Raw genomic sequence first — 72089 nt, 5'->3', positions numbered from 1 at the left:
TACAAACAGCCAGAAAGACGGAGTAAGGTGCCCCCCCAACAGTCCAAGCCTATAGCAGCTAAATTAACGTGTCTACATACATGCACTCCCTTAGGATAGGTTGAGGGGAAAGGGTAGCAAGTAAGAAGTAGGAAACAGAGGTGGAGAGAGGCACACACAGGGAAAAAGGTCCCCATTGGAACCTGAATTTGTCAGAGGTAGGAGTAGGTCAGTGACAACATTCCACACTCCCCGGCCGGGCTAGGCCCCTCTGCAACCTGTTACCCTCTAACAACCTCGAGAGGTCATAGAGGGGAAAGGTTTGGATAAAGTTTTAAAAATAAGATCTACGTTTTTAGGATTTCAGTGAAAGAGTAAGAACTAAAAGGTATAGGAGAAGAGGCACAACGTATCTACGTTAATGCACTCTTAGATTATTTTATTTTATCACTATAAGCTTTATCAAAAAGGAAGGTCTTAAGCGCACTCTTAAAAATCGATAGGCTGTCTGCTTCCCAAAACTAGCAGGACTGATGATAAATGAGATCCCACTTCCAGCGTAATATGCTGGCAGAGGACCGCCACGGCTAAACCCCCCGAATACTCTGCCAACGCGACGTTTGTAAAATAGCCGGACCCCCCTGGGGTCTCGGGGGTCACCCCGGCGTGCCGGGAAATACCAAACCCCTTCCCCCTAACCCCCCCCACCCATTTTAGGCGCCAATCAACGCGTTATGCCCATGTGGGCCCCTGTCCCTTCTGCGACCACCAGGGGGAGCTCTCACCGGTGTCCGGCAACTTGATATGGGGGCCCACTCGGCTCGGGGGGGGCTCCCACATCTCAATATGGAAGCCCACTTGCCTGGGGGGGCTCCCACAAGTCAATATGAGAGCCCACTTCAGGGCTCCCACAAGTCAATATGAGAGCTCACTTCAGGGCTCCCTATCCCACATCTCAATATGGAAGCCCACTTGCCACCTCTCTGTGGCCGCTCCAAGAGCCCCAAATGACGGACTACAGACCTCCAGCACTTGTAGATCCCACATCTCAATATGGAAGCCCACTTGCCACCTCTCTGTGGCCGCTCCAAGAGCCCCTATTGACGGACTACAGACCTCCAGCACTTGTAGATCCCACATTGTGGGACCTCCCCATGGCCCCTCATATCGATTTGTGGGAGCACCCCCTGGGTACAAGTACATCAATATAAATATGCTCTAATGGGCCACCATATTCATTTGTGGGAGCATCCCCTGGGTACATGAATCTCTAGCGCCACCTATGTGACACCTACACACATAACACATTGGCTGTCCACATATAATATAGTATCTTGGCAGTGGACCGCATAAACGCCAGGATATCCCTTCGCCAGCATATGGTGGCCCACGGCCCCAACAAATGCATGGGGAGAGAGCCTCGAAAAGGCCGAGTGTGCTTACCGAACACAAACTGGAAGCTGATTCCACAAATGTGGAGCTTGATAAGAAAAGGCTCTGGCTCCCATTGTACTTTTAGAGACTCTAGGAACAACCAACAACCCTGCATTCTTGGAACGCAATGCCCTAGTAGGACAGTAAGGTATAATGAGTTCTTTAAGGTAAGATGGCGCCTGCCCATTAAGGGCTTTGTAGGCGAGAAGAAGAATTTTAAATTCTATCCTGTGTTCTATAGGGAGCCAGTGTAAGGCAGCCAGAACAGGAGTATTGTGGTCCCTTTTCCTAACTCTGGTTAGTACACGAGCTGCAGCATTTTGAATCAGCTGAAGCGACTTGACTGACTTCTTGGTACTCCCTGATAATAAGGATTTACAATAATCCAGCCTTGAAGTAACAAATGCATGGATTAGTTTCTCTGCATCGTTTTGAGGCAAGATATGCCTGATTTTTGCGATATTGCGTAGATGGAAGTAGGCAGTCCTTGAGATTGATTTTATGTGGGTGTTAAAGGATAAATCCTGATCAAATATAACACCAAGATTCCTTACAGTGGGATTGCCCACAATATTGAGTATGTAAGTAGCTTTGGATAAAAGCGTCTAACATTAATGTAAAGAAAATGTAATGTTGGTCATTTATTTTGGTTCCAGCTTCATAAAGACTCTGGATATGTTTTGAGATATTCCATTTAAGATTTGAGAGCATCGAGGAAGCCAAGAAGAAGCAGCAGCATTTGATTCACACCGCAACTTGTTCCTAACCTCTTAGGTCTGATGCCAGTGATTTTGGAGCATCAAGGAAGCAGGAAATGCTACATACAATAACTAGTTTAGAACTTATTGTCACTCAGGTATGATGCCAATGTTTTTGTGTGCAACTTGTACAGCTAAGAAAACAATAACATTGCAATAGTGTCAGTCTGAAGAATGTGTGCAGCGTCTTAATTGGCACACACCCGAAAAGGAATTTGAGAAGGAAATCAAATCTGAGTTGGTGAAACCAGTAAACTGCAGGGTTGGATTGTGTTTCTTCAGAGAGGAAAACAGAGAAGTACTGTAGAGCATTCAAAATGTTGAAACACACTAGAACAGATAAGTGAATTGTGCACATTAAGCAACAAATAAATTGCAACTAAGCCTTTTTGGTATGTTTTCAACTTTCCATGTGCAGAGGTAATCAGGGGTCATTCACTGCAATGTTTTTTTACCTGATGCTTTTTTATGCTATTTTTCACACATTTTGGTCAAACACATGTAATGGTTGATGCATTTAGTTGGCTATCACTCTTTATTATACACAGTTTACAAGTTTGTGCAAATTAGTGTTGTAATGGTCCAATTTAATCAGAGGTCGTCCGTAACACCATTAATTAAGCAATGATGAAAGAAGTACTTATACATTTTATTTATGTCAACATTTAAAATGCTCTATAATATATGAAAGCCTTGCATTTAAACATTTACCCAAATGTATTTACAAAAGCATTATCAGTAAAATGCACATCAAGTAAGTCAATTGTTGTGCACCGCCAAATGTGTTAATCAGTCATGTTTCATGTTTATTTTGTATTGTTTTTCACTTCCTGTTTTTTTTTTGTCACGTCTCACTTCAGGTCCCTTGACTCCCTTTCCTTATGTGTTCTCCCGCCCTCATCAGCGTCAGCCCCGCTCCTGATTGTTTTCACCTGTGTCTTGTTGTTGAGTGTTTAAATTCCCCAGTCTCGCAGTGTTCAGTGTCAGTTCGTCTTGTCTTCATGCCAGAGCGCTTCTCTTCAGCGTTTGCGCGTTTGATTCAAGCCTATTTTTGCTCCTGAAACTTATTATAAGTTTAGTTCCTCACGTCGTGAGCGATGTTCTGTTGTACCTTGTTTAAGCCTTTTTTGTCATTTGTCATAAGAGTGATTTTCTTTTGTTACATTTTTATACAAATAAAGTATATTAATTATACTTTACCTTTACTTTACTTTTTTCTTACTCATTAACCGACTTCACAGACACTATGAGTCATATTTTTGACCACTCATCACCTGCTACAGAAGCCAGCCGAAGACTACTTCAGATGCGCCAGCATAATCGTCAGGTGGTGGATTATGCTATCGAGTTTCGCACGGCAGCAGCGGACAGCGGGTAGAATGTTCCGGCTCTTCGCGACGCTTTTCTGACTGGGTTGTCAGATCCAATCAAGGACCAGCTGGCTCCTCTGGAGGTATCACGGGACCTGGAGTCTGTCATTGCCGTTTCCATCCGGATCGTCAACCGTCTTCCGGAAAGAGAGAGAGAACGTCGACGCAACCAAGACGGACATCCCAGTATCCAGGGCTTCTCTCAGCGAGCCGTTCCACCAGAGGAGGTTTTCCAGCCAGCAGATTCGGACCGTTGGAGGACAGGGTGGCACGAGAGCACAGACGTGTGGGCCCAGTGGATGACCTTGGAGTGAAGAAACCCAGGAACAAAGAGCAGGTGGTTTGGACACTTGCTAGGTGCTGGGTTCAATATATTAGCCTGCTTAAAACAGAAAAAAGAGAATGTCGAAAAGCTGAACGCAGGTGGCGAAAAACAAATCTCCAGGTTCACTGTGTGTGTGTGTGTGTGTGTGTGTGTGTGTGTGTGTGTGTGTGTGTGTGTGTGTGTGTGTGTGTGTGTGTGTGTGTGTGTGTGTGTGTGTGTGTGTGTGTGTGTGTGTGTGTGTGTGTGTGTGTGTGTGTGTGTGCTACTCAAGGCATATGCTCGAACGGGAGCTGCCTGGACGCTGCAATCATGTTGCTGCAATCATGAGTGTGCTGACTTCTTGTACAATGTCCCGCTGTCTGGCTTCCTGCATCAAGTCAAGTGCTCAGCGCAGTTGTGTGGATAGAGCGCTCCTCTGTTTTCATTTAAACAGCTCCTTATATCCGTTAACGCAGCTAGCTAGCACCAGATGCTAACAACAACATTACACGTAAGGTCTCTCTCTTGCCCACTCACGCCACACACACACCCTCCCACACACACCCTCCCGGTCCTCCCGATGGCCAGTCGGTGCCTGCTGGTGAGCGTGGAAGTGTGGTCTGCCACAAGCGGGCAGCAGGAGCGTGGCTGTCAGCAGCATCAGTTTGTAGACGGTATTTTAAACTTGATGCGCTCTGAACCTACGGGGCGGCCGAGGAAAAAAAATACACATGCGTTAATCGCGTTAAAATAATTAGTGGCGTTAATTTTTTTTGCGTTAACGCGTTATTAACGCGTTAACTTGACAGCCCTAGTAAATACACATCTGAGTTGACAAATATGACATGTGGGGTTCCTCAAGGCTCCATCTTGGGGCCTCTTCTCTTTAACATCTACATGCTACCACTGGCTCAGATAATGAAGAACAACAAAATAAGTTACCATAGTTATGCAGATGACACACACATTTACGTAACAATTTCACCAGGAGACTATGCTCCAATACAAACACTGAGTAAGTGCATTGAACAAATCCATGACTGGATGTGTCAGAACTTTCTCCAATTAAACAAAGATACAACTGAGGTAATGGTTTTTGGAGCCAAGGCAGAACGTTTAAAAGTTAGCGCTGAGCTTCAGTCTGCAATGTTCAAACCAACAGATAAAGCCAGAAATCTAGGTGTAGTCATGGACTCTGACCTGAGTTTCAACAGTCACATTAAAACAGTTACTAAATCAGCCTACTATCACCTAAAGAATATATCTAGGATTAAAAGACTAATGTCACAGCAGGATTTGGAAAAACGTGTCCATGCCTTTATCTTCAGTAGACTCGACTACTGCAATGGTGTCTTCACAGGTCTCACTAAAAAACTATTAGAAAGCTGCAGCTGATTCAGAACGCCGCTGCTCGAGTCTTCACTAACACTAAGAAAGTGGATCACATCACTCCTGTTCTGAAGTCCTTACACTGGCTTCCTGTGTGTCAAAGAATAGATTTCAAAATACTGCTGCTGGTTTATAAAGCACTGAATGGTTTAGGCCCAAAATACATTTCTGACCTGCTGCTAAATTATGAACCATCCAGATCTCTCAAGTCTTCAGGGACTGGTCAGCTTTCTGTCCCCATAGTCAGAACTAAACATGGTAAAGCAGCGTTCAGTTATTATGCTCCAAATATCTGGAACAAACTCCCAGAAACCTGCAGGTCCGCTGCAACTCTTACTCCTTTTAAATCCAGGCTGAAGACTTTTTTTGTCGCTGCTTTTAATTGAACTATTCATATCTTCAACTGCACTGTAACTTTTATCCATGTACTTTTTCTTGGAACTATTCATATCTTAAACTGCACTGTAACTTTTATCCATGTACTTTTTCTTGGAACTATTCATATTTTAGACTGCACTGTAACTTTTATCCATGTATTTTTCCTTAATGTTTATTTTATTAGCTTTTCTTTTTTAATGCTTAATGTCTTTCATTTTTTTTTGTTTTTTTTGTAAAGCACTTTGAATTGCCTTGCGTTGAAAAGTGCTATATAAATAAACTTGCCTTGCCTTGCCTATAATCACACAAATTCTGTGTTTTATATTTAATAATTCTGTGTTCTTTATTGATTGACCAAAAACTTTGGTCGCAGGTTCCTCAATAGTGCATTACAAGACATCTATCAATATGTGTTTATACCTCCACCAACTGTCATATTCTGCACATTTCTTATACTATCTACATACATCTTATATAAGAGTATAATACATATGTATAATATCAGTTACAATAAGTGCTTCAACATAAAAACTTTGTGGATACCTCCAGCAACATTGCTGGAGGTATACACAAAGTTTTTCATTCATTGCATAACTACACCGTTTGTGTAAATGATATGTCAATAAACCTTAGAAATTTTGAAAGGGATGTGCAAAATAGTCATTATATACAGTCTTTAATTAACTATTAGTAGAGAATAACGAGTAATGAATATACTTTATAGGGATCCTATTAATATCTAATAATACAAATAATGAAATGCAATAACATGCTTTAACCACTAGGTGTCCCTTTATATCAGCTGTGCACCTTTATGGTGTAAATACAGCCTATCTACAAATTGAATCAAATATAAAAGTCAGCCGAATTAGTGTTGATAGTGCAAGGAGACGTATTGTGTGAAAATAAATGAAATATTTTGTTTAATTGCTGTTATATTTATGATCCATGTCACGTTTTCAGTGTTGGCGACAGTTCCTCATGTTTGTCTAGAAATGTTCGCATCAGGGCTCTATAAATAGATAACTACGGCAGATATGTAATATTTAATGGAGGCGAACCGTGTATTACAATGCCGTTATGTGATGACCTCCAAAGAGAAAAGCAAGCACACTCGGAATAAAGTATTTTCGGTCTGTTTCCGGTATTTGTTTATGACGATATGATGTGAGATGTGAGACTGGAATTGCACAGGGGAAAATAACGTATCTATGCCATAATTTTAGATCCGGATTTTGTTAAACTAATACGTTTGCGCTGTGGACCAACACTATACATTGACGGGGAAGGGGGTAGCAATAAAGATTACACCATTAAACTGTTACACAACATAACAGAAATAATATTGATAGCAGCATCCCTAGCAACCACCTTGGTAACAATGAAAACGTTGTATCGACACAATTTCCTGAAGTAATCTTCGTAATAACTAGCAAACTAAAGATCATGTACATCCACTGCACACATAATCTGAAATAACAACTCATATTTCTCGCATCAAATGACATCAAAACGCATTTTAATGGCCAAACTAACTTTAAATAGGCATTTTACACCGAGAATAAAACGAAGTTCGGCCATGTTTTTTTTCTGCAGGGAGAAATGTGAAGATCACGTGACATAGACGTCAGCCATTGGAATTAATGGTGAAAAGATCTTACAATTTCAGAGGCGTTTTTGTAGAAATACTACGTCCTACGTTGTTGACCAACGTAGTTATTACACGTTTTTTTATGAGACTGGGTTGCTCACCTACAACCTCACATACGAGTACAAAGTGATCTTAGGAAGGCAGATATAGCAAAAGATGAACGTAAACGACAAACGAGGCGATCGACATGTTTATTTCCTGGTAAATCAACAATGGGTCCTCAATGTACACGCCCCGTATTCCTATGACGAAAATAATAGAATGTCACCAGTTGTCATGACTCAAGTTATACTGCAACACCGGCAATTTCTACCGGAGCCTCCGCCATGGAGCATCGGCACTTTCGGCAGGTTATTCTCATGCTGCTGTTAATCTGGAGATCAACAGACACTAGCGGCCCGCGCATATGATTATATAATCAGACAACGTCCGTTAAAAAACATTATAACATAATGAGAGACGTTCTGCAGTAAGGAGGGGCGTTTCACCGACGACAGGTGTTCTTACTTTTATGTAGTTGACGGAGCATTTTTACTTTACACGACACTGTTCAACACTTAATTCTGCTTCACTCTTTAAATTAGATAAAGGTATGTAAGGGAAACTTATGCAGCAATGGAGAGTTAGGACTCAGAGAGACACGAGGAGAGTTGGAGCTTTGATAATAATAATAATAACTTTATTTATATAGCACCTTTCATACATGGGATTGCAGTTCACAGTGCTTTACATCAGTAAAAAATAAGACATAAAATAAGTGTAAAACAAGCAGCAAGAGCAAAGCATAAAATGGGATAAAATAATTAAAAATAAAAACATGGGGAATAAAACATAGAGAAATAGTGCAATGTCAATCACAGAGAATAGTGCAGTATAATAGTGTAAAATCAGTAAAAAGATAGGTTTTAAGCTGCCTTTTAAAAATGCCTAATGTATTGGCTTCCCTAATATTGTTGGGTAACGTGTTCCACAGTTTTGGGGCGTAGTTTACAAAGGCTGCATCACCGATCTTCTTATGACTCTTTCTGGTGACCTCTAATAGACCTGCATCTGATGATCGCAGTGTTCTGGCGGGTGTGTAGTTCATTAGAGAGTCAGCAATGTAGCTGGGTCCTTGTCATTTAGAGCTTTGTATATGAGGAGAAGCACCTTAAAATCAATTCAAAAGTTACAGGAAGCCAGTGTAGAGTAGCTAAGACAGGACTAATGTGTTCCCTCCTTTTGGTATTCGTCAGTAGTCTAGCTGCAGAGTTTTGAATGAGCTGGAGTCTTCAATAGCTTTCTTGGGAAGACCAGTGAATAGTGCATTGCAGTGTCTAGTCGGCTAGATATAAAGGCATGAATTAGCTTCTCTGCATCATTTTGATTTATGAATGGTCTTACCTTTGCTATGTTTCTGAGATGAAAGAAAGCTATTTTGGTCACTTTGTTTAAATGGGCGTTGAAGTTCAAATCTGAGTCCAGGATGACACCGAGACTTGTCACCTCCGGTTTAATCCAAGTGGTTAAACTTCCTAGATTATTTGTTAGCATCTCTCTTTTTGATTTGGGGCCGACAAGTAGGACTTCAGTTTTGTCCTCATTCAATTTAAAAAAAATTATCGTTCATCCATTTGTTTATGGCTGTCAGACAGTTGGTAATGGAGTTTATGGCTGTCACATCATTTGGTTCAGCGGATATGTACAATTGTGTATCATCCGCATAGCTGTGGAAATCTATACCATGCTCTCTGATGATGTCGCCGAGCGGTAACATATAGAGAGAAAAGAGTAATGGACCTAAGCAGCTCCCTTGTGCAACCCCGTAGCGGCTTTCATGTTTCTCTGATGTATGGCCTCCTAGACTAATATAGAACATCCTTCCTCTGATATATGTTTTGATCCAGTTCAACACGCAACCAGAGAAACCAATAAGCTTTTCAAGTCGATTTATTAGGATGTTGTGATCAATAGTATCAAAAGCTGCACTGAGATCTAATAGGATAAGGATGGAGATTTTATTTGCATCAGAGTTGAGTCTGAGGTCACTAATTACCTGTGAGTGCAGTTTCCGTACTGTGGTATCTTCTGAAACCTGACTGAAACACTTCTAACATGTTGTTTTCTTTAAGATAGGAATTGATTTGGACTGAGACAATTCTTTCCAATATTTGACTGATAAATGGTAGATTTGATATTGCTCTGTGGTTTGCTACTGTGTTGTTATCCAGTTTAGGTTTCTTTAATAGAGGCTTTACAACAGCTGTTTTAAAGGCATCAGGGAAGACGCCAGTTTTAAGGGATGTGTTTATAATGTCCAGGACTGGACTGGAGATGCTATCAAACACTCGCTTAAAGAATGTTGTGGGGATAGGATCAATGTCTGAGGTTATGGAGTTTGCTTCTGAGACAGTTTTACACAGTTCGCTTAGTGCGATGCATGTGAAGTTACTCATGGTTACATACTCTACTGAGATCGGTTTCATCTCCACCTCCACTAGTATTGATACTAGCTCTGATTGAAGTTATTTTGTTCTCAAAAAACAGAGCAAATTCCTCACATTTAGCTGTTGAGGAGGGTGGGGGCGGAGACAGTGTTTAGCAGCTGATCGATAGTGGAGAAAAGGACTCTGGAATTTCCGGTATTTTCTGTGATAATATTGGAAAAATAATCTTTCCTTGCTCGTCGGATGGTTCTGTTATATGCAGTTAAAGCATCTTTGTAGATTTCACAGCAGATAGTGGTTTTTGTTTTCCTCCATTTTCTCTCTGCTGCATGACATTTCCTTTTTTCTTCCTTGACAACATTATAGTTCATCCAGGGGGAGGCTTTGCTTGTCGATTTCTTTTTAGTGGGGCAACAGAATTTAATACAGATGATAGTGCATCATTGAGATGTTCTACCATTTCATTCAGAGAGCTGTCATGACTGTGTGGTTCATAGAGTCTGATGAGATCGGTGAACTTTGATTCAGCTTTGTCGTTAAGGAGGACTTATTTTTCTGTTTTAGTAAGGGTTATTTCAGCATCAAAGAATATACAGTGATGGTCAGAGAGAGGTAGCTCAGTTATTGAGATATTATTGATGTTTAGTCCAGTTGTTATCACTAAGTCTAATGTTTTACCATGTCGGTGAGTTGCATTTATTATATGCTGTGTTAGATCAAAGCGATATAGTAGATTTGCAAGCTCTATAGCTTTGGAGTCCGCTTTTTTATTTATATGAATATTCAGGTCTCCGTTTAAGATCACCTTATCGTAACTGGTAACACATATGCCCCTTTCACACCAGCGCTTTTCCAGCTCCAGCGGGATCAACTTCCTGAACAACAACAAAATGCCTGCCTTTTATCCAGTTAGTACACAACGATGGAAAACCTCAAACTGAATAAGCAGCAGTGGTCCACTGAAGAGACCAGCTACCTCGTGGCAATCTGGTCTTCCGAAGAGGTACAGAGGAAGCTGGATGGGAGCACGCGGTCCAAAGCTATTCTGCAACAATTGCAGCGAGAGATGGCAACCGCTGGTTATGACCGTAGCATTATACAGATTTGAAACAAATTGAAAAAAATAAAGAAGGATTATCGGGACCAAAAGAAAGAGCTCGGACGGAGTGGCAGCGGTCGTCCGAAAACAAGTCCACATTTTGACTTGCTAGACTCGGTCCTCGGAGACAGACCGACGAGTGGTTTGGGATCCACGGTGAATTCGCTTTCTCTCTCGTCAATTGGGTTGGAGGACGAGTCATTTAATGCTGGTGAGTTATGCATTACTGATTTGTGTTATTTGTTCCTTTTTGTTTTACAACATAAACTAAACCATGTAGCTATCGACAGACCTGGCAATAATAGCTAAAGTTGACCTACTACAGCTACCGGGTGGGCACCCATGTGCTAGCATGCTAATGCTAACAATAATAAACAAAGGTATCCCCATGGCATAGACAGCGAACGCCTCCAATGTATGATTTTTCTTCTCACTAACGATGTATGATTTGTTGAAGGGCTAATTTTGTTCATTGTGTTTATATTGTGTTTACAGACATATCTCGTTTGGAGTGTACTGTGTCGGAACCACCACTACCGTCGGCGTGTAGCTCGCCCGTGCACATGCTTGGGTCTCCTCTTGCCACAAGCAGCTCTTCCCAGGAATCTCTGGTGACCCTAACCCAGCCAGTGGGCCGAAACAAACAGGCTAAGGTTTACAGTGGTCATAATGGTAATACTGTTCCCTGTTGCCATTTATCATAGCATTGTCCTTGTAGTAGTTGTTCAAGTTATGCAACTGCAGCCATAATAACAATAAAACATTTCATTACACAGTATATAATTTACACCTCATAGAATTCCATGAATACAGTGTTGACTTCATTATTAATTTTCCCTTTGTAGTTATTTTTTTAATTCACTTTATTTATATTATATACAGTACTAATATTGTCCATACTTTGTATGTAAAATAAACATAAGTCAAAAGTCATGTCTTATTACATTTAATTTTTTCAGTGATCCACTGCAAACTAGCTAATGTCACTATGATAAAACACTGAACTAAAACAGTGGTAGATGATAAGTATTATACTCAGTGGCGTTTCTATATGTACAAAAGTGGTGGGGCACAAAAAACTAAGATGTCTAAATATAAGCTTCTGCAGTGAGGTTCATGGCTGCTGAGGCTCCGATTCTTCAGGTTTACAAATATTATATTTTGACCTAAATCAAAATATATTATTTTCAAAAGCTTTTTTTGTCTGATGCTTCAATTAATTTTAAACGGACAGTTCAACAGAAGGATACCCAAAACATGTAATTTTATCATTTAAATATTGAATTGTTCTCTCTTAGTAAGATCCCATTTTCAATAACATTGCGGTCTTACCTTGACATGAAGATGAAGTCCATTTGCCTATCCCTCTGGACAAAAATCTCTATTACTTTTTTGTAAAAGTCCTCCTTATCTTCTTGTAGTTTCAAAAGTCTATCATAAATCTAATCTAATCAATAGATTTATGATTCGAAAATTATAAAAGTAGGGTAGACATGTGGATATTAACCGGCTGAACAAAACGTGCATTTATCTAACAGGTTTGTTTCCCACAGATCTTATTTTGAGCTATTTTCTAAAATCCTATGGAGAAATCTCATTGCTTTTAGGTCGAGGGAAGCCATGCGCAGTTTACTTCCGGGTTTTAGGACGCCTCACTGCAGCTCTCTCGTCTCCTCTTCACACACCACACTTTTCGCGGCACACTACTTACAGCCAACTAGAAAATGCATTTCTTGCAGAAAATGCGTGCGAATGCTGGAAACTGTGAACATTTATGGCAGAATTTAGCTGAAAATGCAGAAAAAGCTGAATATGTTATTAGCTGAATAGTAGCTGCTTTTAGCTAAAAAAAAATGCAAAAAAAGCTTAATATTTAAAAGAAAAGGTTTAAAAAAGGTGTAAACAACTACGTGTAAAGCCTTGATGTCCTGAAATAGCTGAATCATGTAATAGTTGAATGGTTTATAGCTGAAATTAGGCTGAAGGAGTTAGATATTAGCTGTAAGTAGTAGTGATTGAATGTTTACAAACACCTGTGTGTGTACACCCAGAGATCAGAGGTTTCCATGGTGTCTGCTCTGATTGGATGATGTGACTCACGTGTGTGGCTCCAATTTGCCAACATCAACACCATGACAACAAACGGCAGCACTGAGTCCCATAAGAATGCATTGAGGAGTATATCTGACAATTTTGCCACCCGTTCAAAAACTATGGCTCTTATAAAAAAAAATGACCAGACCCTGAGCATCAGGGGACCCCAATGAACTGAAATATGTTGTTGTTTTTGTGTGTAAAATGTGGAGATGGGAGCAGTTTGTCTAAAGTGTACTTCTCCCTGCTCTGAAGAAAGATCCGGAACAATTTAACATGGCAATCAATTGGGAGCTAGCTGGACTTTTTCTCTCTTCATGCCCTCAAGAGGCATTTTTTTAAATCTTTTTTCTTAATCTTTTTTTATTTTCCAACCTAGGAGAGGTTTTCCTACGTTTTTCATGAACAAATATGTCTGAGGAGTGTAGGGTTTGGGAATTATGGCAAGTTTAAAATATTTTTGGGGGGACAATTTCAGGCACTGCTGCACTCTGTTTTGAGATCAAAGCACTCTAGAGTTAACGAGCTGCTCCCATCCACTCCAATGTTAAGATCTGGAAAAGGCCTCTCTACCAAGCTCCAAACTAATTCCAATATCTTAAAAAGTTGAAAAGATATCAAAATTATTTTATACAAGTTTTATAGCGGAAGGTATTGTGATCATTTGAAAGTTGAAATGAAGTGAAGCTGAAGTTATGGAGAGCTAAAGTATTTGGCTGATTTGAAGGCTCTTCCCATTGACTTCAATGTTAAAAAAAGAGTTTAAAAAGCTGAATACTTCAAAAAGTATAAAATATTTTGAAAAAGTTGAAGGTTTCCCATCGATTCCTGAACAGCTTGAATAGTTTAATATTTGAATGGTTTCTGTAGATGAAAATAAGCTGAAGTTATGGAGAGCCAAAGTATTGGCTGAAATAATAAGAGGAAGAATAAAGTTTTTTTGAAGCACTATAGTGGAATGCTGTATACAGCATTCGCACTAATCAGCTCTGAATTATGTGAGATGACGTATGGTGGGGATGGCAGCACTATGCCCCTCTGGTCATTATTTTGTTGCCACACACATTAAATAGGACAATACTCTGAGCATGCGCAGTGTAGTTTTTACAGTCACCATTGACTTAAACAGGGAGAGGGAGGGGCAGGATTGGGTTTTGTCCCACATGGCTCTAAACAGCTCAATAGGCACACACTGTAGACACTAATTAGAAGAACACATACTAAAACAGCAATGTACAGACGAATCAGATGATTAAACATGATCTTAAAATATATTTTATATATTTTTTTATTTATTTTTTGCATTTTTTTGTAATCATTATTTGTAATACTTTCTGCTGACACTAGGTGGGGCTGTGCCCCACCTGCCCCTAATGACCAGTCGCCACTGATTATACTTGCTAAACATCAGCATGTTACTGTGACCTGCCCCACCAGGGAAGGGGGGGGGCTGCGATAATAAAAAGGGGGTTAGGATACTTAACGCTAACCTGGGTTCCCCAATACGAGCCCTTAGGACAAGTCACGCAGATAAGAATAAAAGGATGGACAGGGACGCGGCCTCAAGTTCAAATGTTTACAAACGTTTATTATATAAATAATCAAGTAAAAGTTCAGTAATATAAAATGCAGATTATACAATTTATTCAGCTTTCCCAGTCGACACACCTAAGTTCCACAATTGAAGGCTGGCTCTGACAAGGAGAACATAATTACAATATCACAAATAAAGTGATAGTTAAATAGTTAAAAAGAGTGATTCTTCTGGCCAACTGCTGAGGATTTCCCCAAAACCACAATATCACCACGTGTATCTGTATTCAATTAACACTCACTGCAAATCACTCATATCTGCATGCAAAAAGTGCCCAGCAAACCACATGCTCCACTCCACAGTATGGCCAGGATCGTCACTGAAGAAGTATAAGAAAAATGACAGTAGTAGACCTTGTGGGACAGGGTGGGTCGTTACAAGGAGGGTGCTGTAGCTTTAAAGATTTAAATTACTAGTTTGTACACAGTACAACAAACTAGTCGACAAGTAAAACATAGAAGGCAGGCAAAACGGTAGCAAACTAATCCTAAAATAAATGGAGAAAGGAGATTAGAACCTGTATAACAGACTTATATGAATGTCCTTCAATGTACATACAATTAATCTCCTACCTCTGATGCAAACACATTCACTCAATCATCACCTCACTGGACACCTCCGCAACGGTGATTCTCTACAGTCTCTGCTGGGGCCGTCAAGAAGCCTGGCGTTTACATGCCACATGTTAACAATTTAGTGGCACACTGAATGTTCTAACAAGTCCCAACAGCAGCTTCACATACCTCGTATAGGGGGAATACACTCCTATCAGCCAGACAACGATAACTGGAACAAGAACACTCGTAATAGTCACAGCTGATTTGGGTGAGGAGTGAGTGGGCATTTAAAGTGTGGCGGGAGGTGCTAAACTACCTACAGCTGCGCGTTTTCCTTATATGGAAGGGCCAGCTGACTAAAGAGGGGGGGTGTGTCTTAAAGGGGCAGTGGCGGCCCAGCCACGTGAAGAAATTATCTGACAGCTAATCTAGAAAACAGTAGCACCGGCTACATTACCATTATCATTGTGTTGCCACACTATAGCGTTATTTAACTTAAACACTGATGAACTACTCGTATGCTAAGTCTGATTCTGCCATGCATTCTTTAAACAAAATTATGCTAAATGGAATCGTTACCTGTGTAATCGAAAATAAATGTGTCTGTCAAGCTGGAGCAAGGCACACCATTTATTGTATTCCTATTTATCTTTAGAAAGAAGTTAGGATATATAATAATGACATAAATCAAAGTGAAGGAAAATAACTCATATGTACTGTGCCCTTACCCAGCACAAATGTAATGACAAAGCTGAGGTTAGCACTAAATTGTTCATCCAAAGAGAGAGCGACCAAACCCTGATGAATGTTTAGCACAGCTGTCTCTGCACACACAGCACAGCAGCTCAGGTGACAGCATACACTCACATTTTATTTTTATTTTGATAAGCTTTGGGTATTGCAATTTCACCTGTTTATCTACATTCTGTGATTTGTATGTAAAATAAACATCAGTCAAAAGTCATGTCTTATAACATTTTATTTTTGTCTTGGACATTTATGTGAATTTTCAGTGATGTACTTAGTGTATGTGGGCCATAATAATATGTGAGAAATTGTCGTTTTCTTGGACCTTGATGTGAAGTTAAGATCTTTGATAAGCTTTGGGTATTGCAATTTCACAAGTTTACAAAAGTAGCTTAATTCAGCCGATGAGTGCTATGTGAATAAATGTAGCTCTCAGATGAAGAAAGGTTGGAGACCCCTGGTCTAAACCTTTTGTGTATGCACCATTTTTATAAGAATATTGTTCATACCTGTTTATCTACTGTACATTCTGTGATTTGTATACAAAATAAAACACAATTCAAGTCTGATCCAGTGATTTTATTGTAAGAGGCATGATACAAAATAGATCAGGTTTAACTGCAGTAATATTAGTGGTCCCCCATGTTGAAATACTCCATCAATGCAGATCGAACATCAGCTCCTTCTTGTCTACCGTTCTCTGGAAAGGGGTGCAAAGGGGCTTTGTCCAAATAACACGCGACCTCTGCCATTTCAACATGATCTGTGGAAATAACATTGAGAATCCGTTGTAATGTTATACCATAGTAATTCATGCTGCAAAGCTGGGTATTTTGAGCTTGGCGCATGCAGAGGCTAACAACAGCTAGCTCTAACGCCATCGAATAGGACGGATATTTACCTTCTTTTTCCTACGGATTCGTCATTGAAGTAGATGCTGAAGACCACAAAGAAGTCTTGCATTTCGCATGTGATGTTTGTAAAGTTCCAAGTAAAGTCGTCCCTTGTAAAGTTGTCCGATGCCTTCCATTTGGTTTCGTAAGAGGATAACCAAAGCGAACAGCGCTTCAATACAATCGGCCATTGTTGTTGTTGTTGATGTGAGGGATTTCCGCGCGGTTTGGATTTTATGAAGCAGGCACATAAACGGTGACGTCATGACGCAGCAAGGGCAGCTCTGGGGCGCCAGTGGGCGGTGTGAACAGAGCGGGAGCTGAAAAGGGAAACCGGAGCTGAACCAGAAAAGCTCCCGCTCGGAGCTAGAAATTGAAAAGCGCTGGTGTGAAAGCCGCAATAGTGAGATCAATTCACAGAACTCTTGTATAAATAATGGTGAGTGTCTAGGTGGACGGTATATTGTGACAATTATGGTTGATTCAGTTTGTAGTTCAATGGCTAGATATTCCATCGACATGAACTCACCTAGTTCTTTTATTCTGAACAAAAATGTTGAGGAAAAAATGGCTGGAACCCCTGCTCCTCTTCGGTTCTTTCTGGGTAGTTGATAAAAGCTATAGTTTGGTGGACAGGTCTCTATCATTATTGATGTAGCTGTGTCGTTATTAAGCCATGTCTCCACTAAGCAGATGCAATCTAAGTTATTTTCTTTAATCAGGTCATTAAAGAGCTTACGAAATGAAGGACAATACTGTTCTTATTACGATAATATATATACTATTATTAATGGGAAATCATGTCATTCATGACAATATGCCCGCAGTATTTATAAATCGTGGTTTATTACAACTTTCCATGCTCACTTCCGATGTTACACGACCGCTCCGAACAAAACAGCTTTCGCCGGTTAGTGACGTCACGCACGTCACGAGTAGAACACCTGTTGAATAATACACTACCTCTGTGGCTGATGTCGGACTCTGGAGACAGAATCGAGTGACAGACAAGACTCATTTGGCGGAGATCCGATGCGGCAACAGAACACAGACTGGTATACATTTGACTTTAATTCATAGAGATTCTCAAAAAATAGTAAATAAATAATAATACATCGTAATGTAGCAGGCAAACTTGGCTCAGGCAACAGAACAGAGACTGGTATATACATTTGACTAAAATTCATAGAGATTCTCAAAAAATAGTAAATAAATAATGACTCTGCTGAAATAACCAGTTTAGATACATGTAGCTGGTCAGGCTGTTGTAAATTGACCAGCCAGTATATATTAGGCTGGAATGGTTGGCTGGAGAGGGGTTTTGGACACTTCAGCTGGCCAGGAGGGCTGGTTTATCCATCTATCACCAGCTTATGTTTAATAATAGTATTGAATATACCCTGCTGGGAGCTTACCAGGATTCCAGGTGACCAGCATACATTAAATACTGGTATGATTATTTAAACAAGAGAACATAAATATATTACAAAGATTCATTGTGTCATGTATTCTGGTATCTACAAAATAAAGACATTGTATAGTGTTCATAATAGTATTTTAATTTAATAAATAGCTAGTTAATATAATAAAATACACAGTAACAATACAATAATTATACAAATAACAACCAACCTGCAAATCAACCTACACATCAAAATAAATATATTATCTAAAACCGGTGCATTTGATTTAAAATAAAAGTAATACATAGAATTCAATATTTAAATGGTAACAAAAACCGTAACACTATGTATGATAAGAACAAGGCAACAAAGAAAGTGTTTGTTGTTTTTCCTTGTTCATGTCTATAATGTTTCCCGTTGTGTAGCGTCCAGCCTTTCCCAATCTGGCCTGCACTTCTGTCTGTTGAAGCCACTTCTTGAAGCAAACTGAAAAGAAATGTACAGATATAAGTACACTGTAAAAAGAAAACTTAATATTTACGTTAACATTTGGGCTGCTGTGGTTGCCAGAACCGTTAAAGTATAATACATTACAAATTACAGTTGGTTGGCATAGAGTCTAGACGTTACAGTCAACAATTGCTTATGGTGAATTACAATGGCAAAAACAAATAGAGCTAGTGTACACGGTGCAGCTGTATTATCTGGGAAATAGAAGAATCGGATCAGGATTCGGTATTGGCAGACAATCAATATCAAATGAATCGGATCATTATTAGCATCTGATCACCTTTGTCGACTTGCAGCCTAAATACAAAGATAACTCCACTCCTCTCCTACTACTCTTACCTCTAATAAGCCTTGGTAGAACTAGTGTCCGAGTCATAGGGTCCAGAGGCCTGTACTACGAAGCCGGTTCAACCTAACCTGGATATGTTTGAGTTAGCCGGTTGGCCTAATCCAAAACATACGTGCTCTCGCTAAACGGTCCTACGACGCAGGTTATCAAGTGGATCGCTCAAGCCAGCCGTGTCCTATCTAGTTAGGTGCGCGTTCACATGAAAGGGGTGGTATCTGGAGCATTCGACCAATCACAAACATGGAGAAGCGTACTGACAGTGCAGCGTCATACTAGTCAAAAATGAAGAAGTTAAACTTTAAACATCCATGACTTAAACACTTGATCCAGGATCAAAGCCACAGAGCTGCACCTGCAAGGTGAATACAGCTGGAACAGAACAAGTGTTTGAATGCGTCCATCAACAGGTTTATGATATCACTGCCCCGTCTAAAACACCATCTGACTTTCATTACCTCTGACTCCAGTGTTTCCTCAACTCAACGTGTTGCTAAAATAATACTTCTGCATACAGTATGTGACGCTGTGAGTGTTGCACGGCCAGATACGGCTCAGCTGACTCAGATAAGGAGATATATGATACATTATGAAGTGATATGCCGCGGACTGTACTTAATGTACTCTGATCCGGTTACTTATGTTGTGGCCGATATTTAAGTAAGCTTTCTTAACGCTAATGTTATAATAGTCAGATTGCTCTGAAGATGGAGGTGATATTCTATTAATGTTCACGTTCACACAGTCGGTGATTTTTGCCGGCCGTCTTTCCTGCGACGGCAGCTTTTCTGTATTTCCTTTCTCCTGTAATATGACTTGATCGCTTTAAACTCTGCACACTGAGCTCTGATTGGTCAGCAGGCGGTGCTTTCACTGAGTTGAGCTCTTAGCCTGCAACATAACCTGCTCCGGGGCAGTTTAGCCGTTCAGCATAAGTTACCATGGAGATCTAGCCCGCTAAGAAGAGAACCAGCTTCGTAGGACTGGAAAGCCGGAGTTTTCCCTGAAGTTAGCCGCGAAGAGAACATCCTGCTTCGTAGTACAGGCCTCAGGACTGACTGAAGACATGTGGAACAGAGGACAGGCATGGTTCTATGTACAGGAAACTGGAACTTTGAACAGGTGTTTTCATCTTTTCTGCCTGAAGATTCACAAGTTCTTGATCAGGTGTTTGATGTGGGCTGGCATGATCCTTTCTGCAGCGATAAATAAAGAAAACAAAGACATTTTTTGTAATAATGGTAACAACAATAATATTAGTATAATTATGTATAATTATGTATATAGCACTTACACAATTGCAAAGTGATTCTCACAACAAAAATAAAGAACAAAACAATATCAACAATAAAAAAAACAAATTATTACAGGAATGTTGAGACAAATAAATGTTTTTTCAGTCTTTACAATGTCGGAAATGACCTTCCAAAGGCTAAATTTAAACTCAATACCATAAATAACTGGGTACCAAAGTGCTTTACCTGATAGAACACGCTCCACACGGAGCAGCAACCATCCGGCTCGGCCTTTTGCTGCATATCATCTCCTCCCTCTCCACTGTTTCCAGTACATCTCTACTGTCCAATAAAACTGAAATTCCCCAAAAAATCCTATTAAAAAAAGTTAAAAACAATGACTGGCTGTTGGCATTGAAATGGATTAGAATCTCACCTTTTTCCTGGATGTCAGGAAGGCCATGGAGTCGTTCCCTTCAAGTCCGCAACCAGTCATAGGAGTTCAAATGCAAAGCCTGAATGATGACAAGAGCGAGAGACATACATTTTACAATTATATTTTTAATTCATACCAGAGCAGTGTGTACAGGCCCTGTACGACATGCAAAGAACAGATCAAACCCTGACAGACTCACACACTTTGGTGATGTCCTCATCTGATAATGTTTCATTTTTTAGCAGCAAAGTAACATGTATGTCAGACCCAACTCATTTACAGTATGTTTTGCATCTCCTCAACAATGGTCTGTATAGTTGAGTAGAAAAAAACTGTCCCTACAATTTCAGGTAGATTAACACACATTTGTAAGAAAAGTTTACAATGAAGCACAAAACCCCTCTTTGTATTAAGCGAGCTGCCACAGAAAGTGCAGCTTAACATGCTAACCTTTGGTGAGCTACAGTAAAGCTAACTTCATGCTCAACACAAAACCTTTAACGTGCATTACATTGACGATTTTAAACACAACTTAACTCTCTCTACTTGTAAGATAACGTTTAGTTAACTTACCCTTAAATAACTACATCACGTTTTTCAGTGGAAACACAAACTGCAGAAAACGTTAGCTGCTAACTGTTGTTAGCTAAGACAGCTAGCTCTTAAGGAAAGTAACATAGCCTCATGGCAAACGTAAGGTTGAGTTAACGTAACGTTGTAAGAAAGCAAAACGAACCTTCGAGAAAGCGTTTACTCTCTCTCTCCTTAGCGGGCATTGTTGATTGTTCGAAACACGATCTCTCGATGTGCTGCCCCACACATCGTCGGTTTCATCGACCCCGGGTTACCTGGTCTAGCAAACGTCCGCCTCGTACGACGCACTTGTTTTGTCCATATACGCAACATTTGATCATTTTTTGGCCACAAAAACATCCCATAACCAGATGTTGAGATGGCCCTACATCCCCATACAACATATCGCTTGCCAATTATTCTTGGCGTCTTATTGCTGTGCATCCTTTGTCGTAATATTTGGCCCTTCAATGCATTCAAACGGGACTGAGCTCAGCTGTGTTCCACTCATGACGTCACCGCCGGAAATGGCCGAAGTTGATGTTTCCGGCGCAACGAACGATTGTTACTAACTGACAACTTTTGTATGCTGTTATAATCGTGATTTATTAAAAATAGATCAATAATAAAAAAATCATATGGCACATTCCACAATACAAATGCAACCTCTATCATATACTAAGCCCACTAACAGGTGCTAAAAGCATTTCGTAAGCTCTTTAACTAAAAAGGTTTTATTATTCAGAGATCTTGTCACGATTCTATCATGATTCTCATGTTATGTCACGTTTGTAGTTTTGTCTGTGTTGGTGTTTTTCTTGTCTTTGGGTTTTATTGTGTAAAGTGTTCACCCCCGTTTCCTGCCTGTCTGCTTTCTGTCTGTTTCCCCTCCATGTTATTCCACGGTCTGTGTTCCTTGTGCTGCTTTGGATATTTTGGATTCTGCCTTGTTTTTGCCACAGCTTTATTATTTAATAAAGCTCGCTTTTCGTTATTCTGCATTTGAGTCCTACCTGCTTCACCCATTCGTAACAGAATTTACCGACCACATTTGGACTCAGCAGATTTTAATGTTTTGGCCCCACAGGCGGAATGTCTTGGGTACTCTCTGGAGTACATTTTTTACACCTGGAAGAACGCCTCATCTAGACTGGGTAAAGAGGCTGCTTTGAAGGAGGCACGCCGGGAGGTTGCTCGCCAGCCCTGGCTCAGGAGCTTGTTGCCTGAGTGGCTACAAACCTTTACAAGTAGCCCTGAAGAATTGTCACAAGCTTATAACCCTTTCCTGGGATCCGACTACTGTCCTGTTGAAGGTCCACAGAGTCTCCAAAAAGCCTCTAGGAGACGCAGGGCCAGGATTCCAGCCCGTGCTCCAACAGCCATGATCCCGGCTTCAGTTCCGGTTTCCACAGCCATGGATCCATGCACCAGTACCGGCCCGCAGAGCTATGTTTCCTTGCTCGATTACCTGGCCCACACAGCCATGGTCCAGGCCTCTGTTCCGGTTCCAGCAGCTCCAGTTCCAACCTCAGACCTTTTCTCAGGAACCCGCCTGGCGTTTGGAGGTCCACGGAGCCTCCAAAAGGTCTCTGGAAGACGCCTCTAGTCAATTCCCTAGTCCCATCTCTAGTCCCTCCTCTAGTCACTTCTCGAGTCCCCTCTCCAGTCCCCTCTCGAGGTCCCTCCTCTAGTCCCTCCTTTAGTCCCTCCTTTAGTCCCTCCTCTAGTCCCCTCTCTAGTCCCTCCTCGAGTCCCCTCTCTAGTTCCCCTCTCAAGTCCCCTCTCAAGTTCCCTCCTCTAGTTCCTCCTCTAGTCCCTCCTCTAGTCTCTCCTCTAGTCCCCTCTGGAGTTCCGTCTCTAGTTCCCCTCTTGAGTCACGTCTCAAGTCCCTACCCAATGTCCTGGTCTGTTGGAGGTTCCGCTGGGGGTCCTGCCAACTCCATGTCCTGTCCCGTTGGAGGCCCCGTCGACTACTCCTCTGCCGGTGGTCCTACCAATCGTATGTCTGTCCCGTTGGAGGTCCCGCCGTCTACTCTCCTGCCGGGGGTCCTGCCAGCTTCTTGTCCTGTCTCGTTGGAGGTCCCACCGACTGCTCTCCTGCCGGGGGTCCTGCCAACCCTTTGTCCTGTGCCGTTGGAGGCCCCGCCGACTGCTCTTCTGCCGGGGGTCCTGCCAGCTCCTTGTCCTGTCCCGTTGGAGGTCCCGCCGACTACTCTCCTGCCGGGGGTCCTGCCAACCCTTTGTCCCGTCCCGTTGGAGGTCCCGCCGTCTGCTCTCCTGCCGGGGGTCCTGCCAGCTCCTTGTCCCATCTCGTTGGAGGTCCCACCGACTGCTCTCCTGCCGGGGGTCCTGCCAACCCTTTGTCCTGTGCCGTTGGAGGCCCCGCCGACTGCTCTTCTCCCAGGGGTCCTGCCAGCTCCTTGTCCTGTCCCGTTGGAGGTCCCGCCGACTACTCTCCTGCCGGGGGTCCTGCCAACTACTCTTCTGCCGGGGGTCCTGCCAACCCTATGTCCTGTGCCGTTGGAGGTCCCGCCGACTGCTCTCCTGCCGGGGGTCCTGCCAATCCTATGTCCTGTTCCTCTGGGTGTCCCGCCGACAACTCTTCTGCCGGGGGTCCTGCCAACCCCTTGTCCTGTTCCGTTGGAGGCCCCACCATCACCTGTCTCACCGGGGGTCCTGCCAACTACTGGTCCTCTTCCGTGGGGGATCCTGCCGAAGCCTGTCCCACTGGCTCCGGTTCCTGCCCGGCCTCCGGAGCTGTCTGGTCTTCGCCCTCGAGCCCGGCCCCCTGAGAGCCGCGGTCTTCTCCCTCGAGCCCGGCCCCCTGAGTGCCGCGGTCTTCGTCCTCGGGCCTGGCCCCCTGACTCTTCCTGCCGCTGCTTTTGCCCTCATGCACGGCCCCCTGGGTTTGCCCGCTGTGGCCTTCGCCCCTTTTTGAACTTTGCCTTGCCCCCAGGCCGTCCACCCGAGACCCCCTCCTTGGTCTCTGCCTTGCCCCTGGGCCTTCCGCCCGAGACCCCCTCCTTGGTTTCTGCCTTTCCCCCGGGCCGTCCGCCTGAGACCCGTCCTCCAGACCCCCTCCACCCACCCTTTCTTGGCCCTAGTTATGTGTCCTCCCTCCGGTCCCCCTCCACCCACCCTGCTGGACCTTTTTTTTTTTTTGGGACGTCTGGGATCCGTCCCTTGAGGGGGGGTTCTGTCACGATTCTATCATGATTCTCATGTTATGTCACGTTTGTAGTTTTGTCTGTGTTGGTGTTTTTCTTGTCTTTGGGTTTTATTGTGTAAAGTGTTCACCCCCGTTTCCTGCCTGTCTGCTTTCTGTCTGTTTCCCCTCCATGTTATTCCACGGTCTGTGTTCCTTGTGCTGCTTTGGATATTTTGGATTCTGCCTTGTTTTTGCCACAGCTTTATTATTTAATAAAGCTCGCTTTTCGTTATTCTGCATTTGAGTCCTACCTGCTTCACCCATTCGTAACAGATCTGACATTTAGGAGGGCTAATTTTATTTGTTGGACTTCTATGTCATGAGAGGAGATCTGCATTGGCTGGACTTTGATAACTTTGAGGTTAACGACACGTGCAGGCCTATTAGATGGTGCATAGTTTTTACCATGCCATTGACTGGTTAAGATTACTGGTATGTTGGAGATGGCATGGCATCTGTACTATCGTTGTTTTTCTTCGGGCAGTGAGTCCACTGAGATTGCACTGAGTTCAAGATGTTGTTTTGTGGAAGTCAGTGGGTTGCTTGTGTCCATACAAGAGGTTGTGTCATTCGATTTAGATGGAGCAGAGATTGGGGCTTGATTCTGTCCACTTAAGGAGGTCAAGAGCGCGTGACTGATGTTTGCTGTTAGTAGTCGAGCACCTCTATAATTTGGGTGAAGTCCATCAGATGCAAAGCGGTCCCCACAATTCCAGAAAATATTGAAATTGTCAATGAATCTCAGTTTGTGTGAGTGACAGACAGATGCCAGCCAGGTGTTGAAAGACAGGAGTCGACTGAATGCCTCTTTTCCTCTACGATAGCAAGCAATTGGTCCACTGATGGATACATCCTGATGTTCGGTTAGTGTATTCAGTAGCTTGATGAAATGTTTTTTAAGTGTCTCAGTGCCAGTTTTTTTTTGCAGGATATCAAACGATCCAGTGTGGATGACAATCTTTGTGCGGTTTGGTTTATCTTTGAGGATTTCTGGTATCACTGATGACAGGTCCTCAACAGATGTGTTGCTCAGACAGATATTATCTGCTTGTGCAAGTTTCACATGCTTTGTCATGGCATCTCCAATCAAGATAATATCCATCTATGGTGTTGTCCTTGCATTCCCCACGTCACTTTTTAGGCCGCCTCCTCCTTTATCAGTGTTGTTTGGCTTAGCAGTTAGCCTTGAGCCCTCAGTGCTGGTAGCTCTGTCTGCAATGTCCCGGGTAGCCTCTGAGCTAACGCTAGCAACGTTAGCCTCTCTATGTGTTAATAAGCTATGACTAGCTGGAGAGGTATGGGTGGATTTTGGGGTGAAATGGACCTCTCCCTGGCGTAGTTGAACAGGCCGTGTCGGTGTTGATGCGCCGTCCTGGCGCATCGGGGGTACGGGGCCTTCGTGCTCAGTGTCAATACTCCGGTGTCTTTTTGCCTTGGGAGTTCCAAGTGATTCAAAGCTGTTTCCGAGCATGAGAGGGGGAGAGCGTATGCTGGAAGAGTATCTGTTTAGCTTACTCCGCCTATTCTCCTGGACCTTAATCCATGGTTCAGTGCGCTGCCACTTCTTTGGTTTAGCACCGAGAGCAGGCCACGGCTCTGGTGGAGATAGAGGCCTATCGGTAATGGTGCTGTTTCCCACAGCTGCCTAGAGTATCGTGTCCAGAAATGTCTCATCCTCACGGATCTGGTACAGATTAGTAACCCGAGTTTCTAACTCCATGATTTTGTCTTTGAAGTTGAGACAACTAATACAGTCCGGAGATACTGTGTATGTCATCATCTTACGCTGTCTCTGGATAGATAATATTCCACTGCGGTCCGTAGTAGCACAAAGCTAGCAAATAGCAGCAAATTATGTCAAACACGGATCTTTAATACAAGCATCGGCCGGAGAAATTCACATCACAAGTCACACAGTCAAAGGTTCTGACTGCACGGGTGGGTTGCCATGTCAATTCTGCCCAGTATCTCTCTCGATAGCCCATTTAACTAGTTTACAGAGAGTTAAACCACATATTGGGGGATGGGGCGTTAACACCTGGAGACACTGAATCACTTATCTAACTCTTAGGCTCTGTGACCGAGAGTTGACCGGTCATAAAACTAAGACTAAGTGCTGGAGCACATTCCTTAAAGCTGGCGTCACAGATCAGGGTTAGTCGTAAACGTCAACAAGCAATAGAGAACCGCAGTGACGCGTCCTAAAACCCGGAAGTAAGTTAGCATTTTTAGCACTTCCGGTTCCTTCGTCAAAAAAGCAATGCATTTTCTCCATAGGGTTTTGGAAAATAGCTCGAAATAAGGTCTGTGGTTGACACAAATTTAAGAGATAAATCACGTTTTGTTCTACGACATTAGATACATCAGCAGTGACCCCACTGGTGATTTTTGAAGAGTTTACGTGTCTGAAAACAATGGTTGTTACCGAGTGGCTGAATAGGACTACAGAAATTGTCGAGGCCGTTGGACGTCATTACGCCGAACACGTAAACACTCCAGCTAAGTTTGTTTTCCCCTGTGTTCTGCTTGAAAGCAAGTACCTGCCTATCTCTAGTATCTGTATCTAGTATCTGTATCTATATATCTGACCATTAGAATCTGTATTTTTTTTTTAACACCGTAGTTTTACAAATTATAGAATAATTAATTACCAGTGTTTTCCAAGTTTACTCGGCAGTTTGTTTCGTTAGCTAACGTTAGCTAAAGCTAGCTAAAGCTAGCGCTACTAGTTAGCTACGCAATGGTTTTTGCTTTGCTCCGGGTTGCAGCCACAGGTCTTCGCATGAAACGTGCTCGTTCTATCGTTTCCCGGCCAATGTTTTCCAAAGGAGAGTCTGGATTCGTGCCATGAGGTAAGCTGACGTTACATTTTTGTCCATGTCACGGTGAAATTAAATGATGGATAGTGACTGTATCGCCGTTTTAGAGATGGCGCTGCTGAAAAGACCGCAACATAAGTAAAGATAATGAATACATCCTATTAAAACCTGTGTGGCTTATATGATAAGTCTAATTAGTACAAGCAGCATAACGTTTCACCATGTAACTAAAGATTGTAGTCAGGGAAATCAGTTTGACATATTGAACTAATAACAAATCACCTCTGGCTGGCAGAGAACTCTCTGCTCCATAGCTTCTCTTGGACGTAAAATCACATGTACATTTTACATTTATATTCAATTTAATATTCCATCCCTCACATACTTTTGTATATATAATAACTTATATTTTCTTTTTCTGCTGCTGCAACACAAACATTTCCCAAATTGGGATCAATAAAGTAATATATTATCTTAATTAAGAAATCTAACTATTATAATTAGTGTAGCAGCTGACACCTATTTTCAATATGGATTAATCTACCATTTATTTCTTTTAGTTCAATTTTGATCTATACAAATGTCAAAATAGTGAAAATGTTCACGAGACTTATCAAAGTGCAAGGTTATATCTTTAGATGTTTTGTTTTAGCCTATGTACTGTATGTCTTAATGCTCTTATATGTGACGGTGTGACTTCCATGAAACTAATATTTTATATCTTCCCAACAGACGAGCTGACAGGAAGCCCAATGCCTGTTCCCGCATCTGCAGCTGTCATTTTCTTTTACAAAAGAGAAAAAGGCCTGTTTCCTTTAAAGCACAGAATGTAGAAGAGCATTCCTACTGTCTGAGAGGGATAATTGATGGAATGGAGGAAGAAGCTGCGTGTCTAATGACTGAGGAGGAAGCAGGTCCATCAACACAGGCGGCTGCTAATGAAGATCCTCAACCACTATCTGAGAATGCCGAGGAGCAAGCAACCACGGTAGAAGAAAAACTTCAATCTCAGCAAAGACACATAATGCAGCTAGAGATCCAGCTAGAGGAGTCCAAGGCAAAGCAGAGTTACTGCCGTGACAAGTATTCTGCCTCTCAGCTGAGTGAAAAGGTTCTTCGGATGGAGACAGGATTGCCAGATAGAGACACATTCAGTGCTGTGTGTGAGTATGTTGCTCGTTTTGAGGGTTCCATTACATACCCAGAAGGTTGGTTCCCCAAATCACTGAGTCTTGAAGACCAAGTTTTCATGACCCTCATGAAACTGCGTCATAATTACACACACCTTCATCTGGCTGCACTCTTTCACTGCGGTGAAAGCACTGTCAGAAATGTGATTGTAACATTTATAGAGGTTCTCCATAAATTACTTTTTAAGGACATAATGAGTACTGTTCCCAGCCGGGAGAAAAATAAAACCAGCTTGCCTTCTTCATTTCGGCACATCCAAAACTGCAGAATGATAGTGGATTGTACGGACATCAAAATTGCTATCCCCAAGCAAATGGATATCCAGAAAGAGACCTACTCTGCTTACCGTGGCATGCACTCCTTCAAACTACTGCTGGGGGTAGCACCAAATGCTGTGATCACATACTGCAGCAAACTATACCCAGGATCAACAAGTGACAAAGAAATAGTACGGGATTCTGGTGTTCTTCAGCATTTCAAACCTGGAGATCTGATATTGGCTGACAAGGGATTCTTAATCCAGAACATTCTTCCTGAAGGAGTCACTGTCAACATTCCCCCATTCCTCTGTCATGGCCAACTGACACACAGCGAAGCACAGGCTACAAAGCTTATCGCACAAAATAGGATTCACGTCGAGAGAGCAAATGCTCGTTTGAAAGAATTTAGGATCCTAAAGTTCATTCCATCTCACCTGAGGCACTTCGCAGATAAACTGGTGCAGGTATGTTGCGCACTAGTGAACTTCCAACGTCCTCTCATAAAAGAGGTGGCAGAAAAATAGTGTCTTTTCACATGTAAACACATATGTTTCATACACATCTTTTCAACTCTGTAAGCCCCCCTCCCCCCTCTCAATCAACTTCCTCTTGACTGACTTTTCTGTTTATTTTATTTTACTATATTTATTTGTTTGCCTGTCCTTGTTTCTCTACCCTCCCTCATACTGTAAGGCGTCTTTGAGTTGTAGAAAAGCGCTATATAAATAAAATGTATTATTATTATACTTTGTTTTACATTTTGAGTTAATCATTACACTCAAACTGTCTTTTCATTGGGTGCATTTTATTTCTTTTATTTAGATTCTGCTGTTTAATCAATCCAGAAACATGTTTCATACTTTGTTTTACATTTTGAGTTCATCATTAAACTCAAACAATGTCTTTAAACTGGGTGCATTTTATTTCTTTTATTTAGGTTCTGTTTAATACACATTAATTTGACTCAGATGTGCTGATAATATCTGCAAATATAAATCTTTAAACTGTCTTTTTACCTTGAAGTCTGGCCTCTCGGGTAGGCTCATGTTTGTTTTCTGTCTTTCTCTATCAAAAACGTTACTCCAAAGAATGGTTTGTGGTTTGGGATTCAGAGGCAGGCTTGAATCAAGAAACCACAATAGTTTTCTGCATGGACTGCCTTTTTTTATTAAGAAATATTATTTTGTAAATATGTTATTCTCTGTAGTCAGAAACCTAACACTCTAACAACCACAACATTGCAAAGGTGAGTAAATGTAAATTAAAAACGATTCACAATTTCTTAAAATTACTATATTTGAAAATGATAGATTTATGATCTTTTTCATCGAACATATGAACGACTCAAACAAGGATCGCAGCAGCTACAAGAAAGATCTTCAAAGGGGAACCATAACATCCTGAAGATGAGTTTTCTCTAAAAAAAATATTTAATTTTAACAGCAGTGCTCTCTGAACTCAGAACAAGTCAATTAATATGCCTTTTTGTTTTTCTGTCTTTTTCAGAAAATAACCACAACAGTGACAAAGGTGATTATTCCGGCAGTGCCAGCTTTGGAAGCATGTGGGCCTTGAAAAAGTCCTCAAGAGCCAACAGGTTAGGCTGCCAATTGTCATCTCGGGCTATCGGAATGATGACACTGTCTTTCGTAGTCCAGACCACAAAGTAGCAAGTCTCTCTTGCAGTGAGGTGAAGCTGACCTTGCACTTGGTGCCAGTAAGGATGTTCCTCACGCAGGCTGAATGTTTCTCCCTCCTTACTGACACAGAAGCCCTTGATTTGCAATGCTTCACTAATTGTCATTTCCCTGGCTCCGTAGGGACACTTTACCTCCAGCACAGCGGAAGACCCTACCAGACCATCTGGAGATGCCCCCAACACTCCTGATTGGGAGAGCCACAAACCTGACTCATGGACCTGCATCTGGGTTGCAGTGGTGAATGCCCTGACATCCTCACATTCATTCACAGTCCCCCCCTGTACAGACAAAACACCATCAAGGGCCTGTTGTTGCCCTAGCACCCTGGCACTAAGGGAAGCAGTCACACGCTTTGACCTCAGGACAGCTCCAAAGTTGCTGGCAGTCAACCTTCCTTTCCTGAACAAATGCCAGTTTGGGTTGGTTCGCTGACCAGTGGTAGCCACCTGAATTGCCCTCTGTTGCTCCTCAGACAATGCCATGCTTGCCACAATTGCCTCACGTCCCTGATGCCCAACAGATTTGAGAATTTCAGGAACAGTAAGTGTTTCCTCTTCTGGCTCGGGGGAGAGAAGCCAAGAAATTCCTGAGAACCTGCCCCAGAGTCTGTCCCTCAGCCAGTCACGATCTTCGGAGGTGGGCTCTCTTGTCAGCGGGTTGAATGACTTATTGGTTGGAGGAAATAGCTCCTCCACTGAATGCGTACGTTTAGCTGCCCATGGCAAAGACGGCTAATGCAGCTGCATGACTGCATTTCCATTCTCCACATGGGCATTCACATTTTGTGGAGAGAATTCCCTCTTCTCCTGTAGATACCTGTGGTGGTGGGATTGTTTTATTATTTAAAATATATTTACATTTGTAATGCCTTCCCAATTATCCCTTTAATTGTTTATAGCCTACTGTATGTTTATTTCATGGATATTTCTGTGTTTTCTGGTGTGTAATATTTGTAATAAAGATTTCATGTGACACATACAATTGATTTGTTGATGGGAATTAATGTCACTAATGTGAATAAATTAACTCTAGGTTAACGGTACTCTTGCTATCACTACTCACCGACACTCTATAAACCTTGTCTCTCATGCTAGCCCTGACAACACCGGTAAGCACATCTTCATCTAGGCTGCACTGCTGTACGTGTCCTGACTTGTAGTGGTTCTCTCCTCTATCTACACTCTTCTTGTCATCTTTGTAAAATGATATCAGACTGGTAATTGACACAGCCATGACTTCTAGTGAAATTCAGTGTGGCTCAAATGAAAAGCTTTGTTAAAATATGCAAGCGCGCGAAAGTCAGTTGAAACGATCTAAAGTTGGCGTGACGTTGAAGTCGTGCGACCCTGCTGCTGTACTTTTTTGTAGTTCGTTTATAGCATAACGTTAGCATTTTGCTTCTGGCGACTAGATTTATGATTCAAAAAGTATAAAAGTAGGATGGACATGTGGATATTATCCGGCTGAACAAAACGTGATCCATCTCTTAAATGTGTGTCAACCACAGACCTTATTTCGAGCTATTTTCCAAAATCCTATGGAGAAATTGCATTCCGTTTTTGACGAAGGAACCGGAAGGAGTTTACATCCGGGTTTTAGGACGCGTCACTGCGGTTCTCTATAAGGTTAAATATTTAGAAGTAAAGACAGAATTAATCCCCAACAGTTGGCATAGACGTTACAGTCAACAATTGCTTATGGTGAATTACTATGGCAAAAACAAATAGAGCTAGTGTACACGGTGCAGCTGTATTATCTGGGAAATAGAAGAATCGGATCAGGATTCGGTATTGGCAGACAATATCAAATGAATCGGATCATTATTAGCATCAGCACTTGATCACATTTGTCTGTGTGTGGTGCAGTGGTAAAGTGCTATTTTTATAAGTGGGGAGTGGACCTAACACCCTCTAGGGGGGTCCTCACCTCCTCTAGGAGGTTCCTCACTTCCTCTAGGGGGGTCCGGGGGCATGCTCCCCGGGACGATTTTTTTTTTTTAAATATTGAAGTTAAAAGCATCAATCTGGTGCACTTTGAGAGCAAAATGAAGAGATCTATGGATCTATGTGCTCTTTGCTTGATTCATGCCTTCCCAGTCCCTTATCACGTAGCCTAAGAGCATGGCACCAGTTATTGAAGCCAGTTGTGGTGAAGGCATCTGACTTCCTTGAACCGAAATTATTACATGCTTAGCAGAAGATGGCATCTTTTTTACATGAATATTCCAGCCAATCTCTGTTTTGAAACCATGAGCTGCAAAATGAGCGCCTTACCCCACTGTACAGGTGAGTTGGCACTTGTGGGCCGCTGAGGGGTGGCGGTGTTTGGGGCAACGAAGACGGCTGCGGCTGCTCCGCCTCCGTGGGCGAGGCAGGCAAAGCCGGCGAGTCAGGCGTTAGTGTCCACGACAGTGGCCGCGGGTAATGTAATGTCCCCATGATCTGAACTGTTATTACCTGCAGTAGATGCAGTGTTACTGCTGGCGATAAGGGCTGGTTGTTTTAACAATTTTCTGAGTTCCATCATTGACTGCTGTGTAAGCACCTTGCAGATGATGAACACACAGCGGCACAGGTCACGCGCACCTGACATAATAACGTTACTTACCGTTTAAATTGACCAAATAAATGCAGCAGACAATGCTATTTAACCACAATTACAATTAATTTTATTTCAACTATATTCTTCTTCTTCTTCTTCTTCTTCTTCTTCTTCTTCTTCTTCTTCTTCTTCTTCTTCTTCTTCTTCTTCTTCTTCTTCTTCTTCTTCTTCTTCTTCTTCTTCTTCTTCTTCTTCTTCTTCTTCTGTAATGGGTGTTTATTTAATATAGTTTATCGGTGGTGGTTTTGATTTTCTTTACTTTTCGTGCTTTTTGGTGGTGTTTTTGGGCTGTTTTGTGGGCTTCTCCTGCCGGTGTCTCGCCGGCCGGCGTCTGACGCCATGGTAAATGGAGAGTTTGCCAAACTCACGAGGAAGCACGGCATTAAAATCGCAGCCGGCTTCCCATGCACTGTGGAGGAGATCGGGCTGGCTGTGGGAGAGAAGGTCGGGCACAGCAGCATTAAGTCCCTGGCGCGGTGGTGATTCTTTCTGGATCAGGTGGAGAAGGCGAACCGCGTCATCGAGACGGGCATCGTGGTGAGAGAAATGTGTGTCCAAGTACAGCCGCTGATGCTTCCCGCAACCAAAGTTGTACTGTCTAATGTCCCTCCCTTCATAACTGATGAGTTCCTCAGTAGAGAACTGTCCAGACACGGGAAACTTGTTTCTCCCGTAAAAAAGATGCTGTCTGGATGTAAGTCTCAGTTACTGAAACACGTAGTGTCTCACCGCAGACAAGTGTATATGATACTGAACAATCGGAATGCGGAGCTTAACCTCCGTTTTTACGTTAAAGTAGATGATTATGTATGTGATTTTTGCAACATAATCAGTTATGAAGTGTTTTGGTTGCGGGGAGGAGGGGCACACCATGAATGCCTGTCCGAGGCGCGGGGATCCGGGGGCGCGCTGTACAGCGCGGTTCTGCTGCTGTGCCCGGCTTGCGGTGCGGTGGTGTTGCACAGAGTGTGGGTGATTATGTCCAGGAAAATGAGGTGGTGGTTTTGTGTGAAGCAGAAGAAAAGGGGGATGGGAGAAAAAAAGATAAAAAAACAAATACAAATGGTGAAAAAAAACCTGGAATAATCAATGAACCACAAGGTGATTTGGCAAAAGAAAATGTAGGGACAGGTGAAGTCAGTAAAACACAGGAGGAAGATATAGATAGGGAAACACATTTGGACAAAACAAGAGAGGAGAGGAAAACATGGGGTGAGCAGGTGGAGATTTCTGAATGGAGGAAGAGGAGGTGCAACAGAAATGATAAATAAAAAAAGACTGCTACAAAAAGCAGGAGAAGTAAAAAGGATGTACCAACCGTTGCAAAAAGCAGTAAAGTAGTGAGTGAGGGAAAGGAAGAAAGAGAGCAAGAACAGGCGGATGAGAGTTGGGATGATTGTGTGTCTGACAGCAGTGATGTGCCAGGTTTTTTGAGCAGTAGCCAACAAAAAAAAATGTACTCGGCTGAAATGATAAAAAATTACCTGGTGCAGACAAAAAACCAACATAATGTAATCATAGAAGAATATTTCCCAGATTTGTCCGTTTGTTGTGCCTCAGCAAGACTCCACATAAGCCAGAAAGAGCAGTCTGTCCTGGATGAGCTGGAAATATACAGACTAAAAAGAATTGTTACAAAAGTGAGGAAGCAAATGGGCAGCGTTGATTTTAAAAACCTCGATGTCTGTGTTTAATTTATTTGTTTTTATTTTTGCTTTTAACATCTCACTCGAAATGGATACTTTTAGAGTGGGAAGTTTAAATGTAAATGGAGCCAGAGAGGAAAGAAAGAGGGCTTTAATATTTCAGACTGCAAAAATAAAACATATCGATGTCCTCTTTTTACAAGAGACGCACAGCGACGTTTTTAATGAGACGGACTGGAGAAAGGAGTGGGAGGGGGAAGTCATTTTAAGCCACAACACCTCTCTTAGTGGGGGGGTGGGCTTCCTCCTCTCCAAGTCTTTTAGTCCTGTCTCTCTGGAGGTCGAGCATTTTATCAATGGGAGGTTGCTTTTAATAAAAGCACGGTTTGACCTTTTTACAGCTGTTTTTGTAAATGTGTATGCTCCAACAAACGGTACAGAGAGGAAGCTGTTTTTACTCAAAGTTAACGATGTTTTAAACGGTTGTGCCACGGAGGATTTTTTATTCTTGGGTGGGGATTTTAATTGTACAGAAAATGCATCTTTGGATCGCAACCATGCAGAGCCGCATCCAGCTTCCCAGCATGCTCTGAGGCAGCTGGTCCACTCCCACGGCCTGGTGGATGTATGGAGAAGGATGCACGCAGACACCAGGCAGTACACCTGGTCCCACATCAGAGAGAATAGAATCTCATCAGCTAGACTAGATCGTTTTTATTGTTTTAAGCATCATTTTAATATTTTTAAAATGTGCAGCATATCACCTGCTGGTTTTACGGATCACTCTTTGCTTTTATGTAATGTTTTTATTAGAAATGTTTTACCCAGAAGTGCATATTGGCATTTTAACTCGGTTTTAACATTTGATAAACATTTTAAAGAGGCCCTTATTTATTTCTGGAGTGTTTTTAGGCAGAGAAAGGGAGATTTTAGCAGTCTTAGGCAGTGGTGGGACCATGGTAAGACTGAGATAAGATTGCTCTGCCAACAGCACACCCTCAATGTCACACAAGACATCATTAGATCTATGAAAGACCTGGAGAGTGATATCGTGGAACTAGAAACAATAAGTGAAACCACAGGAGATCGAGGATATATTGAAATCCTCAAAGAGAAAAAAATGGCTTTAGCCAACCTGCTGGACGTTAAAGTTCAGGGTGCACTAGTCAGGTCCCGGTTCCTCAACACCAACGAGATGGATGCTCCCACTAGCTTCTTCTTCGGCCTGGAAAAAAGAATGGGCAGAGGCGAGTGATCCACTCACTGCTGTCAGACACAGGGCAGGAAATAACAGAGCCAAGCCAGATCAGGAGGCGAGCTGTGAGCTTTTATTCCACCCTCTACACAAGCGAGTATGAGGAGGGGGAAACTCTGTCCGAGGGGTTCTGCAACGAACTACCTCAGGTCTCCGAGGAGACCAACTCACAGCTCGAAGGGCCGTTAACGATCCAGGAGCTGCAGACCGCCCTGCAAGGCATGCAGGGACGGCGGGCTCCTGGTATCGATGGCCTCTCCGTAGAGTTTTATAAAGCCTACTGGGACGTCTTGTCACATGACATTTTAGACGTTTTTAATGAAAGTCTGGCCTCTGGCTCGATGCCGATGTCCTGCAGGAGAGCGGTGATCACGCTGCTACCAAAAAAAGGAAACCTGCAGGACATCAAAAACTGGCGCCCTGTGTCTCTGCTGTGTGTGGATTACAAACTTCTGTCCAAGGCTTTGGCCACCAGGCTGGGGAGGGCTGTGGAGCAGGTCATCCACCGGGACCAGACCTACTGTGTGCCCGGCAGGTCCATGGTGGACAATGTCCACCTAATTCGAGATGTTTTGGAGGTCTCCAGCTCATTGGGCATTGATACTGGTCTGATTTCTCTAGATCAGGAAAAGGCTTTCGACCGCGTTGAGCACAGCTTCCTCTGGAAAGTAATGGAGAAGTTTGGGTTCAGCGCTGGTTTCATAGCCAAGATCAAGGTGTTGTACAATAAGATTGAGAGTGTGCTGAAGTTCAACGGTGGGCTGTGTGCTCCGTTTAGAGTGTGTAGAGGGGTCCGACAGGGCTGTGCTCTGTCTGGCATGCTCTATGCACTCTCCCTAGAACCCCTTCTCAACAAAATACGCTCCAAACTGCAAGGGCTGTTTTTACCTGGTTTTAGTGGAGGCATGGTTTTATCAGCATATGCGGATGACATCATTGTTTTTATTAGAGACCAAAAAGAGACAGACATTTTAGTTAACATCGTGAGGGATTTTAGTTCAGCATCGGCAGCGAGGGTGAATTGGAAGAAAAGTGAGGCCCTCGCTGTCGGTGAGTGGAGTGGCGGTCTCCCAGTTCTTCCCCAGAACATGCTATGGAAGAAAGATGGGCTAAAGTACCTGGGTGTGTTCCTGGGTAATACAAGCGTAGTCCTAAAGAACTGGGAGAACGTCATAGCAAAGATAGAGGGAAAGCTGTCTTTTAAAGGTAGAGTGTTGGTTTTAAACAACCTTGTGGCATCCCAACTGTGGCACCGTCTTACCTGTGTGGACCCTCCCTCGGGCTTACTAGCCCAAATACAAAAGAAGTTGGTGGATTTCTTTTGGGAGGGTCTACACTGGGTGCCACAGGGGGTGCTGTTTTTATCTAGAGAGGAGGGGGGACAGGGCCTTATCCACCTGGCCAGCCGAACAGCCACTTTTAGGATACAGTTTTTACAGAGGTATCTGACTGGCCCGGCTGATTTGGTGTGGAGAGATGTGAGCAGCTGCATTCTCCGACGCGTGAGTAACCTGGGGCTGGATGCTGCTCTGTTTTTAACTGATTTAAACATTTTAAAGTTAAGTGGGCTACCTCCTTTTTATCAGGGTGTTTTTAAATCTTGGGCCCTTTTTAACCATAAAAGGTGTCCAAAGACTGACTCTCTGTACTGGTTGTTGAGGGAGCCTCTCATTCACAGAGCCAGGTTGGACGTCAGCAGCAGCGAAACACCCGGCCTGACGGTGGCGCTGTGCCGATCCAAGACCCTGTGCCTTCAGCAGCTGGTGGATGCAGTGGGGCCGGAGCTGAGCGATGCCCGGGCCTTGGGCTCTCTGCTGGGTCTGCACTCTGTCCGGGTGGCCGAGAGGATCCTGCAACTATGGAGCCAGATCCTCTCCCCTGATGACAAAAGACTTTTAAGGAGCTATGGACAGGGAAGAGCCAAGCCGGACCCAGCAGACCCTTTCCCGGAGATCTACCTGAGCCCAGGGCTCGGAGAACTGACCGGCCCCCTGCTCAAGGTCGCAAACCAAGGACAAATGACCATCCACAAGCTGACAAAAAAACTATATACATAAACATTGTAAAGACGACCAACACAAATGCACTGAAGGACAGGGCCTCCACTGTGTGGAGCACCAGACTGGGTGCAGGAAGCGGACCAGGCCCACAGTGGAGGATTTTATACAAACCTCCCATAAAAAAACGTACTGCCGACCTCCAGTGGAGAATTTTACACGGTGCCATCGCCTGTAATTCTTTTATCTCCATTATTAATCCTGCTGTTTTTAACAAGTGTCCATTTTGTGGTTTTAGAGAGACTGTTTTCCATGTTTTTACAGAGTGCAAGAGACTCACGGGTTTCTTCTCTCTTTTAACATTGGTTTTTAGTCTTTTTAGTATAGCTTTTACCGAGAGTGTTTTTATCATGGGGGCTCCATATAAAAAGACGAACAAGGAAAAGTGGCAGCTCCTGAATTACCTCTCTGGCGAAGCAAAAATGGCCATTTATTTAAGTAGGAAAAACAGGGTTGAAAATAAGAAAGGGGAAGAGGCAAAAGCGATCTGGCTGTGTAACATCAGAGCCAGACTCTGGCTGGAGCATCGTTTTTATAAACATATTGGAGACTTGGATGCTTTTAAACAACGTTGGTGTTATAATGATATTGTGTGTTCTGTGGTGAATGAGGATTTGCACTTTGCACAAGTTTTTAAGACATAGGTTTTAATGTACTATTTTAAGTGATTCGTTCATTTTATTGCACAATGAAGCACTTTATTGATCGAATGTATAATTGATCGTATGTAAATAAAGTAAAAAAAAAAGTCTTCTTCTATTATTATTATTATTATTACTACTACTACTATTATTATTATTGTTATTATGTAATATTTTTCACTTTTCATTTTTTTCACTTTTCATTTTTCAAATGAGGGTGCATAATGACTCAACTGAGGGTTGAGTCATTATGCACCCCCGTAGAACCGGGCCTGAAACAAGCTGTCCAGTTTCCCCGCAGTTGCACAGGAGGAGGATATTGCTCACAATATGATAGCAGCAGCAAGAATACGACCAAATATGAGCAAATGTGTAGCGCACATAACACAGAGGGCAATCACAGCGGCTTTGATTAGGCTTTATGTGTGGGAACATTTCCAGACATCATGACCTGAAAAAACTGAAACGTTGACTTGAATTAAATGCATTATGTCAACAAAGTTCACATTGCTGTATTAGGTTAGTTGAAATCAATAATATTAAGTTGAACCTAATGTTTTTTATTTAAACTTGATATTATTTCTTTAAACCTAATACAGCTATGTGAGATTTGTTTACATGATATATTTAATTAAAGTCAACGTTTCAGTTTATCAGTGTGCAAATAAGTCAATAATCTTTAAAACTAAGCTAAGATGTTATAATAAAGTTAGTCTTACTAATTTGTTATCCATTTCTTTTCAACAACACCACCTATGTATATTATCTCTCCCAGAAGACAAGGAACAACTAGCATTTATTTAGTTGTGAGTAATCATAATTAATCAGATTATTATTGTAATATTGTGAATGAATTGACAGCACTATTTTAGATATATAGTTCTGAGGGTTGTTTACTCTGTGCTAAAGTACATATAATGATCCTATTGATCAACAGTTATTAATTCCTATAGTTATAGTTAACTTCTGGAACATGACTGTTGTTTCTGAGATGAATTGCATAAAGTAATAATGATGACAATGTTCGTTTCTTCAGGATTTGACTCGATCGTGTGTCTCATCAAGAGCAATGACGCACAGTTCAGTTCTGCCTCTGCTGCTCCTGTTGGGCACGTGTTCGGCTTACACCTACCGTAAGTAGGATCTGGCTTTATCTATGGTGTCTTTGTTATAAAACAATGAAGTGGTTAACATGTGGTTTGTATTTTGTGACACCACTTGGATGTTAAGGCAGAATGATGTGTGTGCAGAGTTTGACACTAGAAGGCTGTTTTTACAATCAGAAAAGAACCTCAGATTGTAAATCCTGCAAGTATGAGGTGATTTTGCGACATCACAACTACCTTGGAGACAAACATGGTGCAGTAGGCCTACTAATGTGATAAGGAAACATGAAGTCTCCAGAGGAAACATACAGCAGTTAACTGACCCCTTGGTAAATAAGGTAATTGTTTGAAAAAGAAAATGCATGTTTGTAGATTACATATTTTTAATGGAGGCATAAAGAAACATTATTGTTGAAAAGCTCTATCAGACAACAATTGACCAATCAAAACTTGTGTGTGTTGTGGATAATTTCACGACATCGTGTCAATAAAATATCCAGTGCTGTTGAATGGGATGCTATTCGTGTATAAATTAGTGACTGATTGCAAAAAACTTTACCCAATGAACTAAAAAAAGAGTTGATATGTCGATGTTCTGTTCACAACTTGTGTTGGCTGCCCTCAAGCGGCCAACGTTTTCTTTCATGTTCATTGATTACATTTTTTTTCCCATCCACCAAATATTTATTTATTTAAAATGTCTCATTCACAGAAAATGTGGCCTTGCGTGGAAAAGCAAGCCAGTCAGGGCGTAATCCAGACTATCTTGCTGGTTCATGCTACTGGTTGGCAGACCAACCCCTGGTGGAGAGTGGACCTGCTGGAGTCCTACATCGTCACCTCCATCATCATCACCAACAGAGCAGGCTGCTGTGCAGAAAGGCTCAACGGGGCAGAGGTTCACATCGGCAACTCTTTGCAAGACAATGTCGCGGCAAACCCAGTGTGAGTGGCTGCAATGATTTCTTCATTACAAGGTTAACCCCAGGAAATAATTGAGCAGCATCCAGATCGTGATTAATTCGCTGTCGAAAAGAATGTCTTCAGAAAGTGTTAGAATAATGTATGACTCTGTATTGCTACCGTTCAAGTACTGCTGTAGCAGGACAGGGAGAAAGTAAACACACCTACAGATTCCCTGAGAAAAAGGGGAGTGGCTAATCAAGCACCCCTGAGATTGGCACCTGTGTGCTGTTAAAAAGTGGACAGCATGTCATTCGAAGGGAGGAGAAAGAAGCAAGAGGAAGTCGGAATCTAACAAGGAGGAAAGTGGATTCTTGAGGACTTCATCAGATGAATCAGGCTATTTTTGGGAGTTTTTACCACTGAACCCAGGAGCTGTTGGGGAAACGTTTGAAATTTCCCCTAGTGATGGCGAGATGAAGCCTTATTATGAAGCTTTGAAGCTTTCCAGCCAATTGGTTCACAAAAGGGTTCATCTCATGAGGCTTCATCATGGGCTTCATTTGAACACAAACCCCCTGTTGGTCAAAGTGTGTAAAACAGGCAGATTGGACATCTCAACAGTGTGCTCTAATCTCATACCGAGTCCCCAAAGCCTTAGAACATTAAATCATATTTTCATGTAAACAATATTGTATTTATTCCAGTTTAATGATTGTGATTGAAACGCCTAAGGAGGCTGGTAAACATTGCAAAGAGGGATTTGTATTCCTTAATAATATTCATAAACTTAACCATGTTGTAGCCTGAGAAAGGCTAAACCAGTGACCACCAACTGGCGGCCCGCGGGCCACATCCGGCCCGCCAGCCATTCTCATCCGGCCCGCACGACGGGGGTGACTGTGGCGTTGGCGGAGTGGTTACTGATCCTTCGTTGTGAAGAGTCTGGTTAATGCGCTCTGCACCACAGCAGTGGCCCCGCTGCGACAGAGTCCAACAGAGAGGCTGGAGCTGCGGGACAGTAGCCTAGAAGCAGGGTTGGGTTGTAACGGAAAACATAACGGCGTTACGTAATCAGAATACAAAAATCAAGTAGGCTAACTGTATTCAGCTGGCGTTACATTTGAAAAACGAGTAATCTGATTACAGTTACTTTCGTAAACCTGAAGTGAATACATTTTGGAATTATTGGTGGAAAAGTTTCCTCACAAAATGTAATATTCATTACCGGCAGGACTGTGTGCACACTGCACAGCGCTGCAGCGTGTCTGTGAGCGAGAGAGATGCAGCGTGTCTGTGAGGCCCCGCCCCCGCACGCAGGTGAGAGAGAGAGATCTCTTTTTAAATATATTGAAAGTTAGAAACGGAGATGGTTAGATAAAATGTGCAAGATAACGTTTATGTAGCATTTCTTTATTGTCGAGATGATGACATTTCATAACGGGATGAAATCAAAGTGAACGGCCTGTTGCTGCTGAATGCATGGGGCAAGTGACTGGAAACAGTTTAAAAAGTTATTCCATCGTTTCAGATAATAAATAATAATGATGATTCATTCTATTTAGGGCGCCTTTCAAAGCACCAAGGACACCTTACAACTCATAACATATTACAAGGAAAGGTTTTAAGACAGTACAAAGAATGCAGTCCGGGTGATGTTTTTTATGTGGGTGCAGATGAGAGAGCTGTCCAGAATGACACCAAGATGTGTGAGTTCTTGATAAGCCATGAGAACAGTAAAATACGTGTCTCCTGTTCCCCAACACATACCATCTGTTATGGAAAAAGAAAGTATTCCAAAAGTAATCTGAATACTATTTATACAATTCTGGGCTATATAAAAATCGCTGGCCCGCGATAGTGTCTATTGGTTACATTTCGGCCCTTGGACAAATGTAGTTGGTGATCCCTGGGCTAAACCATATCAAAGAATACATTTATTAACTACATTATCTAATTTAGCTGTACCTTTTATAAACAACAACAAATACGTATTGTTCAGTCGTTGAACCAGGGACCCTGCGGTCACAAGTCAACTGCTTTCCAGCTGAGCCACAGCACACACACTGAATGTCCCTGAAAACACTGCAACATATGTATTCCTGTATTTATTGATGTTTTTATTCCTACATTTATTTATGCTTGTATCTATTTATACTTATGACATGTTCTGACCTCTATAAGTTAGGGTCTGAGCTCTCTTGATTCCATCGTGTCACCAGGCCCAGGTACAGGAGGGGTAATATGGTTCTTATTATACATCCATGGGTATTATGAGCGTTGTGGTTCAACCGATCTGAATCTCTTTGTGAAGCAGTCACGTGGTATCGACAGGCAGCGAGGCTTCGTTTGTCATCGATGACGTCACTGGCCCAAAACAATACAAGCCTTGATACATGCTTCACAAAAAGCTTCGGGGATTACTTGACACACGCTCCGAAGCCTCGGCGCAATACGTAACATCACTACTTTCCCCTTCCCAGTTAAAACCTGCAATCCAGTGATCTAGTCTGGCCCTGTCACCCTCAGATAAGTTATTCTCACTACACCAATATCATTTCTCCTCCTCTTGCACTCTACACACACACCACACTCTGGACTGGAAAAACAGAACTTTACAACTTTACTTTCACACATCCTTATCCCTTGAACTACACTCTTAAAATGAGTGACAAAGGACAAAAAATACCTCTTGATTTGTTTGTGTATCTATTGGATTTAAGTGTTTCTGGTAAATGGTATGTGACATGAGTTTGTTTAATGTCCTGATTATTATTTGGAGTTAAAAAATACAGACATTTTATGTTGAAAGTGAATTGGTTGATGATTATTTTTCCTTTGTAAACTTCAATAGCTAGGTCACTGGGCTATCCCTCTGTTTCTGCATGTCTAAGGATATCAGTTGTTTTACAGATGGCTATATTAAATATTCCTCTGTCTGGCGCCCAAGTTTAATTTATTCGTTCATGGATAAGACCTACGCTACACTGCAGTTATTTCAACTTTATGTATTTCCTCCTTTTCCTTTCTTTTAGGGTTGGTGTGATTTCTCATATCCCTGCAGGCAGGTCTTTAAAAATGACTTTTACCAAACTTGTAGAGGGACGATACGTGATGGTTGCCCTACCTGGTTCAAGAAGAGTCCTTATACTCTGTGAGGTGGAAGTCTACGGGTACCGTGCTCCAACTGTTGAGAATTGAAAACAAAGCCACTTAATACTTTATTTTCAGGGTGATAAATCCTCATCTATCCATCCTCATGTTTGTATACAGCTGTAATCACACCAGAGTAACATCTCCATTAACTTGAATGAACAACAAAGGCTAAATGCAGAGCATCATGTAAACTATTTATCAATGCTGATGTTTGAAAATGTGTTCTGTTTGCAGGAGAGAACCTGGCACTCCAAGGAAAAGCCTCACAGTCATCACTGTATAATTTTGAAAGCATTGCTTACAATGCCATTGACGGAAATCCTGCAAGTGCCTGGGGCCAGGTTTCTTGTACCCACACAAAGGCTGCAGTCGGATAGTTTAAAAATCAGCTCCTAAGTTCTAACCCTATCGTCTATTCCTTGACCTCTGAGTGAAACGTCACGGGGTTAAGGGATAGTGGATAGGAGAATTCAAAAGGACTTAGGAGAAGAGACTGCGGTACTTTAGAAAATCCGAATGCACTTTCACTATCCGACATGTTTATGATGCGCCAGCGGACGTCATTGTGTGCGTCTGCTGCTGTGGGGAAACCATGGAAACCACAGTTTTCTATACAGCGGACTACAACATGGATGTTTAATAAGAACGAGGGACTACTGTGAACTCATCTAGAGACTCTGCACCGTGCTCTGATGCTGCTGCTTTGCTTTATGAACGTGGACAACAGAGAAACATATTCTTCAGGACCAAAGTTGGAATTGAAATACAAAAGGAAAGTGAAACTTCTGCTCGTCCCCCTCTCCCTCCGGTCCACATTAATACAAATGATCCCAATAGGCCTACGTATGATTGTATGAACTAAAGATCTTAAAATCAATACAAATGTATTTATTATAAACGTTAGTCCTTACCATCTATCACTGTGTATATCACCATTCAAACATCTTTTAAAAGTTGAACAAACTCCACACAGCTCAGTAAAGACTGTGAAATGTTGACTTTATTTGATAATTTCAGTGAAAACTAACGTTCATATTTCTCTTTTTGATTATAATACTGATGAACGTTCAAAACAAAGCACTTTGGCAACTTACCACCTATGTTTTAAAATGCTTAATAAGCACCGTAACTTTCATGATATAATTTCTCGGTCATAATCGGTTGTTTCCGTGAACGGCCGACTGTTGAGTGACGGCAAATGCTGCGGCTGCAAGGCATTGTGGGGCAGCATTTTCGCTTCTCCTGTCGGTTAGGGAGGTCCAGTGGTTCCTAAGCTAAAGGAGGTTATAAAAGAAGTTTGAAACCTCCTTTCCTATCATTCTCATCATTCTAGAGAATTCGAACGGCACTTATCATGGCTGCCACTGAGCGACTTCCGGGTCATTTCACTCCTTTAGGAAGGTTCCTAAGCTAAATGGACTATTCGACTTCAGCCAAAGTCCGACTTTAACCCCTGGTGGCGACTGGACCTCGGCAAAACCCACAAAATAAATTCTGTTAACATAACCAACACACATAGGTTCTGTCCCACAACGACTTAATGGAGCTGAGATCAAAATGGGAGATTCTCTTGAAAACAATGGCAACAACAATCCCATGGAGTTCACAGTCCTTTAATTGTATAACTACTGTGGCTTAAAGTTTGGATTTGATGAATATCTGTTGTTGGTCTTGTTTTGAACAACCAATATTTGCTCCATAATACAACAATATATTGATTTGGCAATAGTTAAGTAACTAATTTCTATGAAATGATTTTCAATCTGGCTTCAAACCCATGCATAGTACTGAAACTGCCCTTTTAAGAGTTTTGAATGATCTGCTCCTAACCGCCGACTCAGGTTGCCCAGCTGTCCTGGTGCTGTTAGACCTGACTGCTGCATTCAACACTGTGGACCATAGCATCCTGTTGTCGCGGCTTGAACAGTCCGCAGGCATCACAGGCTCTGCCCTGACATGGTTCAGGTCCTACCTGACAGACCGTAGCCTCTCAGTGCAGTTGGGTGCCTTCTCTTCTGCCAAAGCCCCTCTTACCTGTGGGGTTCCCCAAGGCTCGATTCTGGGCCCCATCCTCTTTCTACTGTACATACTGTACTAGGTTCAATTCTCACAAAACATAATATACCCTTCCTTTGTTACGCTGACGATGTACAGATCTATCTGCCTCTCAATCAAAATGCCAACTCACTACAGCAGTTGATGGACTGCTTAACAGAGATTCAATCCTGGCTGAGCCAAAACTTCCTCACCCTCAACGAGAGCAAGACCGAGGTCATCTTTTTTGGACCCCGACCTCCAGCCTCTCCGGTTGATATTCTGGGCTCCCCCAATACAAATATCCTCCCCTCTGTCATGAACCTTGGAGTGACTTTCAATAGCGCTTTTAAATTTGATAAGCAGGTCAGCACCGTAGTCAAGACCTGCTTTTTAAAAATACGACTATTGGCTAAGACCAAGTCATTTTTATCTTTTGAGGACCTGGAAAGGGTTATTAACACCTTTGTTACCACGAGACTGGATTACTGCAATGCTCTGCATGTGGGTATGGACCAGGCCTCCATTAGACGCCTGCAGCTAGTGCAGAACGCAGCTACACTCTTTTAACTGGCCATAAAAAGCGCGACCATATCACCCCAATTCTGGCCTCATTGCACTGGCTTCCAGTTCGGTTCAGAATAGATTTTTAAAATCCTTTTATTTGTTTTCAAAGCCCTAAATGAGCTGGCTCCGGCCTATGTAGCCAAACTCCTCCATCGCTACACCCCAGGCAGAGCCTTAAGGTCGGCTGACCAGCTGCTGCTGGTAGTGCCCAAGACTAGGCTCAAAACCCGAGGGCACCGAGCATTCGCAGCAGCGGGCCCTAGGCTCTGGAACACTCTGCCCCTCCATGTGAGGTCTGCCCAGACCCTGGGGGTTTTTAAATCTACACGTAAAACTCACTTTTTCACTCTGGCCTTCTAGGCTTCTCTTATCAAGAATAACTTTTATCCAGGACCTTTTCCCTCTCTAACCTCTCGAGTTTTATTAGAGGGAAATGGTTTGCAGAGTGGCTTAGACAGGCCGGGGAGTGTTACGATTCGTAGATACAGCGTACCTCCCTATCTCTCATCAATTTCCAACTAAGGCTCCAGTGGGGACCTTGTTCCTTGAGTGTGCCTCTCCACCTATGTTTCTTACTCTCTTACTTGCTACCCTTTGCCCTCAACCTATTCTAAGGGAGTGCTTGTTCTTCCGTCTGTCTGTCTGTCTGTCTGTGTATTCTCTTGTTCTAGGGGTGTAACGGTATCCGTATTCGTCCCGTAACGTCACGGGTCGGACGTCACGGTTCGGCACATGTAGTCAGTCACACGGCGAATACAATACGCTTTTTTTTACGAGTGGGAAAAAAGTCTGTCACTCAGGGCAGTATTACACTATATATAATCCAGGGGCGGTATTGCGCCTAAAATCCAGCCGTCCGTAAAGAACAAATGAAGAACAAGAACAAAACACAACAAAACGAACACAATACATGAAGAAGAAAAGTTAGTAGCTATGGCGAGTTCACACCATGATGATAAAATGGCCAAACTTTTGAGAGAGCGAAACGTCACAGATTACCCGGCATGCCTGAGAAGTACCTGTATGTGCGCTCATAGCGCATGCGCAACTTTAACCAAAATGCTCGTTCACATCAAGCACGTCAATTTGCGTACACGTAACAGCACCGCACGTTCATGACAGCATGGTAATGATTTGTTATTATGATGGATTTGATATTAACGAGGCGGCAGTTAGCAGCTAGCTAGTCATTATGCTAATGTGCATATCAATCGTTATGTACTTATATTACGCTGTAACAGGATCTAGTGATATCCAAGCAACAGAGCTTCATTTAGCATGAAACAATGATTGCACTGTGTATATATATATATATATATATATATATATATTAGGGCTGTCAAACGACTACAATTTTTAATCAGATTAATCACAGCTTAAAAATTAATTAATCATGATTAATCACCATTCGAACTATGTCCAAAATATGCCATTTATTTATGTATATTGTTGTGGGAATGGAAAGATAAATTAAAGCAGGCGGATATATCCATTTAACATACAGTATGTATGTTTATTATAACATTTTTCTGCATGTCAAAATGAAAGACAACCCACACACCTATCAATCATCAAACCGTGGGGTCTTAATTCATTACGTGTTGATTTCTATCAACGGGGGAGTACTTCAGGAAAGTCGACAGAGGGGGGCGGCGCCTAGTGGAGTACTTCGTGACCACAGAGCGTGAACGTTGTGATCAGCTGTTTTAGCGCAGTTCTCCAGTGATGGGGGGAGTCTCCCTCCGCAGCCGGTTGGCGTAGTTTTGGCACAGTTCCGTTGTACAGACCGACGTTAACAGCAGCCCTGTCTGTGCACACGGAGACCGACTCTGTCGTCCGGTGATCTAACCGCCTTCTGGAAAAGCTTCACAAGTACGTCGGTACGCCAATGCGCTTTGTGACACAAGTGACGGTACACATTTCAGATTACGCACATGACCTGCGTACCAGTTATGTGCACCCCTGTACCAGAGCCATATTATTACTATTATATGGCTCTGCCCTGTACTACAGCAAGAGTATTCTCCGTCGGGACTTCCTGCAACAACACCACGCCGTTATCAAAGATGTTCTATTGAGAAGATGATCACTACGTGACAAAAGTTTTCAAAACCGTGGCTACTGAAATCAATCTTACTAACTGCTGTCTGTGCAATTTACTCCGCGCGAGTTGGCAGACTTTATTTTGCTTACTTTAACATCATTTTTCATGGTGGGGCTAAGCCATTTCTTGGTATGGGTGTAGCCTACCCCAGCCATACCCTGGCGCTGCCACTTGTGGCACGTATGGGGCGGGCCATTCTGCACATGCGTTAAATGCGTTAAATATTTTAACGCAATTAATTCAAAAAATTAATTACCGCCGTTAACGCGATAATTTTGACAGCACTAATATATATATATATATATACTTATAATAATAAGTAATATTAACTTTATTTAATACAACATTTACGGTACAAGATTTAATCATACAGCCCATGTAGTATGATAATGAATTATAGCAAACATGTGCAATATATCCATTATTACAGCTCCGTGGGATGGCAGTAAGACGATATGGGTCCGTTCTTATTGTGCATCCATGGGTAAAGATAAACGCAACTCACATTGGTTTTTCAAACAGCATCTCTGTAAACTACGTGTATTGTATTCAATGAATTTCACTCTCTGTCTTTAACGGCTCGCTGTAGCTCCAATAGCTCCAGCCCCCACCCTTCCTGTAAGCACAGTGTGCCCTGATTGGTCGGGACACGCAACATGAACGTGCCGGCCGGCGCAGTCCCGTGAGTTAGATGCACGTTCATAATAGGGAAATAACTCTCAGAATAACGTAATTAGCACATTATTACAACTTGAGGAACGAATGTTTTTAATAAGGGCTATACAAGTGTTCATACTGGGTAGTTTATTTAGTTTAAAAAAAATTATCCAACGATTTACAGACCACTCTTTCCCCATGTAAGTCAATGGGAAAAAGTGTTTCCGGGCCTGGCAACCAAACGGAAGTGTAGTACCGCCGTTTGGCCAGCACACATATTTTCATCTGAGTCCGGCGCACTTCCTGGGGGCTTGGTTCACACGACACACAGGAGCTAGAAGACCCACCTGCTTCTTTTAAATCAGGTGTGTGGGAACATTTCGGGTTCCCTGTGGACTACAACAGCGAGTTGTGGACCAGACGAGGACGGTGTGTCGGCGTTGTTCGACAGCGGTGCGGTATGCTAGTGGAAACACATCAAACATGCTCAATCACATCCGAGTCAGTCTCAGTCCCCAGCGAGAGGGTTTTCTCGACGGCAGGTGACCTAATTACTGCCAACGGATCTGCCCTCACTACTGACAACGTAGACAAATGCATCTTTTTGAAGAAAAACTTGAAAATAGAGTAAAGCTTGAGTACCTTTATTTAGGCATAATGGCCTCACACACTCACAAGTAAATTACACATGTTAGACATTGCTCCTAAAGGTACAGATTTTATTTTGTTTTATGTTTATCATTGTATTTATTTTATATTTTGACATCAGGAGATGTTATACAGTTCTGTATTGCCTTTTATTGATTGTGATTGAAACACTTTGTTATTATTTATTTTAATATTTTCAAGACATTCTTTTTAGTTGTACAGCTTATTTAACCTTTTTGTTTGACATTAGCAAATATAAATAATATGGCCATCTGAGTGTGTGTTACTGTTTGTGGTTTGTTTTTAACTTTAATACAGTTAATGATTCCAAAAATAAATAACAGCAAAACAAATTATGCATTTGGGACTTTTTGTTGTTGTACCGAACCCGTACCGAACCGTGACCCCCAAACCAAGGTATGAACCAAACCGTGACTTCTGTGAACCGTTACACCCCTATCTTGTTCCGATTAACCCAGCCACATTTTTTTCTTGTTTTGTGTCTATATCTATGCCGGGATCCGGAGTCGAGGCTGATCTTCTTGCTTTGGTCCTGTGTCCTGGATCCTCTATCCTGAGTTCTGGATTAAGTTGTGGACTTCGGGTCGTGGCTAAACCTGTCTCTGCGGTACTGCCTGGGTCTCGTCATGCTGCTTCCCTGAAGGCTCCCACAGGATTGTAGTTGACATCTTCGTAGATTCATCTTCTTATTACAGACACATGCATTTCCTAACATTCGGTCTATATGCTGTAAAATGTATTATCTCTTCGATTTACACAGAGCATCTATTGCACGTCTGTCCGTCCTGGGAGAGGGATCCCTCCTCTGCTGCTCTCCCTGAGGTTTCTCCCATTTTTTCCCTTTAAACTGTGGGTTTTCTCTGGAAGTTTTTCCTTTTACGATGTGAGGGTCTACGGATAGAGGGTGTCATTTTTCTCATACTGATTTTCTGAACAATCTGTGCTGTTGTATTTGCTGTAAAGTGTCTCTACTGTAGGCTATTGTTATTACAATATGTACAGCACTGTGGCTCGACCAAAAATCGTTTATAAATGTGCTATATAAATAAAACTTTATTTGATTTGTACCGTAAACGTTTTCATTCTTTCAAATTATCTTTCAATTAGTTAACAAACAAATGTATTCTTCTGCTAGGTGTGCTGTGATCTCAAGCATCCCTGGAAGTTTCACGGAAACCTTCCAGTGTAACGGGATGGACGGTCGCTACGTCAGCATCGTCATTCCTTGAAGAAGCGAGTACCTGACACTCTGTGAGGTGGAGGTGTACGGCTCCAGGCTGGATTAGGGCTGAATCGGTTCAAAACGTTATCAATGACCTTTGATTCAGCTGATGCTCTTGTACAGACTTGTGTTGCAATCAGAGCTCAACCTTCACTTGCTAGCTGCAGATGGATGGGAGTTCGAGCTTTGTATACCCGAGGTGCTTATATGAACAATAACAGGATAATGTCTTTCCATTCTGCTTTTTTATCGTGCATTTCAACTGTCTCATTTATAAGATATATGGCATTTTGTGGAGAAGCAATCAAGTCAGACCCTAATGGGGACATTTTAATCATGTAACAATTCATTAAGATCATTCAGTTTCACTGAGTCATGTCAGTAATCAGTGTGGACAATTAAAAACGTTTTTAATGCTTTTATATTTTTATTGTATGTGTGTATAATATGTATTTTCCTTTTTTATACTCAACAAGTTTCAGAAATAAAATGATGTGGCAGAAATACGATGCTTTGTTTGTTGTTGTCTTTTAAATAAAACACTTCTGGCATATACAAATATTCTACATAGCTTAATTGATTTTCTTGCTGCAGTTTACATTTCTCCAGATGCAAATGCATAAACTGAACTACTGTATGTTTTCTGTTTTGTCTTGTTTTTCTTACGTAGAATAAATGGACTATAACTGCTTTGGTTGTGCAACCCTGTGATTCGAGTAACATTTGACTCAATAGGTAAAGGTTTCCAACTTAAACTCTGTATGAACACTCACATGTTTCTCCATGTATGCAGAAGTCTAGTCAGGTCACCCTGTAGGTCTTCTTGGTCACATCCATTTTGAATAGGCCTGTAGAGCAGGCAGTCATCTGCAAATAACCGCACTGTAGATGCTACATGTGACAGCAGGTCATTAATGTATCATAAGAAAAGCAATGGACCCTTCTGGGACACCAGAGTCAACGTGAACTGTACTTGATTTCACCCCTTCTACGACTACTTGTTGGCTTCTTTGCATGAGAAAGGTTGTGGTCCAATCAAGTATTGGGCCGGTTATACCCATGTGGGCCAGCTTTAGCAACAGGCGCTTATGTGGAACCGTGTCAAAGGCCTTTGAGAAATCAAGGATTGCCACATCGACTTGCAATTTCTGGTCATGATATTTTGCCAGGTCATGCATTGTGACTAGGAGTTGAGTTTCACATGAATGGTTTTGTCGAAATCCATGCTGGAACGGGGTGAGGACATTATGCCTTTCCAGGTGATTCAACAGGTGTTTGCAAATGATGTGTTCCAGGAGTTTACAACATACTACTGTCAGGGAAACTGGTCTGTAATTTGCGGCGGTGTGCCGGTCCCCTTTCTTGAATATAGGCGTAACGTTTTCCTATAGCCAGTCATCGGGTAGATTTCCTGTTTGCAGTGGCTGCGTGAATACGCACTTGAGCAGTGGGCCTATTTGGGGGGCCAGCATTTTTAGTATACGATTGGGTAGACCATCTGGGCTGCTAGCCTTGTTGATCTTAATATTTGCCAGTAGTTTGGTCACTCCTTCAGTCGTGATGATCAGGTCTTCTATCTGCGGGGCTGGATCTCCTGATATAGAGGGCTGGCTACCATCTTCCTTAGTAAATACAGATTTAAATTGTTTGTTGATGAGTTCAGCCTTGTCTTTTCTGCTACTGTAGAGGTATTCACCCTCTCTAATAGGGGAGACTCCAATGTTGTCCGCTCCACACTCTGACATATTTCCAGAATAGTCTGGTATTGTTTTCAGCAAGACTCTGGGTGAGTGTGTTTTCAATATAGTCCCAGTGTGCACTGCGAAGGTTATTTTGAACATGTTTATTTTGGTTGCGGAAGTTTTCCCAATCACGAGTTTTGCCTGATCGCTTGGCTTTGTACAACTTATTTTTATTTTTTATTTGGCGTTTCATGCAGTGAGTGAACCAGGGCAGGGTGTGCCGTGTGGTAGTGAACTTGGTCGGGATATGCTTATCCAACTGAATAGATGGCTTCCCAGTCTGCTAATGAAAATTTGTACATTTTTCTCTGGGCTTTCTTTGTTTATACAGGAAGTATACTAGAGTCCATCATGACAGCACAGTGATCTGATATGCCTGGTATTGTTTGCACATTTTGCACGAGCGTTTGATTTGAAGTGAATATCAAGTCTAATATGTTCTGTTTTCGAGTAGGCTCGAGTTGTACTTGTGTTAGTGAGTATTCTTTGACTATGTCTAAAACATGTTGGTTTAGAGCTATGTTGTTTGTCCCTGGTTGTTCATTTTCCCAAACTATACCAGGTGCGTTGAAGTCACCACCTAGAATTATTGTTTTTTCTGATGCGTTACCAGGCATACTGCGTTACTGTGCCCAGTCAGAACTTTTTTATAAATACCCAAACATTTTGTAAAATACTACAACTGTATGGCCTAAACAAGGTTCTCTTTCTTTCTTATTGCATTTTTTTGCCAAAGGAAATCTTGTTTTTAAAGCTGTGTATTTGGGTTGCCGTCACGGGTAGTGATCAAAAGCTATCAGTTAGGTTTTGTAAAAGTCACCTCAACCTTTTTATAGCAGTAGATTTCATGTAAATGGTAGCAGTCGTTAGTTCCTTCTCCGTGGCACATTAATAACCATTCAATATTTAATGAAATAGGTTTTATTGCTTTCTTCCCGAGATTTACCAATGCCCTCACTTAGGTATCCCTCTCCCAGCTATGGGATAGACAGCTGACAGCTAGCTGACAGACAACTGATAAAGATACCCCTCTTACAGACACGATGGGGATTGATCTTCCGATCTAACTTTGGGTAAGAAAGCTTTCAGATGGCTTTTATAATATTTGTCTATTTTGTCTGCATTTAAAAAAATTAAAAAAAACTTGCCTTCAGAACCATTACTTTCACTAGTCTTACATTCCCAAAAGGTGTACAAGTCCTGTGTAAAAGCAAAAGTCAAGGAAGACTTTTGTTGCAATCCACCAGTAAATCTTGACGTCATGCAAACAATGATATTTGAGATGCACATTTTATTTTGGATGCTTTGTTTACACATTACAGCATCTTTGCAAATCCATTACATTGAATGCTAATCCAGTGCAGCGCCAACCACCTCCACCTCACAGAGGGTCAGGAACTCCTCTCTTCCAGGGACACCTATGTAAACATAGCGGCCGTCCAACCCGTTGTCATCATGAAACTCAACAGTTTCACCTGCCGGGATGCTGGTGATTACAGCAAACCTGTAGAAGAAGCAGAAATCAGTACGTTAACCTCAGGAAGGGTTTACTGAAGTAATAGGCTTTTCATTTTAAGTTCAACATGCACACAAAGAGTCATTAGGTTTCTACACTTTACTTGGTTAGAATGTTGGTTGCAGATATTTTAATTAGGGCTTGATAATGAACAATATTTATATTTCAGTAATGTTTAAATAAAAGTTTTCAAATCATGTCACAGAATCAGTCATCAGGCCTTTAATTTGGCATCCTTGGTATTTGTCCATTTCTGTGATCAGATCACATTGGAGGAATCATTCATAAATGAAGGGTATTCCGCTTCAATCCTATTTCTTGGCAATACAAGGAGTTTTAATCCAAAATGTAGCACCAGGTAAACTTGAGAGAAAAACTGAATTGATCCTCAAATGTGTTCCAACAAAATACCAATGTAGTGACTTTCTAATATTAGTATTGCAATAGGACAGGCTCTACGTTACCTGGGATTGTCAGCACCATTGTTTACAAGAGAATCTCCAATGCGGATCTCGGCTCCATCGAGTCGTTCAGGTAATGAATCTCGGTTGGTTATCTTAACAGAAAACACTTTGTGTGTTTTGGGCAGAGCCAGCCTCCACCAGGGGTTCAAATCCTTGGCTGTGTGACTGCAGGAACCCTCAGCCCACTTGGAGGCCCGATTCCCATCAATGGCCTTATATGCATGGGCATTCCCATGCACTGATGACTGGGCGGCTTTTCCTTGAATGGCCAGGTTCTCTTCTGCAACAAAAAAACAACAAAGTTTTAGGTTAAATCAATAAAATGTATGACTCCTGATGCAGATTGTTTTTTATTATTCTGTTTCACCATGACTCTCAAAAGATTTGATTTAATTTGCCGTCAGGATGAAGGACATAAAAGGGATAACCCCACCATATATAAACAAATCACTACCATAAAGTTATTTGTTATTGGAAAAGAGGAATTAAAGTAATATTATAGTCTATCATATATTGAGTCTATAGTTAAAGTTATATGTAACTACAACTGCACTAAGTTTAACTAAATGTTTCACTCAGTTTTGGCAAATTAAACTTTAAATAAAATAAGACCTGTTTTAGTAATCATAAGTGACATGAGAGGCTGGTACATACTTTCTCTTGTTCCTATTAATGGGACCATATTTTACAACTTCAACATAATGCTGGATTGAAGAAGACTTGAAAAAAACAATTAAGATCATAAACTAATAGTTACACTCTTTCCAGCGTTAATACATCAAGTGAGTTGCAGGAAAAATGTTCATAGACTTCTCCACAATCATACTTTTAGAAAGAATGCAGGTTTAAGGCACTTCTGTATTCAGTTAACTTTTCAGCAACTTGGCTGACATGACAGTTCCTTGTTTAGATGGAAATCACACATTATTTATGTAAGATCCCAAACCCTCACCAGTTGGGGCATGGTACCCGTAGACTTCAACCTCACAGAGGGTAAGGACCTTTCCATCACCCGGTATATGCACAGTCACATAACGTCCCATCACACCATCAGTGAAAGTCAGAGTGTACAATGCCTCGATTGTAGAAATTGTACCAACCCTAAAAGAAAGACCAAAAGTGAGAAAGAAAGAAGAATATGAATGACATGTTATATCCCCAAGGCTTCAACAGTTAGATAAAAAGGTAACTGGTAATTTCATCATAGACTTCTATACAATCCAGTGGCGAGCCGTGAGTTTTATACTTAGGCCCTCTGACCCCCACCCTCAAGTTATTATGTCACAGCGTATACTTCAGCGGAATGTCAAAACAACGGCCCGGGGTGCAAAAGACCCATCAAGACCTGTAAATAACCCTATTTGTGTTCTTTGAAATTGAACTGTACTTTCGTTGCGGTTGTATGTCTTAAGTGTAATTTGGCATGCTTTTATTTTGAAGGCGAGTTAACGCTGTTGACAGGAAGTTGTTGTTGCTATGGAAACAAGAAAAGTGTCACAGCGGGCGGAACTTGTCATAAGGTCCGCGATAATAACACCCACCCATTTAGAGGGAAGAAATGATTGGTCAATTGTACCGTCATTGGACATTACTCTCTCGTTCAGTTACTATAGCTGGGCCCTCTGTGAATTCATAGCTGGACCGCCTGGACATCCAACAGCTCCTGTCTTCACAGAGACGAGCTTCTTTCATTTAACCCTTCACATTCCAACAGAAACTGAATAGGCAGATTCGAAGGATTTATTTCTTTGGAAATGTTATTTTAAAACAAGTTAATTTGGTAAAACTAATGAAAAAATATAACAAAAAAAATATATAATTTATTTTAATATTTTGTAGAATATCTTAGGCCCTCACAGAGGGCCCTGACGGCTCGCCATTGCTTAATTAAAAGTATTATGAGCAACATTTACTTAATGATTAAATGTACATATGTATGTGACATTTCTAGATATATTCATGCATTTTACAAGTGTAATTGTATTTATATGATTTGACTGTTTTGTGACGTAAAGAGTTGGTCCCCTAGTTTAATTGTTTGAGATACATTTAGTTAAAAGTAGCTAAAGCTGTTTAATGAATGTACTGGAATAAAATGACATTATTTCCGTATTGGAATAGGAGTAGAAAGTAGAATTAAATGGAAATAGTCAAGTTAAGTACAAGTATCTCTGAATTGTAAATGTACTACCCACCTCTGCCAGTAGATTCTCATACAAACTGTTCCTAAATGTTTCAAGCATGTAATTTTACTTATTTGCATTGCTTATCAAACATATAGGCAATGCTGAAGTGCGTTAAACTTGCATCGTCTTTAATATCTCGCAGTGGGTGCCCCTCTTATTGCAAAAAGGAGTAAGATTGCATCAGTGGCGAGCCGTCGGGGCCATCTAGGCCCTCTGTGAGGGCCTAAGATATTCTACAAAATATTAAAATAAATTATATATTTTTTTTGTTATATTTTTTCATTAGTTTTACCAAATTAACTTGTTTTAAAATTACATTTCCAAAGAAATAAATCCTTCGAATCTGCCCATTCAGTTTATGTTGGAATGTGAATGGTTAAATGAAAGAAGCTCGTCTATGAGAGTCTGTGAAGACAGGAGCTGTTGGACGTCCAGCTATGAATTCACAGAGGGCCAGCTATAGTAATAAGACAGTACAATTGACCAATCATATCTTCCCTCTAAATGGGTGGGTGCTATTATCGCGGACTTTATGACAAGTTCGACCAGCTGTGAAACTTCTCTCGTTTCCATAGCAACAACAACTTCCTGTCAACAGCGTTAACTCTCCTTCAAAATAAAAGCATGCCAAATTACAATTAAGACATACAACTGCAACGAAAGTAACAAACACAATGCAATATCCTTATCCTTTTCAATTTCAAAGAACACAAATAGGGTTATTTACAGGTGTTGTTTTGTGTGGTAGAGGGTTGCTTTCATTGATGCGTTTTGCACCCTGTGCCGTTGTTTTGATATTCCGCTGAAGTATACTCTGTGACGTAATAACTCGAGGGAAGGGGTGGGGGTCAGAGGGCCTAGTTATAAAACTCACGGCTCGCCACTGGAATTAAGAAACCTTTTGAATGCAGGACTTTTCCTTGTTATTACATATTTTTAAACTAGGGTATCTGTACTTGTACTCAAGTAAAGCATCTTAATACCTCTGTCTACTGGTGGTGAACAATTAACAGGGGAGAGAAGAATATAAACAAAATGCTCAGACAGTTACACAAAACAAATGAATAAAATGTGTGCAGGAAATGTCTTACACTGGGTTTGATGCACCATTGTTGTCTAAAGAGTTGCCGATGTGGATCTGTGCCCCCACAAGACTTTCTGGACAGCAGTCTCCTCTGTTGGAGATGATGACGGAGGTGACCATGTAGGTCTCCAGCAGGTCCACTCTCCACCAGGGGTTGCTTTCTTCAGTGTGGGTGCACGATCCAGATTGGAAGTCATGGTCACGGTTTCCATCAATAGCGCTGATGGCAGATCCAAACACGTAGTTATAACGGTCTGACTGGGTCGCTTTCCCACGCAACGCCACGTTTTCTAGTAAAGAGACAGTTGAATATATAATTATAATACACACATTGGAAAATGGTTTAAGCTACACTAGTGTTCCAACAGAGAACTGGTCCTGAATATTCAACGTACAACAACTAAAGAAAACAGAAAAAACACAAATTACAAACAGAGAAATGCTGCAAGTTTCTCAGAAAGTAAATTATGACTTGATATTAGAACGGTGATCATTAAAAACTATTCCATTGTGAGCTGGGTTACGCTTTCTGAATTTGCAGCATGTTGCCTCAGCATGCACATGTTGCCAACTTTATAAAGATGTTTAACAGTGTTTTAATGTCTATGCAGTGTTTTATTTCCAAACGCTGAACACGTGTTGATGAATTGGAGATTGAATATGTTTTCTTTTTTTGTTTGTGTCGCTTTGCTATGATTTCTTACGTGGCGATGTGTTCACAGTACATTTAAACAGTATTACCACAATAACAATAACTAGTTATTGGAGCAGCAAAACATATCTAATGTGAGCAGTGAGATTACAATATTTTGTGCATTACATAACTGCTGAAAAACTACAATCCACAGGATTTTGGAGATAAAGATATAAAGTAGACCAGTGGTTCCCAACCAGGGGTACAGGGACAAAATAAACCATTTTAAATCAATTGAATTAAGCTTGGTGTCCTTCCCCCAGAACGATCAAAGTTTAAGAAGGACAAGCAAGGTCGAGTGTCTCTTTAAAAGCTCTAGTCTTAACAAAAGATGTTGAAACTGCTAGAATAAGTGTAAAGGTCAAGATTAAATACATTTGTATTAAGGGTGACTTATCAAATAAGGAGCAGTTTGGTTAAATACAACTAGAAAAGGGTTTAACAAGAAAAAATGTAGGCGCATCATCACAGATGAGTGAGGGGGCTCTTATAGAATGGAGAGCAGCTCAAGAGGTAAACGAGACGAAAAAGGTTTGGAACCTCTGAACTACTAGACAATTAAACTTACTTTGTATAAACCTGCTTTTCTTGCTAACGGACTTTCAGGGTGTGTGGAAAATGGGACCCAAGTGCAGTTTAAAAAAGCATATATATATATTATAAAAAGCCGAAGGCACGAACCGGGGAAACAAAACCGGGGAGCACGACAGACCGGACGCAAACAGGCAGGAGACACGGACAAGCGTAGGTGACAGGGACATGAAATGACCACGAACAGACATGGAGCACAGGGGAAGACAAGATTAAATACACAGAAGGGTAATCACAGAACAAGACACAGCTGGCAGGTGAACACAATGAGGCACAATCAGACACAGGGGGGAAACTAACGACAGGAATCAGACAAGACACAAGGAGGAAAACATTTCAAAATAAAAAAGGTGGAAAATGAAAACAAAAATCCAAAACCATGACACGGACAGCCTTACATTCACTCCCCTGTTATGTTTTATAGTGAAGACGTCATATACAAATGATTCATACTCACGATAAGTGGAGGCAGAGCACGTCTCCATGAGGAGCATGAGAAGGAAAACACTGAGTTTCATCATTCTGGATGAGACCTAGGATAGTCATTAATAGAACATATTTAACATAAAACATGTTTCTTTGTTATTTCTGAAAGCCATCATTTAAGAAATTAAAATCAGATCCAAGTGTATTGAATTTCAACATTAAGACCATGAGCCCGCCCCTTATGTATTTGACCAATGGGAAGTAAAAGTAAAAGTTGAACATATTTAATACAACTGTTAATTAAATTAAAGCTGCAATTTGAATGTATACTTTGTGATGAAGACCTTTCAGGAAGAAGCAGAAATTATATTATTTTTAAATAATTAACAATGGGGAAGAGCTCGGTTAAATCCTTGACTTTGATATTCCTTCTCTGAGAATACATGATTTTTCGTAACCTGTCTGTAAAATATAAAAACTTCAGGGGTGGAAAATAACTAAGTAGATTTACTCAAGTACAGTACGTAAATTACAAATTGGAGGTACTTGAACTTTACTAAAGTATTTTATTGCCACTATATTTCTACTTCACTACAACTCACAGGGAAATGTTGTACTTTTTACTTCACTATATTTATGTTACAGCCAAGGCCGGATTAACCACAGGGCACACTGGGCACGTGCCCAGGGGCCCTTGAGCATGTGAGGGCCCTCAGTGACCACACACACACAAATATGGCAACTGCACTCGTTCACTTTAGTTGTGGTGAAAACAAAGGAAAATGCATTTTGTGAAACCATGCATTAGCAAGTTTGTTGAAGTTCGTATATATGTACTCACACTGTATAGTTGTGGGATGGAAGATGATCTCAAGGTGAGTGATAGAAGGCTGGCAGGTTTCCCGGGAATCAGAAGAGTCTTGCCTGAGTTCAAAGAACAATCTGGCAATGAGTGAGTGTGCAGGAGAGGCTTATATACTAGCTGATTGGAGATGAAAAGCAGCAAGGAGCCCAGGTGAGCTGACGGTGTGGGTGTGGCTGTCTAGTCGGGTGAGGTGGAGGCGGGGTCAGTGGAAAAGTACTGAGGTGCAGCACGTAAGGCGAGAAGCAGACCGTGATAATAAGATCCGGGATCAGCAACTTCTTCTACTGATGTTGGAAAATTATTATTTCATCTTGTGCTAGCTTCGTTATTGTCGATAAAATATATAGACTGCCATTTAGAAACATATAGTAAATACAATTCTGCTTCAAACAATAGGGCTAGGCCAAACTGTCTACACTGTAAAAAGGGTTCCAATGGTGAAGTCAATAAAACTCTATTTTCTAATGTAATTTATTTGCCCTAAATTGATTTTTTTTCAATGTGCATTTAAATTAGGGCTGCAACAAACGACTAATTCGATAATCGATGAATCTATCAATTAATGAAACGATGAGTTGACTATTCTGACTATTCTGACTATTACTGTATGCCTTGCACAATTTCTCAAACGCTCTTATTTAGCCATACACTTTTAGATTTAGCTTGATGTTGTTTTAGGCATGTGGAAACTAACAATGAAGACAATAAAGATGAATACTTGATTCAAAAATACATATTATTAAATTAACTAAACATATTTTGAACAAAATTAACATTGCTTTTTATTTAAATTAAATAAATAATATTTCACATCAAAAGAAACAACAGTGTTTTAACAAATCGTATTAAATAATGTGATGACAGAACTGTAAACAGAATAGCTGAAACGTTAACAAAATAAATAACTAAGTTACCTCTAATCATTAACCCATGTTTGTATAATTGTGTTAACTCTTTGTGTTGCTGCTAGCATACATAACACCTGACGTGGAAACGTTACTCGTGGATGGGGCTACAGCGCTACTAGAAAGACAGTCGAACCCGGTGCATTTCTCCATCTGAATGTGGTGCACTTTTGCTAAATGTTTAGACACATTTCTCGTGTTACCGCCCTTACATGCTAAACTCTTATTGCACTTTTGGCAACGAGCATCGAGACGGGTAAAGTTTAACCACACCTCGGAGCGAGTTCTCTACGCCATCTCTGCCGTGTGTTGCTGCACTGTGTCATTCTACAGAAAAGGTGGAAGTGCTGTCACTTACTTTTGCAGACACCAAAATACATGACGTTGACCTAATACTCACATTCATTATATATGTTGAATAAATAGAGATTGTCTTTGCAATGGTACTAAATAAAAAATAAATAAAAAATGGTTTTATACGTAAATTGCAATTGATTTAAAATGACAAGTTCAAGGAACTGCCTTGTCACTTTGATCATACATGGAAGTGGAGCCTATAGTTTTAATTTAAAAGATTTTTCAATAAATAAATCCAATTTATATTTACATAACATTACAAGCATTAAATATAACACTGAAATGGAAAAAAAAACGCAAATTATTATTAATATTATCAAATAAATGTCAGTCACCCAAAATTACGTTATTGGTGTTACTGCTACAAGTGCCTCCTGTAACAAGAGATCATTTGAGGCAATGTAGTGGACAAAGACATAAGGAAAGTCAGATACTTCTTACTTTGTTTGTTAAAGGTGTCATTTTATCTTCAAATTGTACGTGCGTCTTTCAAGTCTGTCATTAGTGTTACTCATTGCATAGCCCTAGGGGTGAACATTTGAATGGGAAAATGTATTGTATTAAAGAGTTAAACGATTTTGATATTGACTGAAGCCATATTTGGTATGACACATTGCAGCCATTAGAATGGTAGTGTTTTTTCCAAATTGTCACTGGTGTTACTCTTCTTCCTTGTAACATGTAACACCAGTGACATTCCTATACAAATAAGCTTTGTATAAAGTATAAAAATAATAAAAAAAATAAAAATACTTTAAGCTCTACTTGTTGTGGATTCATCAATTTAAGAGTTAGTTATTGCTATTTAACAGGTTTTAGATGTTTTTAGAAGGAATATATTAGGGATGTAACGATACCAAAAACTCACGGTACGATAATATCGCGATAACAATTCCACGGTACGGTATGTATCGCAATATTGAATAATAAAGAAAAACATTTTTTTTCTATTTTTTCAATATTTTTTTTTATAACATTGCATTTAGCTGACGCTTTTATCCAAAGCGACTTACAATAAGTACATTCGACCAGGAAGACACAACCTTGAAGAAAACAGAATCATATAAGTACATCACACACACAGGTTTCATAGAGCCAAACATTTCAAGTGCTACTCAACTGGCTATAGATAAGCCAGTCCTTTATTAGTATATAAGTGCTCTGTTTGCAGTTCTTTGTTAGTAATTATATCGCTCGAAGTGGAGTCGAAAGAGATGAGTTTTTAGTCTGCGCCGGAAGATGTGCAAGCTTTTGTGGTGTCTAGACAGTTGTGTTAAGTTAATTTATTTAGTTCAGTCCTTTTGTCTTTTGCCTTGTCTTGTGATTTCCTGTTTTATTTTGTAATAACCTTTCCCTCTCGTTTCAGAGCATTCCTGCCCTGGTGTGTTTTTCCCACCAGTGTGATTGTCAGCCCCTCCCTTAATTGTTGCCACCTGTGTCCCCTTACCTAGTGTGTATATATAGTCTGCGTCTCCCTTTGTCTTGTGTCAGTTCGTCTTGTCTCGTCAAGCCTGCCAGTCATCCCTTGATCGTGTGAAGTATATTTTTGATAGTCATGTAGATGTTTTTTGGTTTAGAGTTTTTGATCCTCCAAGTGAGCGTTTTGTGTTTGACCTTAATTAAAAGACCTTGTTAATTCTGATCTGTTTCTGGTGTTGTGCATTTGGGTCCTGAGCCTCGTGACATTCTTAACAGTACGAACTGACCAAAGAATGGACCCAGCCGACCCAGACAGGTTCAGAGCAGCTCTGCGCTCACAAGGCACGCTTTTGTCTCAGCATGACGATCAGCTGAAATCAATTGACCAGGGAGTGAGAGAATTGAGTGGTCGTCAAGAAAGCTTCCAAACATCTGTGAACAGCCAAGTAAACCACCTGGCAGATCAGCTTGTTCGTGTCCTTGCCCACCTGGAAGCTGGATCTCAAACTGTTTCCGCGGCTGCACCCCTGCCTGAGGCTGTGAATCCTGTGATCCAGGACCTACTCCTTCTTCATGCTCTCGTCTCGCATCTCCAGAGAAATTCTCCGGTGACTCAGGTGACTGTCGTCCTTTTTTAGTCCAATGCGACCTGCATTATCAACATCAGCCTTCTGCTTTTCCAACAGACCAGTCTAGACAGCTTTCATGATAACACACTTGACTGGTAGAGCAGCAGCGTGGGCTACAGCAGAATGGGCTAGAGACTCTCCCCTTTGCAGATCACTTGGACTGTTTACTGATTCCCTTAAAAAGATTTTTGATCGTACAGCACCAGGGAGAGAAGCGGCTAAAGCTCTAGTCCAACTCAAGCAAAGAAATCAAAGAGTGTCTGATTATGCCATAGAGTTTAGGACAATAGCAGCAGACAGTGGCTGGAATGATCTGGCCTTGCTGGACGCCTTTGTAAATGGACTTTCAGGCCTTGTCAAAGATCACTTAGTCCCATTAGATCTTCCAGAAGATTTAGACTCTGTGATTGCTCTGGCTATACGAATAGATAATAGGCTCTGGGATAGACAAAAAGAAAGAGAACATCCTGCAGTTCGTTCACCAAGCTCCAGGGGGCCTCCTCGTGGCATCCGGATGGGGGAGGATTCGTTTCCAGGGGTCTGGATCAAGCCTCCTTTGACAACGCCATCCACCACATCAGAGGAACCCATGCAACTTGGCCGAGCAAGACTTTCACTGGAGGAGCGGGAACGGCGCCTCCGCCAGGGCCTGTGTTTCTACTGCGGGCATCGTGGACACCTGATGGCCGCTTGCTCACTAAAAGACGGGGCTCCCCAGGCAAGAGGAGGGCGCTGGTGAGCCGACTAACTTCTGACTACTCTCCTCGTACGCTGACTCCTATCCAAGTAAAATTAGGTAAGAAAACCTTAACACAGAAGGTTCTCATTGATTCAGGAGCAGACGAAAGTTTTATGGACTGGAATTTTGCCAAAAGCTTGAACATTGTCACCATGCCCTTAGCTCAACCTTTAAATGCCAGCGCCCTTGATGGAAGATTATTGTTTCAAGTCACTCACCACACAGAACCCGTCCAGGTTATCATAAATCACAACCACACAGAATTCATGACATTCCATTTATTCGACTCCGCACAACACCCTATGATTTTAGGCTTCCCATGGTTGAAAAGACATAACCCTCACATTGACTGGCGTTCTGGTAGGGTGAAGGGGTGGGGAAGAGAATGTAATCATACATGTTTGGTTTCACCAGGAGAAGTTGAAGGGCTGTCTGTAGGAAGGGTTACTTCAGGTAGTGAGGTGGAGACGAAGGAAGTAACTCATGACCATGCCTCTGACTTACCAGACCTGCCCAATGTTCCCTCCTGTTACCACAACCTGAGGGAGGTTTTCAGTAAGACTCGGGCCTCTACGTTGCCTCCTCATCGACCTTATGACTGTGCAATTGACTTACTACCGGGTGCCCCCATTCCCAAGGGACGTCTATACTCAATTTCTGGTCCTGAAAGACAATCTATGACGGATTACATTGACTCATCTCTGAAGGCGGGCCTCATTCGTCCATCGTCATCTCCTGCTGGCGCCGGATTTTTCTTCGTGGGTAAAAAAGACGGATCCCTCCGACCCTGCATAGACTACTCTCCCCTGAATGATATAACGGTAAAAAACAGGTACCCTCTCCCCCTCATTTCCACTGCTTTTGAACTGTTAAAAGGAGCTAAGATCTTCACTAAACTTGACTTGAGGAATGCCTATCACTTGGTCAGGATAAGGGAGGGGGACGAATGGAAGACTGGATTCAATACCCCCAGTGGCCACTATGAATACTTAGTAATGCCATTTGGGCTAACTAATGCTCCTGCTGTATTTCAGGCTCTTGTGAATGACGTGCTCAGACAATATTTGAATCATTTTGTGTTTGTCTACCTGGATGATATATTGATATTCTCTCCTGATGAAGAGTCCCATGTTCAGCATGTCCGCCAGGTCCTCCAAGGCCTTCTGGAAAACCAACTATTCGTGAAGGCGGAGAAATGTGAATTTCACAAGACCACTGTCTCATTCCTGGGCTTCATCATTGCTCCGGACCAGGTCAAGATGGATCCAAGCAAGGTCAGTGCTGTCGCAAATTGGCCCACACCCACCAACAGGAAGAAGGTACAGCAATTTCTCGGTTTTGCTAACTTCTACAGACGTTTCATAAGACATTTTAGCTCCATAGCTGCACCTCTCCACTCACTCACCTCAACCCATGTTCAGTTTTTGTGGACTCTACAGGCCGACAAAGCTTTCCAGGAATTGAAAAGACGGTTTACCTCTGCTCCTGTTCTCATCACTCCTGATTCACTACGGCAGTTTGTGGTGGAGGTGGATGCTTCCAATGATGGAGTTGGGGCTGTGTTGTCACAACGTTCAGCCAAGGACAGCAAACTTCACCCATGTGCTTTTCTGTCACGTAAGTTAACACCTGCTGAACGCAACTATGATGTAGGCAACAGAGAACTTTTGGCAGTCAAAACAGCGCTTGAGGAATGGAGACACTTTCTGGAGGGGTCAGAGCAACCATTCATAGTCTGGACGGATCATAAAAATCTTGAGTACATCCGAAAAGCTAAGAGACTGAACTCACGTCAGGCAAGATGGGCTTTGTTCTTCACTCGTTTTAACTTTTCCTTGTCATTTAGACCCGGTTCACAAAATGTCAAGCCAGATGCACTCTCTCGTGTTTTTGATCCTGAACCCTCGGCAAAGGAACCAAAGCTCATCCTTCCACTAAACTGTGTGGTTGGAGCGGTAACTTGGCCAATAGAAACAGAGGTGAAACGAGCTAACGGTGAGAGCCCGACACCTAGGGGTTGCCCCCCAAATAGGTTGTTTGTTCCTCAAACTGTGCGTCCTAAGGTCATTCAATGGGCTCACACCTCGCTGCTCACCTGCCATCCTGGGGTAAAAAAAAACATGTACGTCATCAAGCAACGGTTCTGGTGGACATCTATGGAGAAGGATGTCAAGGAGTATGTGGCCGCCTGCACCATCTGCGCCAGGAATAAGACCTCTTCCAGGCCCCAGATGGGTCTGCTCAGGCCGCTGCCTATCCCCAGTCGGCCCTGGTCCGACATCTCAGTGGATTTTGTCACCGGACTGCCAGAATCCAAAGGTAACACCACCGTCCTCACGGTGGTGGATAGATTCTCTAAAATGACACATTTTATTGCTTTGCCTAAACTGCCATCGGCCAAAGAAACGGCTGAAGTGTTGTTGCACCATGTTTGTCGTCTCCACGGTTTTCCCAGGGACATCGTGTCAGACCGGGGTCCTCAGTTTGTCTCCCGTTTCTGGAGGGAGTTTTGCAGCCTCATCGGGGCCTCTGTCAGCCTCTCTTCCGGCTACCATCCCCAATCAAATGGACAAACGGAGAGACTGAATCAAGAACTGGAAACCTGCCTCCGGTGCCTGGTGTCCCAAAACCCAGCTTCTTGGAGTAAACACCTCACGTGGGTAGAATACGCCCACAACTCATTGCCTACCTCTGCCACCGGATTGACCCCGTTCCAGTGCGTCTACGGTTACCAACCTCCCATGTTCTCAGAGACAGAGAAAGAAGTCATGGTTCCCTCGGCACACGCACTGGTCAGGCGCTGTCATGGCATTTGGGCTTCAGCACGTCGGGTCCTCCTTAGGACTTCGGCCCGCATGAAAAAAGCGGCTGATCGGCATCGCCGTCCTGCACCTGTGTACAGACCGGGTCAGAAAGTGTGGCTATCCACCAGAGACTTGCCCCTGAACGTAGTCTCTAGGAAGCTGGCACCAAGATTTGTAGGCCCATTCACTGTGGAAAAGTGTATTAACCCTGTGTCTGTTCGTTTGCGCCTGCCTAGATCACTCAGAGTCCATCCAACATTCCACGTAAGCAAACTCAAGCCGGTCAAGGAAAGCAAAATGGTTCCCGCTTCCAAGCCCCCCCCTCCTCCCAGGCTCATTGATGGAGGTCTGGTCTACACTGTCAAGCGTCTGCTGAAGGTCAGAAAACGAGGAAGGGGTCAGCAGTTTTTAGTGGACTGGGAGGGTTATGGACCGGAAGAGCGGGAATGGATCCCGTCTAGCTTCATCGTGGACCAGAACCTGATAAAGGATTTTTACAAAAGCCATCCTGAACTCGCTGGGCCGTCCGGAGCCGTCCGTAAAGGAGGGGGTACTGTGGTGTCTAGACAGTTGTGTTAAGTTAATTTATTTAGTTCAGTCCTTTTGTCTTTTGCCTTGTCTTGTGATTTCCTGTTTTATTTTGTAATAACCTTTCCCTCTCGTTTCAGAGCATTCCTGCCCTGGTGTGTTTTTCCCACCAGTGTGATTGTCAGCCCCTCCCTTAATTGTTGCCACCTGTGTCCCCTTACCTAGTGTGTATATATAGTCTGCGTCTCCCTTTGTCTTGTGTCAGTTCGTCTTGTCTCGTCAAGCCTGCCAGTCATCCCTTGATCGTGTGAAGTATATTTTTGATAGTCATGTAGATGTTTTTTGGTTTAGAGTTTTTGATCCTCCAAGTGAGCGTTTTGTGTTTGACCTTAATTAAAAGACCTTGTTAATTCTGATCTGTTTCTGGTGTTGTGCATTTGGGTCCTGAGCCTCGTGACATTCTTAACAGCTTTCTGCTGTCTTGATGTCGATGGGGAGCTCATTCCACCATTTTGGAGCCAGGATAGCAAACCCACATGTTTTTGCTGATGGGAACTTGGGTCCCCCTCGCAGCGAGGGTGCAGCGAGTCGTTTGGCTGATGCAGAGCGAAGTGCACGCGCTGGGGTGTACGGTTTAACCATGTCCTGGATGTAGGAAGGGCCAGATCCATTCGCAGCATGGTATGCAAGTACCAGTGTCTTGAAGTGGATTCTAGCAGTTACCGGAAGCCAGTGAAGGGAGCGGAGGAGCGGAGTGGTGTGGGAAAATGTAGGAAGGTTGAAGACCAGACGAGCCGCTGCATTCTGGATGAGCTGCAGAGGTCGGATGGCACATGCAGGTAGACCAGCCAGGAGGGAGTTGCAGTAGTCTAGGCGTGAGATGACGAGAGCCTGGACCAGAACCTGCGTCGCTTTCTGGGTCAGCTGGGGACGTATCTTCCTAATGTTGAAAAGCGTGTATCTGCAGCAGCGGGTAGTAGCAGCGATATTTGCAGTGAAGGACAGGTTGTTATCCAGGATCACACCCAGATTCCTTGCAGTCAGGGTCGGGGAGACAACAGAGGTGCCGATGTTGATGGTCAGGTCAAGAGTGGGACAATCTTTTCCCGGAAGGAAAAGCACTTCAGTTTTGTCAAGGTTGAGCTTGAGATGATGAGCGGACATCCACTGAGAGATATCAGCTAAACAAGCAGAGATGCGAGCGACCACCTGGGTCTCTGAGCGGGGAAAGGACAGAATTAGTTGGGTGTCGTCAGCGTAGCAGTGGTATGAAAAACCATGCGGGCTAATGACAGATCTGAGCGAGTTTGTGTACAGGGAGAAGAGGAGGGGACCAAGAACAGAGCCCTGAGGGACCCCTGTAGTTAATTGACAAGGGTCGGACTCGGACCCTCTCCAAGTTACCCTGTAGGTGCGATCTTTGAGGTATGAGGTGAGGAGGGAAAGTGCAGAGCCTGACACTCCAAGTTCTTGGAGAGTGCGAAGGAGGATCTGATGGTTCACTGTGTTGAATGCAGCAGACAGGTCCAACAGGATGATGACAGAGGAGAGGGAGGCTGCTTTAGCAGTGTGCAGTTCCTCAGTGACAGCAAGGAGGGCAGTTTCTGTGTGACCTGCCTTGAAACCAGACTGGTGCGGATCCAGAAGGTTGTTCTGATGGAGATAGCAGGAAAGTTGTAAATATACTGTTGGTACTTGTCAATGTCTCTGTAAATGTAGCACTGTAAATACGATGTCCTTTTGTGTTCTGTTGTTTTATGTTCATGTTGTAACCTACTTGCTGCCATGTTGGACAGGTCTCTCTTGAAAAAGAGATCGATGATCTTAATGGGACCACCTGGTTAAATAAAGGTTTAAAACAAAAAAAAGTCCTGATGGACATTCCCTTCCCAGATGCAGACATAACCTTGTATGTTGACGGTTCATGTAAGAGGAATCTTGATGGAACTAATGCAACAGGTTATGCTGTAGTGACACAGACGAAACTGCTCAAGGGCGCAGCATTGCCGTCTCACTTATCAGCACAGGCAGCAGAACTAATCGCACTAACAGAGGCATGAACACTGGGAAAAGGGAAGACAGTTAACATTTATACAGACAGCAACTATGCTTATTCATGTATACATGTGTTTGCACAACAATGGAACAATAGGGGGATGGTAACATCCACAAACAAACCTATTACACATACAGATTTGATCCTATCAGTTTTGGATGCAGTACAACTCCCTAAGAGAGTGGCGGTCTGTAAGTGTGCAGCACACACTACAGGGACGGACCCAATTTCCACAGGGAACCGGAAGGCAGATGCAGAGACTAAGAAAGCAGCGCAAAGACAGTGACAGGAAAATGACCAATATATTTCTGAAATTATGGAACACATTGATCATGACATCCTAAAAGATATGCAAGCGAATGCACCTGACAAAGAAAATATATACTGGAAGAAGAAGTTGTGTACACAGAATAAAGAGGGGTTGTGGGAAAGTACTGAAGGCAAATTTGTATTACCAAATAGCTTATGTCGATATGCAGCTATATTGAGCCATGGGTTGGACCACGGCTCAACAGTGGGGATGGTGGAAGTAATACAGAAGATATTCACAGCCCATGGCTTTACAAACTCTAAAAAGAAATTGTTTAGCATGTTCTGTGTGTGCACAGTATAACCCTCAGGGACAGTTCAAACCAAAGAGAGGTAAAATACCGGAGCCAGTATCTGTTTAAGCACATTTGCATTGACTTTATTGAACTAAATAAATATAAGGGATGAAATATTGTCTAACAATCATTGACATGTACTCAAAATGGATTGAAGTTTTTCCAACTAGGAATCCGGATGCATTGACAGTGGCTAAAGCATTGACAAATCACATAATCCCAAGTTTTGGAATTCCGGAAAAGATCTATAGCGATAATGGCACACACTTTGTAAATAAAGTAATTCAGGATTTGACAGCTGTATTTGGAATAAAATTAAAACGACATTGTCATCAGCAGGGTTGATAGAAAGAAATAATGGTACAGTAAAAGCTAAACTGAAGAAGATGATGGCCGAGACAGGGAAAACATGGATGAGATGCTTAGCACCAGTGATGCTAAGCATGCCCATTCTACCTAGTGCTAGAGGGCTATCACCTTTTGAAATGTTATATGGAGTTAAAACCATTTGTAAGAGAGGACGAGAGTATAAGTGAAAACACAGCAGAATATATGGCAAACATTTTGAGAAGAAAAGAGATCACAAATGTTATTGTCCCCTCTGCACAGGAAGTACCTGACACTACACAGACAGTGAAACCAGGAGAGTGAGTGTTCACCAGAGCGATAAAGAGGAAGAGCTGGCACTCGCCCAAGTGGGAGGGTTCCTACCAAGCACTCCTGTCTACACCAACTGCAGTTAGAGTGGCGGAGAGACCATCCTGGATACATCTGACTGTGAAGCTGTTTAAACCTAAAGACAGAAACTCGCCTCTACTGTGGTGAAGTCTGGCTACAAAGGGAGGTGATTCCAATAAGGGCACTTGTCTCAAACCAGTGAAGAAACCAACAGAACCCAGGAGAATTTAAAGAGTGGACGTTAGCAGGGAAACAGTAACGGGTCTTAGTGATAGAAACTGACAATGTACAGAGAAATAATTAAACCATGGCATCCATTCGGATTACATTAAAACATGTGCCTATACAATCTACCTACCTCAGCCGTTTGGGTACTTTTGTACATGAATTTTTTATCTTTTATAATCATTTGTATTTTTCCAAGTTCTATGTTATTCCGTAGTATAAACAGGAGGGAGAAATACTGTTTTCTCCACTCTTTGGGTTGTTTTAATGCACTGATATCATGTGTGGCTCTGACCTGTGTATGACCTTGCAGCTGCCTCTTCTTGTGATAGGAGGAGGCAGGGCATTTCAGGTTGTTGATATTTATGAGAAGACAGACATGCTGTCTCCTAAATATCTCATTTCTATGAAGCGTGAAGGAAGTACGTGACTCTTTCCAGAAGACGTCACAGATGACCCATCGCAGATGACCCGACTTTCCGACACCCGCGGCTGATATTAGCGCCACCTCGATTTACGACTTTGTTGTTATCACCTGTGTTTTGGACGATATAAGCCTGATGTTTTTTGCTGTTCCTTTGAGCAACATACCCCATGTGTGTGA

General features: G+C 42.2%; 1 protein-coding gene and 1 pseudogene across 1 annotated transcript; one reads left to right on the top strand and one right to left on the bottom strand.

The window, feature by feature from the left end:
* The first annotated feature begins 39623 nt into the window (after window positions 1–39623).
* LOC117460802 (uncharacterized) lies at window positions 39624–51036 on the top strand (annotated as a pseudogene).
* Window positions 51037–53985: 2949 nt separating this feature from the next.
* Window positions 53986–60616, bottom strand: LOC117460799 (fucolectin-2-like). Its single transcript, XM_034102377.1, has 6 exons — window positions 60517–60616; window positions 59707–59782; window positions 57972–58254; window positions 55647–55795; window positions 54695–54974; window positions 53986–54218 (listed from the first exon to the last, which is right to left on the bottom strand). Exons 2-6 carry the CDS (start codon window positions 59768–59770, stop codon window positions 54065–54067), a joined length of 930 nt encoding a protein of 309 aa, XP_033958268.1. The 5' UTR covers window positions 59771–59782; window positions 60517–60616; the 3' UTR covers window positions 53986–54064.
* Between the last annotated feature and the right edge of the window lie 11473 nt (window positions 60617–72089).

This window comes from Pseudochaenichthys georgianus, chromosome 16, assembly GCF_902827115.2.
Source record: "Pseudochaenichthys georgianus chromosome 16, fPseGeo1.2, whole genome shotgun sequence".
NCBI classification, from domain to species: Eukaryota; Metazoa; Chordata; class Actinopteri; order Perciformes; family Channichthyidae; genus Pseudochaenichthys; species Pseudochaenichthys georgianus.
The sequence above is the reverse complement of the archived record's forward strand: the minus strand, read 5'-3'. Positions and strand labels throughout refer to the sequence as shown.

Coding starts and splice junctions, on each gene's coding strand:
- LOC117460799 (XM_034102377.1), bottom strand. CDS start 59,770: ATGATGAAACTCAGTGTTTTCCTTCTCATGCTCCTCATGGAGACGTGC. Junction 58,255..59,706: donor GTGCTCTGCCTCCACTTATC/GTGAGTATGAAT, acceptor TCTCTTTACTAG/AAAACGTGGCGTTGCGTGGG. Junction 54,975..55,646: donor CGGGTACCATGCCCCAACTG/GTGAGGGTTTGG, acceptor TTTTTGTTGCAG/AAGAGAACCTGGCCATTCAA.